General features: G+C 50.0%; 6 protein-coding genes across 9 annotated transcripts; 3 read left to right on the top strand and 3 right to left on the bottom strand.

Moving 5' to 3' along the window:
* Positions 1 to 4,607: 4,607 nt before the first annotated feature.
* On the top strand, positions 4,608 to 7,023 carry LOC109940182 (serine/threonine/tyrosine-protein kinase HT1). The gene is made up of 3 exons (XM_020539373.2): positions 4,608 to 5,796; positions 5,939 to 6,394; positions 6,536 to 7,023. The coding sequence occupies exons 1-3, from the start codon at positions 5,290 to 5,292 to the stop codon at positions 6,785 to 6,787; spliced, it is 1,215 nt and encodes a 404-aa protein (XP_020394962.1). The 5' UTR covers positions 4,608 to 5,289; the 3' UTR covers positions 6,788 to 7,023.
* Positions 6,930 to 10,720, bottom strand: LOC100273801 (GDSL esterase/lipase). 3 transcript variants are annotated; one of them, XM_023300246.2, is made up of 3 exons: positions 10,148 to 10,720; positions 7,490 to 7,918; positions 6,930 to 7,324 (listed from the first exon to the last, which is right to left on the bottom strand). In XM_023300246.2, exons 1-3 carry the CDS (start codon positions 10,580 to 10,582, stop codon positions 7,184 to 7,186), a joined length of 1,005 nt encoding a protein of 334 aa, XP_023156014.1. In that variant the 5' UTR covers positions 10,583 to 10,720; the 3' UTR covers positions 6,930 to 7,183. The 3 variants fall into 3 exon arrangements, with proteins under 3 accessions (XP_023156014.1, XP_008647565.1, NP_001141675.1); XM_008649343.4 differs by having other exon boundaries at positions 7,562 to 7,918; positions 10,148 to 10,690; NM_001148203.1 differs by having other exon boundaries at positions 6,958 to 7,324; positions 7,429 to 7,918; positions 10,148 to 10,674.
* A 414-nt stretch (positions 10,721 to 11,134) lies between these two features.
* LOC100278062 (uncharacterized) lies at positions 11,135 to 11,835 on the top strand. The gene has a single exon (NM_001151463.2). The coding sequence runs from the start codon at positions 11,203 to 11,205 to the stop codon at positions 11,569 to 11,571; it is 369 nt and encodes a 122-aa protein (NP_001144935.2). The 5' UTR covers positions 11,135 to 11,202; the 3' UTR covers positions 11,572 to 11,835.
* Positions 11,836 to 43,814: 31,979 nt separating this feature from the next.
* On the bottom strand, positions 43,815 to 45,238 carry LOC100193529 (Transcription factor MYB44). The gene has a single exon (NM_001138640.2). The coding sequence runs from the start codon at positions 45,017 to 45,019 to the stop codon at positions 44,093 to 44,095; it is 927 nt and encodes a 308-aa protein (NP_001132112.2). The 5' UTR covers positions 45,020 to 45,238; the 3' UTR covers positions 43,815 to 44,092.
* Positions 45,239 to 49,098: 3,860 nt separating this feature from the next.
* On the top strand, positions 49,099 to 50,103 carry LOC103629714 (probable metal-nicotianamine transporter YSL16). The gene has a single exon (XM_008650828.4). It carries the CDS (start codon positions 49,436 to 49,438, stop codon positions 49,811 to 49,813), a length of 378 nt encoding a protein of 125 aa, XP_008649050.1. The 5' UTR covers positions 49,099 to 49,435; the 3' UTR covers positions 49,814 to 50,103.
* Positions 49,967 to 53,193, bottom strand: LOC103629713 (probable LRR receptor-like serine/threonine-protein kinase At4g37250). 2 transcript variants are annotated; one of them, XR_002262760.1, is made up of 3 exons: positions 52,683 to 53,193; positions 50,665 to 51,571; positions 49,967 to 50,586 (listed from the first exon to the last, which is right to left on the bottom strand). XR_002262760.1 is itself a non-coding variant. In XM_008650827.2 (2 exons), the coding sequence occupies exons 1-2, from the start codon at positions 53,029 to 53,031 to the stop codon at positions 51,279 to 51,281; spliced, it is 642 nt and encodes a 213-aa protein (XP_008649049.1). In that variant the 5' UTR covers positions 53,032 to 53,193; the 3' UTR covers positions 49,967 to 51,278. The 2 variants fall into 2 exon arrangements, 1 of the variants encoding a protein (XP_008649049.1); XM_008650827.2 differs by having other exon boundaries at positions 49,967 to 51,571.
* Between the last annotated feature and the right edge of the window lie 7,755 nt (positions 53,194 to 60,948).

Genomic DNA, 60,948 nt, shown 5'->3' with positions numbered 1-60,948 from the left:
CTTGGACCAAGTCGTCCCAGTTGGAGATCTGCCCCGGAGGCAGGTGCTCCAACCAGGCGCGAGCAGTGTCGGAGAGGAACAGGGGGAGGTTACGGATGATGAGGTTGTCATCGTCCGTCCCACCCAGTTGGCAGGCAAGGCGGTAGTCCGCGAGCCACAGTTCCGGTCTCGTTTCCCCCGAGTACTTCGTGATAGTAGTCGGGGGTCGGAACCTGGTCGGGAATGGCGCCCGTCGGATGGCCCGACTGAAGGCCTGCGGACCGGGTGGTTCGGGCGAGGGACTCCGATCCTCCCCGCTGTCGTAGCGCCCCCCACGCCTGGGGTGGTAGCCTCGGCGCACCCTTTCGTCGAGGTGGGCCCGTCGGTCACGTCGATGGTGCTCGTTGCCGAGGTGGCCCGGGGCCGCAGGCGCGGTGTTGCGCGTGCGCCCGGTGTAGACCGAGGCTTCCCGCATGAATCAGGAAGTCGCGGCATGAAGTTCCGAGGGATATCCCTGCCTTCGGGAGGCAGTGCTCTCGGCCCGTCGGGCCGCAGCGCCTTCCAGGAGATTCTTGAGCTCTCCCTGGATTCGCCGACCCTCGGTGGTTGATGGCTCCGGCATCACGCGGAGGAGCATCGCTGCGGCTGCCAGGTTCTGACCAACCCCGCTGGATGCGGGCGGCGGCCTGACCCTGGCATCGTTGGCGACGCGGTGCTGGAGACCTTGGGGCAGGTGACGTATTTCTCCGGCCAGGGGTTGGCCCGCCCATGCCTGCCCGACGTCCCGACGGATCGGCTCAAGCGCTCCTGTTCCCTCGTTGAGCCTGGCCTGCGCCTCGCGGACTTGCTCGAGTTGTGGGTCGTAACCGCCGCCCCCCCCCCCCCCCCGGAGCGGGGACCACAACTAGCTCCCGTGGGATGTCGGCGCGAGGCACCGGCCTAGGAAGATCACCGTCCTCCGGCATGCCGAGATGGTTGCCTTCGGAGGGATCCCCTAGCTCGATGTGGAAACATTCGCGGCTTGGGCCGCAGCTCTCGTCGCCAAGGCTGCGGCTTCCGTCGGAACAGTCGGATAAGCAGTAGTCACATGCGGTCATGAAGTCCCGCATGGCACTGGGGTTGCCAAGTCCGGAGAAATCCCAACAGATGCTGGGATCGTCATCTTCCTCGGACCCAGAGGGCCCGTAGGTCGAGACGTCCGTCAGTCGGTCCCAAGGCGACCGCATACGAAACCCCAGTGGGGTTGCACTCGCCTCAATGAGAGCGCCCGCCAAAGCGAGGTCGTTTGGCGGGTTGAGGCCGAGTCGAAATGACGTAAGATGGGAGTTAGTCGGTACCTTTTGGTCGACGAGGAGCGACGTAGTCACATCGGGGACTGGTTGCACCGTCATCTCAGGTACGAGGGCGACGTCCTGCAGGCTTTCCGCGAGCGCGCCGGCGTCGTCTTCTTGCTCGGGGTCAGCGTGTCGCGGGGGGACGGCGCTTGCCTTCGTCTTGAACGCGAGGTCGACGTCCGGCGTGCCTTCCGTCGGGGCGTCGGGGGCGTCGATTCGCTCGACGGCCAACGAAGCGCGGCCTCCCGCTTGGCCTTGATGGCCCCGCCCCCTCCTCCGTTGGCGGGGGAGAGAACGGAGCGAGCTCGAATGTTGCTCTTCCACCACGCGGGGAAGATGTCGTCGATTCCGCCGCCGGCGGGCGGGTTGTCGGCCGCCATTGTCGTTGTCGCGCGGCGGTGGAAGAAGTATCATGTCGTAGCTGCCGTCGAAGGACATGAACTCAAGAGTCCCGAAACGAAGCACCGCCCCGGGCCGGAGAGGTTGCTGGAGACTGCCCATCTGGAGCTTGACGGGGAGCTGTTCGTCAGCACGCAGCAGGCCCCTACCCGGCGCGCCAACTGTCGGCGTTTCGAGACAGGGGGGTCCCTAAGCCGACGAGTGAGTGTGCTGCGTGCCCCAGCCCAGATGGGTCGAGCGCGTGGGCGATCGCGAAGGGGGGAGAGGCGAGGTGGCCGGAGCCGAGCGTGAGAGAGGTGGAAGTCCCGCGGCCTTCGTGTTCGTCCCGCGCCCAGGTCGGGTGCGCTTGCAGTAGGGGGGTTACAAGCGTCCACGCGGGTGAGGGAAGCGAGCGGCCCCAAGAGAGCGCCTGTCCCGTCCTCGGTCCCGCGCGGCCAGCCTTCTCTAAGAAGGCCCTGGTCCTCCCTTTTATAGTCGTAAGGAGAGGATCCAGGTGTACAATGGGGGGTGTAGCAGAGTGCTACGTGTCTAGCGGAGCGTGAGCTAGCGCCCTAGGTACATGCCAATGTGGCAGCCGGAGAGGTCTTGGCACCTTGCTGGCGTGATGTCGTGGCTGTCGGAGGTGCGACGGAGTCTGGCGGAGGGACAGCTGTTGGAGCGGTCGAGTCCTTGCTGACGTCGCCCTGCTTCCGTAAGAGAGCTGGGGGCCTCCGTCGTCACAGAGCTTGTGGAGCGCCATCATTGCCCATCCGGCGGAGCTGGCCGGATGGGACGCCGGTCTCGTTCTCTGTGACCCGAGTCGATTCGGGGTAGGACGATGATGGCGCTCCCTGTTGACGTGGCGGGTCTGTGCCCTAGGCAGGGTGACGTGGGGGCTCCTCCGAAGCCGAGGTTGAGTCTGTCTTCTGTTGCCGAGGCCGAGTCCGAGCCATGGGGTCGGGCGAGGCGGAGGTCGTTCGGCCGAGGCCAGGGCGGAGTCCGAGCCCTGGGGTCGGGCGAGGCGGAGTTTCGTCGTCTTCCGGGTCTTAGCCCGAGTCCGAGCCCTGGGGTCGGGCGGAGCGGAGTTCGCCGTCTTCCGGGTCTTAGCCCGAGTCCGAGCCCTGGGGTCGGGCGGAGCGGAGTTCGCCGTCTTCCGGGTCTTAGCCCGAGTCCGAGCCCTGGGGTCGGGCGGAGCGGAGTTCGCCGTCTTCCGGGTCTTAGCCCGAGTCCGAGCCCTGGGGTCGGGCGGAGCGGAGTTCGCCGTGGCGCCTTTGGCAAGGCCTGACTGCCTGTCAGATTCACTCTGTCGAGTGGCACCGCAGTCGGAGTGGCGCAGGCGGCGCTGTCCTTCTGTCAGACTGGTCAGTGGAGCGGTGGAGTGACGGTGGTCACTTCGGCTCTGCCGGGGGGGCGCGTGTCAGGATAAAGGTGTCAGGCCACCTTTGCGTTAAATGCTCCTGCAATTTGGTCAGTCGGTTTTGCGATTTAGTCAGAGTTGCTTCTGAGCGAAGCTAAGGCCTCGGGCGAGCCGGTGATGCGTCCGCCGTAAAAAGGGGGGCCTCGGGCGAGACGGAAGTCTCTCGAGGTCGGCTGCCCTTGGCCGAGGCTAGGCTCGGGTGAAGCGTGATCGAGTCACTCGTGTGGACTGATCCCTGACTTAATCGTACCCATCAGGCCTTTGCAGCTTTATGCTGATGGGGGTTACCAGCTGAGAATTAGGCGTCTTGAGGGTACCCCTAATTATGGTCCCCGACACCGTCTCACACAATTCCACCGATAGATGAATTGAAAATACGTGCTTATTGTAAATGGCATAACTATTTCTCTCATGCCACCAATAATTGCAATGCTTTTCGTCGACAGATACAATCGACTCTATAAATGAAGGATGGTTGGGTTTTTTCGAGAAATGCAAATTGACAAACAATCGTTCCTCATCAATACACTTGAAATGAACGACAAGATGGTCCTAATTCGTCCGAAAATGCCGATAAATACAAGGGCAAGAGCGTAGGGTGATACTATAGATGGCCAATAAGCACGAGGTCTGCGAGCCCGGTACGAAGCCCGCTGTTTGGGCCTGATTCGAGCCCGACACGGATAAGGAAACTAAGCACGGTGGGCTAGCCCGGCAGGGCCCGTTTACCTCTAATCCCGTTAAGCCCGCTTTTTTGCACTAAATCATGCTTACCGGTCCGCTTAGCTCGCTTTTTCCGTGTTTACCGGGCCGGCCCGGCCCGCTGCGGGCCGGACTTGGACGGGAAACGAGCCCACGGGCTAGATGGCCCGACCCGGTTTTCTAACCGTGTCTGGTGGGTCGGGCCCAAAACGGGCCGGGCTTCACCGGGCCGAGCGGGGCGGGTTGTTTGGCCATATCTAGGTGATACTCGCACGTTGAATCGAATCCATCACGAGGACCTACCTATTCAAAAGGCTCCGAACAAGAAATAAACCGTCCGAGGGCAAGATAAAATAAAACACCGGCCCTTCAAATAGTCCTCTGGCGAGCGTTTGCGTTCACCTTTCCTGTCTCCCCTTCACCAGAAATGGAGAGATATATCTCGAACAAAAATGGCGAGACATGACCAAATGACGCATTCGCTGATGCCATACGGTCGGCGGCACGTCGTCCTTGCCACAGAACGCACTCCAAGCCGATCAGTGGATTCGGAACTACGTAGAGAGAGTGCCTTTCAGGTTTCAGGCTTTCAGCACCACCCTTTCTCGACGCATTTTACGCTTAGCGTCTCGCTGCAGTGTCATGTCATCCCAGCTTTTTCCTTGTGTTTTTGTCTCCTTTTTCCATTGCAGATATCATTTTTCCCGCCTCCCCGGCACTTTCTCCAGCGGCTACGCAGCTGGGGCCTGGGGGTGGGGGGCGGGCGATCGATCAGATGAGAAGCAGAGCCGATCTAGGCTCTGGAAGACGTCGAAAAGGTGCGGCCTTTTCTGAACTGCATCTTCACGAGACATCCTTGAGCAGAGCACCTTTTACTCTCTCCTCCAGCGGTCCAGCCTATCCCCGCGGTCTGGGGTCAACAACAGTACACCGTACCAGAGCTTCTCAAGGGTGCCAGAGACGGAGAGGAGAGGAGGACTCGAGGAGGAACAAGGAGAGCTAGCCGCTAGCGTCCCCTTCTTCCCGCTGCGCCTGCGCGTGCCTGCCTTTATTCGCTTTCGTGCCGTTTTGCATCCTCCCAGAAGCTCGCATCGGATAGCAGCTGGGTCCGTGCCACGCGCGCATGCTTTGTGGATAGGGTAGCGAACCCGGCCGGCCCCCAGTACGTACGCTGGATTATTGCGTAGGCATCTATCCGGGCGTTGCTTGCATGGTCGTAGGAGTTTGGGATCTTGTTTAGCTTGATGCTTTGATTTAATTCCTTGTGACCTGTAATTAAGCATATCGTGAGAGTGGTGGTGGACGGACGCGGCGGCGCGGTGAGCAATGCCCGTGGAGGTGGCGCGGGCGTCGTCCGGCGTGTCGCAACGTCGTCGATCGCGTTGGTAGCGCAGTAGTGCCGTAGTGGTACCGACGCCGGCCAAACATGCCGTGTGCGACGTCGTGCTCCTGCTGCGAATCTTGATCCTGGCGCCCCACATGCTCTCCTGCTTCCGGCTGCCGCGGCCGGTCGGCGGCGGCGGCGGGGACGCGGACCAGCAGGCCGCGGCGGTGTCTCCCCGGCGGGGGCCGTCGCTGCCGTTCGCGGCGAGCCTGTTCGCTGCGTCCCCGTCGACGTCGACGTCGGGGCGCGGGAGGAGCGCGTGGCCGCCGGAGGCGGACGGCATGGAGAAGAAGCGGTGGGACAGCATGGAGTCGTGGTCCATGCTGCTGGACACGGTGATGGGGTCCGGCGGCGAGGGGTCGTCCCGGGACAGCGGGCGGCGGGAGGAGTGGATGGCCGACCTGTCGCAGCTCTTCATCGGCAACAAGTTCGCGTCGGGCGCCAACAGCCGCATCTACCGCGGCATCTACAAGCAGCGCGCCGTGGCCGTGAAGATGGTGCGCATCCCGGAGCGCGACGAGGCCCGGCGCGCCGAGCTCGAGGAGCAGTTCAACTCCGAGGTCGCCTTCCTCTCCCGCCTCTACCACCCCAACATTGTGCAGGTAGGTACCCGGTCGATGATTCTCGGCTTGTCGTGTTCGTGCGTGCATGCATCCACCAGCTCGTGACTGCAGATCGATCGACTGACAGGCAAATGCCACGTATCCATTTGCGTTGTTGTGTACACTACGTACGTGCGTGCAGTTCATCGCGGCGTGCAAGAAGCCGCCGGTGTACTGCATCATCACGGAGTACATGTCCCAGGGGACGCTGCGGATGTACCTGAACAAGAAGGACCCCTACTCGCTGTCGGCGGAGACGATCCTGAAGCTGGCGCTGGACATCTCGCGCGGCATGGAGTACCTGCACGCGCAGGGCGTGATCCACCGGGACCTCAAGTCCCAGAACCTGCTGCTCAACGACGAGATGCGCGTCAAGGTGGCCGACTTCGGCACCTCCTGCCTGGAGACCAAGTGCCAGGCCACCAAGGGCAACAAGGGCACCTACCGGTGGATGGCGCCGGAGATGACCAAGGAGAAGCCCTACACGCGCAAGGTGGACGTGTACAGCTTCGGCATCGTGCTCTGGGAGCTCACCACCTGCCTCCTCCCGTTCCAGGGCATGACGCCGGTGCAGGCCGCGTACGCCGCGTCGGAGAAGGTTGGGTTCCCTTTTTTTCTCCGCTTCCGTTTCGGTGGATGATATGATCTTCTCTTTCTCTTTCTCTTTCTCTTTGGGAACGCTGATTCCTGATGATTGTGTGCGTTTGTCTGTTTGTTTGTTCATGGATCATCATATCAGAACCTGCGCCCGCCGCTGTCGAGCTCGTGCCCGCCGGTGCTCAACAACCTGATCAAGAAGTGCTGGTCGGCGAACCCGGCGCGGCGGCCGGAGTTCAGCTACATTGTGTCGGTGCTGGAGAAGTACGACCACTGCGTGAAGGAGGGGATGCCGGTGACGGCGCACCAGGAGCTCAGGCTCTGGCGCTCCTTCGCCAAGATCTTCAGGACGGGCTGCATCACCAACAACCTGTCCATACCGGTGCATGCGTGATCCATCTCCATCCTTCTTCCTTCCGTAACTGAAGTGCTGCTGCTGCTGCTGTTTGCCTAGGAACTACTGCTCTGCTACTAAGTAGTAGTGTGTGTGTGTGTGTCAAACAAATGGCATAAAAAGACGTTGTCGGCCGGGAACTAAATGTAATGTAACTCGATCAAATTTGTAAATTATAAACCACTCTGATCTGATCATTTAAATCCAAAAGAATCGACGCATCGGGATTCGGAACAGGCAGAACAACCATGCTACATACAGATACAGTACATGGAAGACAATCGAATGCTATGCTATACACCGCGATTGATTGATTAGTAGCAATAGCAAGCAGCGTCCAGCATCACAGGAGCTGCTCGTAGCACAGGTCCAGCGTCTTCTTGGCGAAGAACTGGTTCACCTTCTGGGTGGGGTGGAAGGAGTCCCAGAAGAAGTACTTGTCGGCGTCGGCGCACGTGTGGGGGCTCTTGTCGTTGCACAGGTAAGACATCTCCACCTTCCCCGTCGCGCAGCAGCCCTCCTCCACGTTCTCCAGCCCTGCCATACATGCCATGCCAGTCAGCCCATCAGCAGGTCGTCGTATTGCATTGGAGATCGATCTCTCTCTCTCTCTCTCTCTCTCTCTCTCTCTCTCTCTCTACCCAGCGTGGAAGGGTTGGTGATGAGGTCGAGCATGTTCTGGTACACGTCGACGTAAGCTACCCTGAGCCCCGGGCGCGCCGCCTGGAGGCGGCGGAGCATGGCGAGCAGCTTGGCGTTGTAGTCGCGGGCCACCTGGTTGTACTCGTCGACGCAGCCGCCGCGGAGCGCGTTGAGCGTGCGCTCCAGCGGCAGGCAGCCCATGGGGCTGAGCCCGGCGAAGGTGACCCGGCGCGCGCCCAGCCGGTGGATCTCGCCCAGGAACCGCTCCGCCTGCGCCACCAGGAAGTCCTCGTACTCGCCCACCGTGAGCTCCGCGAACCGCCCCGTCACCAGCAGGAAGTAGTTCTCCAGGAAGTCGTTGGTGCCGATGCTCACCACGTAGAGCGCGTCGGAGACGATGCCCCGCGCCCTGCCGCGCCCCACGTGCCGCCGCAGCCGCCGCTTGTACTCCCTGAAGTGCTCCACCTCCTTCCACAGCGGGATCACCGACTTCACGTACGTACGGTTCGCCCGGAAACCAGGCAGGTTTTATTTAGCAGTCAGCAGCCTTAATAATCACGATCGGTGCAAGCAGTGCAACGCAATGCAAGTGAGATCGGAAGCAAGTAAAAAAAATTGAAATAGAGTCTGTGCAGACATGAATAGATTCTGACTTGGATCCTGATCTGAGCACAGTGTACATTGCGATCGTCCTCGGTGGTAAATCGCTAGATCCAGGGCACGTACCGACGTACGTTTTATCCATTTAATCCACGCGTCCGTTCTATAGTTACTGCTGGTGTAGGGGCTATATAGTAATTCCACGGGAAACACCACAGCAAATTCCCAATTGCCCCTCCAGCTGCGCCTTTACCAAACACTAGTCGCTAACGCTAACATCCCGACGAGAGAGAGAGAGGGGTTGGCAACGGCGGTTGCGACACGAGTGATAGGGAGGGGTAAGGGCGGCGAGGTTGCGGAGGGAGGGACCGACGGCGGCGCGAGGGAAGGGACAATATAGTTGCAGGAAGGGAGGCAGCGGTGTAAGCAGAAATGATGATCTAAATAACATTGTACATTGGATTTGAGTGGGTAAGAGAAGAGAGGGTTATTCAGCAAGCTGAATAATTGGTTTTGAGAACGTGTTATGTATGGGTGTAATTTGTTTGGTGGATTTAGAGAAGATTATGAGTGTGAGCGTGATTTGTTTGGGTAGATTCTGCAAAGTTTAAATTGGTGGGTTGTATAGAGGTATAGATAGATTGTGGTAGGCTGCTACATCTTGCTGGATTTAATAGAGTAGCTAATGATGAACTGCTTGATAATCTCTGCTCGCTTGGTGTAAAGTGCTTGGGTTTTACTACTGTAACTCATGTATGTTTGTGTTGTATAAAAGAGAGATATTATAAATATATAAACATTACTAATAATTTAAAAACCCATATTTAAATAAATATCTTATATAAGCAAATACATATATGGTATATAGAAACTTAGTAAAGTATGGCATGGCTAAAAAGCCCAAGACATGTGGGCGCCGAGACGTCAAAGTATGTTCCATATCAACCAAAACCATCATCAAAACCATTTTGAGCTATTTTATTAGGGAGTAATTTGTCAGGTTTTGAAAATTAGGAGGGCATATTGTCCGATATTTGACTTGAAAGCTGTTTAAAAAAAAAATAACAACGGCCACAGCATAATGCTTATTCCACGAGACCGTATCTTGTGCGCAAGGAGCGCTGGTGCTCCCATGAGCAAAATCAATCCAGACCACACCTTCCACATCCAACGGTGCTGCGTCAGGGGGTTTTATAAAATGTTCTTTGCAACTCTGTACATTTTACAAAAACCCCCCTAACACAGCACCGTTGGATGTGGAGGGTGTGATCTGGATTGATTTTGCTCATGGGAGCAGCAGGGCTCCTTGCTCATAAGATACGCCACTGATGGATTGTTTTACTCCGCCCGTACATTGGCTTCTTGGTGGAAGACCCCTTCTCTCTTTACAAATTCCCACTGTTTGATTTTTGTTTCTGTACCTTCCAAAATTAGATACTAATACTTGGATTCAGGTCAGATCCTCAGAGTACAAGGCGTGAACAGAACACAGCACAGTGACGATCGCAGTATGTACTGCAGATCAGGTCTGCTAACCAACCGTGCTACGCTGGAGTTCATGGCGGGTCGCAGAGCTGGAAGCCGCACTAAATGCGGAGGTTTTAATGCCTCTACAGTTGGTTGCCCAAGAGGAAGAAATCAAATGAATAAGCTGTTGCATGCAGCGATGCAGACCAAAAGAAAGAAAAAACAAGGGGGCACGGACGCGTCAGCGTCACGCATCAGCAAAGCCCGTTGGTACTAGCAGAGTGACAAGCAAGGGCCATGGGTGAGCAATCAAGGATTCTCTGAACCCTAATGTGATCCGGCGCAGTCTAATCGAGGATCCTCCAAGGTTCCAAGTGCTCCGTGTCTTAAGAAGAATGCAGTGTTGGTAATGGCCCCCCCAGCGCCTTAAACACTGGCCGCGGCGTCCATCAACCATCCGCTTCCGCCAGGCCGATCGAGTCGAGCGCCTTCAATTCCAGCGGCGCGGCACTGCAGGACCAGTGCAGACTTTCTCTTCAATTCCAGCTAGTTTTTTATCATGGCAATCGTGTGCTCCAGTAATTAAGAAAGACGTCCATCTGGTTCATTTCTGACTGCGCGCGATTGAGCGGGTAGAAAAGGTCGGCGTACCAGCACGCCGGCGGTCTTGTTGTCGAGTCCGGTGCCGGCGGAGGCGAAGCAGACGCCGCGGGCGAAGTCCTGGATGCCGTAGGCCGGGTCGAGGTAGGCCGGGACCAGCGGCGGCAGGCCCAGCGCCTCGGAGACGAAGTCGGGCGGCAGGCGCCCGTTGCAGAACCGCCCCGTGGGCCGGGCCCCGCCGGCCATGTCGCGCCCGTACGGCGCGAAGTTGCTCTTCAGCACGGTGCCGATCGCGTTGTTGTTGCCCGTGTCCACCGTCGAGTCCCCGAACACGATCACCGCCGGCACCTTGGGCGGCGGCGGCGGCGGCGGCCACGGATCAGCGCTGCTGCAGCAGCAGGATAGAGCGAGCAGGAGCGCCGCCGCCGCCGCCGCACGCTGCAGCACGTTGGCCCGGCGATGACGATGGCCGCGCGGGGACGCCATTGTTGTTGCGCGGCGGAGCAGCTAGCGGAGTGCTCGTGCTTGTTTGTACGGTGGCAAGCCGCGCGCGGCTGTGCTCGATCTGCAGACTGCTGCTGCCGGCGTTGTCTGGCGAGTGGTGGGTGCGCTCATTAAATAGAGGCGGCGGCGGGGCTGGCGAGCGAGCGGGTACAAAAACTACAAACTAACCAGTGGTGCTTTCAAAGTTACGTCAAGCGACGCATGATGGGACACTTTTGTTAGATCCTGCGCCGCTCCGAAAAGGAAAAGTTTCATCAAGGACAAAGCTAGTTGCTGAATCTATAACTATATAGGTATGTCGATCTTCAGGCCTTGTATACAAATAACAAAAAAATGAGATTGAGGAAAACTCCGTTGCGTTTATTTTATTTTTTGTGGGACTAATAAATTAACAAAATTAGCGAGGCCGTTCATCCGTTTCTCCCACGAAACGAGGGCCACCATCCACAAATTGGCAAGAGCGCACATTGGATTGGAGACGCGCCTCCTCAACCTCTCCTTAAATGGCCGGTTAATGCCCCCCCATCAATTCCCAACGCCGCTCCTGCGCGCCATCACTCCACTCGATCGACCGCCTCCGTGTCCGTGCCCTACAGCTGGTCATGAGCGCCCGCCCAACCATGGCGGCGGCGGCGCCCGTGCGCGCCTGGGTGGTGGCGCTGGCGCTGGTGCTGGCGTGCGCGCTGCTCCAGCCGCGGCCGTCCGACGCCGCGGCGCAGCCCGCCCCGCAGTCGCCGGCGACGGCGGTGTCGTCGGGCGCCGCCAAGCCCAAGTGCGTGGCCGGCGCCAGGAACGACCACGCGTGCCGCGTCGGCGCCGTGCACGACCCGGACAGCCAGGAGGAGGAGGGCTCCAGCGTCACCATCGACGCGCCCGCCGCCGCGCCCGACGACGTCGGCCACGACGACGGCAGCGACTACAACGACCCCGACGTGCCCAACAACGACCAGCTCGTCGTCGTCGGCCACTGAAAGCTGCCGCGCGCGCGCGCGCGCCGACCCGTGGACCATGCGTGCATGAAGAAGAATGCAGGGGGTGGGCCTGGGCCTGTAACCTGTTAATGGATCGGATTCTCGGTGCCAATTCGTGATCTTGACCGGTCTAAGAAGATGGGGACTTGCGTCTTTGTTTCATTGGTTATTATTTCTACTAGTGTGTATATGGTAAAGTCGTGTGCTGTGAACCTGCGATCATTTATCCTCTGTTCATTGAATTGAAGCAATCCCCTCTCCCGTCACAAAATAGGATTCCGTCAAATTTAAAACTATACGAACATCAACGACTGTTATATTTGTTTAGTTTGAAAATATGCGAGTTCCAAAATCTCATAAAACTCTCTCTAATAATCTCAATGGTTGGCTCCCGTAGAGGGGACAGTACGTGGAGGATAAAGGGAAGGAGACACTACATGTCTGTCTGTTAGTTTAGTTTGGGCTATATTTGGATCTATGAGCTAATAACTAGCAGTAGCTAATTTTAGTCTCAGATCTAGACTTGAGTGCTAAAAATGACTGATTTTTAACTAAAGATCTAGACTTGAGGGCTAATAACTGACTAATATTTGGATCTAACTAAATAAAGGGAAGGAGTACTAGTTATCAGCCAATTAGTTGACAAGACTTAGGCTCTGCTTGGGAGCAAAGTTTTAAAAAATCATAGTTTTTTAAATAATACAATATACTTTAGTCATAACAATATTGTAGTTTAAATACTACAGTTAACTAAGGGGGCCAGACCTAAGTTTAGAATACCTTAAAACAACTACAGTATTACTGTATTAGCAATACTTCAATTTTGAAAACGGAGATTTTAACTAACTTTCCAAACATCATTCTATATATAGTACTGTAGTATTTGAGAATACTGCAGCATTCTTTCGAAACTGTGAAAAAACTTCACTTCTAAACACCCCCTAAGGCCCTGTTCTAAACCTATAAAACTAATAATTAGCAGCTAAAATTAGTTGATAGGTTTAAAACGGGTCAGGTAATAGACCAACTAATTATTAGTTATGCCTCTCAAATAGCTATCAGTTTTTAGCTGCTCCAACCCAGCTATAACTAGCTAATAACTTATTAGCTGACTAACAATTAACTGTAGTGGTTTAGAACAGGGCCTTAGTTAATAGAAACCAAATGCAGGTAACATAGAGAAATGACAGAAAGATTTCTTCACACCCATTGTGTCCCACCATCTATGTGGCACACGCTTCTCTCCATGCCCGCCCACTCACTAGTGAAGAAAAGGGCCAGATCTGCCCACTCGTCGACGAAGGAAAGGGGGCATGGCCGAGAGGACCACCACCATTGTGTTGTCCCTAGCTACCTGCCCTCTGTTGTCTCAACCTATTCACAACTCTAAATATTTTTGCCAGTCGACTTTTTGGCTCACCACATAATCATGCACAAATCTAGGGTTGCACAGCATTGCCTTGCCGAGTAGAGACGGGGTATCCGATATTCCGTTAGATTAATGATAACTTTCAACTCGGTAGAACCTAACATATTGATTCAACTTTTGACCAAAAGATCCAAACCCTGCAACATTAACATCATGATTTTCAGTGGTTATCAAATGCGCCACTAATCGAGTTAACATTACCAAGAAGACCAATCCCTACCTACGAAACAAAGAATACAAACAAAAACTCGAAAGTATGCAGCTCAATAAGAGCAACAATGTATGGTTAAGATAGCGAAAGTGTATTTCACAACCAGATACTATGATTATTCAATGACAAATTAATCTAAAAAACTAAACCCTAATGTAGGTGGCAACTATGAATTTTATAGTCTAAGAATCGTCACACCTCCTCGACATGCCCCTAACATGTTCTAAGACAATACATTGCCCAATAGACCAGAAGACGGTGACACAACACTTGACAAATTCTTGATGCTAACTTGATTTGACGATCCATGATGATTCCAATGGAATTTAGATCTCAAACTAAAGCCATTAATTAGCTTTAAAATTAGTAATCTGTGCATGTGCATGCATGAGCGTGTGTGTATTGTTAAATGCAGAGTTTGTATGCATCTATTTCATTGTTGGTTGGTCCTAAAGGACAATGTAGTCTCGAACTCGAGTTGGACTAGGCCATCGACTGGTATTGTATATCGTCCTAGGTCTTCTCCATGTCCACACCTTTCACCAAGTACTTTATGACTACTTCCAATGTTCCTAATCAAGATACGGTGTAGAGATCTATTCTCTAAAATACGAAAAAGACTGTTTAAGAACGAGCTTACCTCTAAATTTAACTCTAGCATTCGAGGTCGGGTTATTGGACCTTGCATAATAGTTGAAGGATCAGCAAGAGTATTTGAAGGAAAGATGTCATCATCATTCCCCTCTTGAAGTCGAGTCGTCCTCAATTCAAGCTCATCATTTTCGTCTAAGTACAACTTCAAATCTGCAATGTTAATAGTGGGACTAACTCCGAACATAGGTGCCAACTCAAATATTTATGCATTGTCATTTGTTTTCTCAAATAACTTAAAAGGACCAAAAGTCTTGGTATTAATTTGACTTAGGAAGTTATGGGAATCTATCTTTTCTCAAGTGCAATCATACAAAATCAGTCGGTTCAAGTTTAACTTCCTTTCTACCTTCACTACTGAAAGGGAAATGTGCCCTTGGGCCATTTCTAAGTATTTTGGTGATTGAGTGCCAACACAAGTGCTTAAATGTGAATTCATGCTTATGGATGGACAAAGTGCAAAACAAGAGCAAAGGTATGTTTCTAAGTCTTAGTACATTGGTTTTGTGTACTAATATACTTGTCTAAGTATTAGAAATAGAAAGAAGAAGAAAAGAGAAGAGTTGGCTGTGTACAGCCAAAAGGCTGTTTCGGTCTGGGGCACCGGACTGTCCGGTGGTGCACCGGACAGTGTCCGGTGCGCCAGGCTGCCTCGAGCGAAGTGGCCGCTCTCGGGAATTCGCCGACGGCGTACGGCTATAATTCACCGGACTGTCCGGTGTGCACCGGACTGTCCGGTGAGCCAACGGTCGGCCGGGCCAACGGTCGGCCGCGCGATCTGCGCGCGACACGTGGCCGAGCCAACGGTTAGAAGGGGGCACCGGACTGTCCGGTGTGCACCGGACATGTCCGGTGCGCCAACGGCTCCAAGTCTGCCAACGGTCGGCTTCGCTATTTAAGGAAGGAAATCGGGCACCGGACAGTGTCCGGTGTGCACCGGACTGTCCGGTGCACCCGACGACAGAAGGCAAGAAAGGCCTTCCAGATTTGCTCTCAACGGCTCCTAGCTGCCTTGGGGCTATAAAAGGGACCCCTAGGCGCATGGAGGAGAACACCAAGCAACCTTAGAGCATTCTTGATCATCCACACTCAGTCTTTGCGCATTCGTTTGTCATTCTCAGTGATTCGAGCTCCGTTCTAGTGAGAACTTTGAGATAGTCTTTTGAGCTCGATTCTTGGCCGTGTGTGTGCACATTTTTGCTGTGGATTTGTGTGTGTTGCTTCCCTCCCTTACTCCGTATTTCTTTGTGAATCTCAAGTGTAAGGGCGATAGACTCCAAGTTGTGGAGATTCCTCGCAAACGGGATATTGAAAGGAAAAGCAAAACACTGTGGTATTCAAGTTGGTCTTTGGACCGCTTGAGAGGGGTTGATTGCAACCCTCGTCCGTTGGGACGCCACAACGTGGAGTAGGCAAGCGTTGGTCTTGGCCGAACCACGGGATAAACCACTGTGTCATCTCTGTGTTTGATCTCTTGTGGTATTGTGTTTTGTTGAGACTCCTCTCTAGCCACTTGGCGATTATTGGGCTAACACTTAACAAGTTTTGTGGCTATAAGTTTAAGTTTCACAGGATCACCTATTCACCCCCCCTCTAGGTACTCTCAATTGGTATCAGAGCTGTTCTCTTCACAAAGGGACTAACCGCCCGAAGAGATGGATCCTAAAGGGAAGGGAATCGTGATCAACGACAAGGAGAAGGAGTCCTTCGTCAACGAGCCAAGGGATGACAAGTCCAACGACTCGGGCTCGGGTCACAGACGCAAAGATGGGAAGAAGAAGAAGACAAGACGCATCAAGGAGATCGTCTACTACGACAGCGATGAGTCTACTTCCTCCCAAAAGGACGACGACCACAACGACTACGAGAAAAAGAAACCGGTCAATTCGAACTTTTCTTTTGACTACTCTCGTATTCCGCATAGTTCAAGTTCACATTTGCTCTCCATTCCACTCGGCAAGCCCCCACACTTTGATGGAGAGGACTACGGATTTTGGAGCCACAAAATGCGTAGTCACCTATTCTCTCTCCATCCTAGTATATGGGAGATTGTAGAAAGTGGAATGCACTTTGATAGTTCCGATAGTCCCATGTTCATTAATGAGCAAATACATAAGAATGCACAAGCTACTACTGTTCTTCTAGCTTCTTTGTGCAGGGATGAATACAACAAAGTGAGCGGCTTGGATAACGCCAAGCAAATATGGGACACCCTCAAGATCTCTCATGAAGGGAATGACGTCACCTTACTCACCAAGATGGAGTTGGTGGAGGGCGAGCTTGGACGGTTCGCAATGATAAGGGGCGAGGAGCCAACTCAAACATACAACCGGCTCAAGACCCTTATCAACAAAATAAGGAGCTATGGAAGCACGCGATGGACGGACCACGACGTCGTCCGACTGATGCTAAGGTCCTTTACCGTTCTTGATCCTCATTTGGTGAATAATATTCGTGAGAATCCCAGGTACACCAAAATGTCGCCCGAAGAAGTCCTTGGAAAATTCGTAAGTGGGTGAATGATGATCAAGGAGGCAAGGTACGTGGACGACGCCTTGAATGGACCGATCAACGAGCCGCAACCTCTTGCTCTCAAAGCAACAAGAAGCAAGGAGGCGCTACCTAACAAGGTGGCACAAATTGAGGCGGCCGGACTTAATGATGAAGAGATGGCTCTCATCATCAAGAGATTCAAGATGGCGCTCAAGGGTCGCAAGGGACAGCCAAGCAAGACCAAAGCCAAAGGGAAGCGCTCATGCTTCAAATGCGGTAAGATTGGTCATTTTATTGCTAACTGTCCCGATAATGAAAGTGACCAGGAACTCGGGAGCAAGAGGGAAAAGAAGAAACATTACAAGAAGGCCAAGGGCGAGGCACATATCGGAAAGGAGTGGGATTCGGATTGCTCCTCCTCTAACTCCGACAATGAAGGACTCGCCGCCACCGCCTTCAACAAATCGTCCCTCTTCCCCAACGAGCATCACACATGCCTCATGGCGAAGGAGAAGAAGGTATGTACTCGAGAAAGTACCACTTATTCTTCTAGTGATGATGATTCTAGTGACGACAATGAAATAGACTATTCTAGTTTATTTAAAGGTCTAGATAGAATTAAAATTGGCAAAATTAATGAGTTAATTGATGCCTTGAATGAAAAGGATAGGCTTTTAGAAAAGCAAGAGGATTTGTTATATGATGAACATGATAAATTTGTAGAAGCACAAAAATCTCATGCTTTAGAAGTTAAAAGAAATGAAATGCTTTCTTGTGAATTATCTTCTTGCCATGAGACAATTTCTAGCTTAAGGAGCATTAATGATGACTTGAATGCTAAGATTGCTAGTAAATCTAACTCTTGCGTAGAGAATGTTATAACTGAAAGCTCTCTTGTGGGTTTTGGTGGTTTGGATGACAACCCAATTAAAGGACTAACAAGTGTGCTAAGTGTTGAACAGGTGCTTAATGCAAAGCTAACAGGGTTCAACACAAGCGAACAAGTGTGATGGTCCAAAGACTGGATTATCTATAGATAATGGACATCACAAGTAAGATGGACATTGCTTAAGTGAGACTTGGTGTGCGTAACTCAGAGACAACCGATGAAGCCAAGGATGGAGGCAAGAAGAGCTTCGAGGTATCGAGTGCACGGGAGAAGGTCAAGGAGACCAGGAACCCAAAGCCAGGGGTGAAGAAGAAGACTTGCAAAGTCAAGGTTGATCGAGTTAAGAAGACTTATGGTGCATCAAGGATCACTACATAAGGCTCAAGATCAAGCTCGAGAAGTGAACGGGGGTTGGGGCTCAGATATGTCAATCTAGATCAAGTCAAGTTGACTTGATGGTTTAGAGTCCAACATCGACCTCAAACAAGCCAAATTGGGTAAAACGATGAAAAAGGTTAAGTATGTAAGGTTTGAGTGTTCAACCATTTTGCATACACCTCTTACTACAAGTTTGGTGCTTTGGTTTGCTCTCTAACTCTTTCTGTAGAGAAAGTACCATTCTGAGCTCTGCTGGAGGAGAAACAGAAAAGCTAGGAGAAGAACAAGAAAGATGTAAGTTTCTAGGACTAAATCAATTGGATTATACTCTAAATGTGTTTGTTTAAGTCTCAGGAAAATCCTCCCAAAAGTTGAAGTCAAACGGAGAAAGAACGGAGGAAAAAGCACTTAGTGTGCTGTTGGCTGGTGCACAGGACAGTGAATAGTAGCTGTCCGGTGCACAGGACAGTGAATAGTAACTCTGTCCGGTGCACAGGACAGTGAATAGTAACTGTGTCCGGTGCACAGGACAGTGAATAGCCGCAGCGTCCGGTGCACAGGACAGTGAATAGTCGCAGCGTCCGGTGCACAGGACAGTGAATAGTAGCTGTGTCCGGTGCACAGGACAGTGAATAGTGACCTGTCCGGTGCACAGGACAGTGAATAGTAACCTGTCCGGTGCACCAACGGCTAGCTGTTCCAGAGAAGGAAACTGTCAATCAGATCCGTTACTGTTCACTGTCCGATGCACCCGCAACCAGGGAAGGCTGGGAGCTTCCAAATGAAGCTCTAACGGCTCCTAGGCCATTTGGGGCTATAAAAGGGACCCCTAGGTGCCTCAAACAACAACACAAGTGCAGCCAACAATTGTATACATCACTCGGATCGATTCTCTCTCTCCCTCTTGTGTAAATCTCTCTAGTTTGTGTGAAGGCAAAGTTATAAGCCTTTAGAGAGTGGAGAGGTGCTGCAAAGAGCTAGAGCAAAGTCTTGAGCGCATTGTTACTCCGCCGGAGTGCTGTCAAGAAGATTGTAAGCAGCCACGGCTTTGTTGTAACCCAACTCAACATAGTGGAAGGCTCTATCTGTCATACTGACAGATCTGAGCAAACGGAGGAAGGAGTTGAAATAGACTCCAAGCCCAGGTGTGGCTAACTCCAACGAGGACTAGGCAAGCATTTCAGGCTTGGCCGAACCTCGGGATAAATTCCTGCGTCTGTGTGCTTCGCTCTGCATTGTGTGCTGACTCTCTGTCTTACTCACTTTTTATATCTGCACTTCAACACTTATCTGTGGTACAAGTTATATTTGTAGTGCAGGGCATTTTGAGACAGGATCTTCTATTCCGCTGCAACCTACTCGAAGGATCTTTCATTCCACTACGATCTGGTCTTTGAGTAGAGTAAGAACTAAAGTGATAATTTTTTATTCGCCTATTCACCCCCCCTCTAGGCGACATCCAGATCCTGTTCCCGGGCAAAGGGAACTTTCAATTGGTATCAGAACTAGGCCTCTCCAGTGTGGGCTTAGCCGTCCGGAGATAACGATGTCGTCACAAGAGGTAACTGTAGAAATTCTTTTAGGCGATGGCTCTTGATAGTCGCCTAGAGGGGGGGTGAATAGGGCGAAACTGAAATTTACAAATATAAACACAACTATAAGCCGGGTTAGCGTTAGAAATATAAACGAGTCCGCAAGAGAGGGCGCAAAACAAATCGCGAGCAAATAATGAAGTGTGACACACGGATTTGTTTTACCGAGGTTCGGTTCTCGCAAACCTACTCCCCGTTGAGGAGGCCACAAAGGCCGGGTCTCTTTCAACCCTTCCCTCTCTCAAACGGTCCCTCGGACCGAGTGAGCTTCTTTTCTCAAATCAAAGCCGGGAACAAAACTTCCCCGCAAGGGCCACCACACAATTGGTGCCTCTTGCCTTGATTACAATGGAGTTTTGATCACAAGAACAAGTGAGAAAGAAAAGAAGCAATCCAAGCGCAAGAGCTCAAATGAACACGGCAAATCACTCTCACTAGTCACTAGGGTTTTGTGTGGAATTGGAGAGGATTTGATCTCTTTGAATGTGTCTAGAATTGAATGCCTAGCTCTTGTAAGTGGTTGAGAGGTGGGAAAACTTGGATGCAATGAATGGTGGGGTGGTTGGGGTATTTATAGCCCCAACCACCAAATGTGGCCGTTGGGAGGCTGTCTGTTCGATGGCGCACCGGACAGTCCGGTGCACACCGGACAGTCCGGTGCCCCCTGCCACGTCATCACTGCCGTTGGATTCTGACCGTTGGAGCTTCTGACTTGTGGGCCCGCCTGGGTGTCCGGTGCACACCGGACAGGTACTGTTTGCTGTCCGGTGTGCCAGTATGGGCGCGCCTGACTTCTGTGCGCGCAGAGCGCGCATTAATTGCGCGGCAGAGAGCCGTTGGCGCGGAGATAGCCGTTGCTTCGGAGTCGCACCGGACAGTCCGGTGCACACCGGACAGTCCAGTGAATTATAGTGGACGAGCCGTTGGCTTTTCCCGAAGCTGGCGAGTTCCTGAGGCCGACCTCCCTTGGCGCACCGGACACTGTCCGGTGTACACCGGACAGTCCGGTGAATTATAGCCAAGTCGCCTCAGGGAATTCCCGAAGGTGATGAGTTTGAGTCTGAGTCCCCCTGGTGCACCGGACATGTCCGGTGGCGCACCGGACAGTCCGGTGCGCCAGACCAGGGGTGCCTTCGGTTGCCCCTTTTGCTCCTTTGTTGAATCCAGAACTTGGTCTTTTAATTAGCTGAGTGTGAACCTTTAACACCTGTATAATCTATACACTTGGGCAAACTAGTTAGTCCAAAGATTTGTGTTGGGCAATTCAATCACCAAAATTATTTAGGAACTAGGTGTAAGCCTAATTCCCTTTCAATCTCCCCCTTTTTGGTGATTGATGCCAACACAAACCAAAGCAAATATAGAAGTGCATAATTGAACTAGTTTGCATAATGTAAGTGAAAAGGTTGCTTAGAATTGAGCCAATATAACTACTTACAAGATATGCATGGAATGTTTCTTTCTTATTTAACATTTTGGACCACGTTTGCACCACATGTTTTGTTTTTGCAAATCCTTTTGTAACTCCATTTCAAAGATCTTTTGCAAATAGTCAAAGGTAAATGAATAAGAGTTTGTAAAGCATTTTCAAGATTTGAAATTTTCTCCCCTCGTTTCAAATGCTTTTCCTTTGACTTAACAAAACTCCCCCTAAATGAGATACTCCTCTTAGTGTTCAAGAGGGTTTTGATATACCATTTTTGAAATACTACTTTCTCCCCCTTTTGAACACAATAGGATACCAATTGATAAATACTTTTGGAAAACGCTAAGTTTTAATACTTTTGGAAAACACTAAGTTTTTGAAATTGGTGGTGGTGCGGTCCTTTTGCTTTGGGCTCATACTTTCTCCCCCTTTGGCATGAATCGCCAAAAACGGAATCATTAGAGCCCATTTAAGTACTATCTTCTCCTTTGGTCATAAGTAAATGAGTTAAGATTATACCAAAGACGAAAGCCGGTCCTTTTGCTTTGGGCTTTTACTCTCTCCCCCAAAGACAAGGTTCTTTTCTTGGAGTGATGGCGAAGGATGAGTTACGGAGTGGAAGCCTTTTGTCTTCGCCGAAGACTCCAATTCCCTTTCTATACACCTATGACTTGGTTTGAAATAGACTTGAAAACACATTAGTCATAGCATATAAAAGAGATATGATCAAAAGTATATAAATGAGCTATGTGTGCAATCTAGCAAAAGAAGTTGCGAGAATCAAGAATATTGAGCTCATGCCTAAGTTTGGTAAAAGTTTGTTCATCAAGAGGCTTGGTAAAGATATCGGCTAATTGATCTTTAGTGTTAATATAAGAAATCTCGATATCTCCCTTTTGTTGGTGATCCTTAAGAAAATGATACCGAATGGCTATGTGCTTAGTGCGGCTATGCTCGACGGGATTGTCGGCCATTTTGATTGCACTCTCATTATCACATAGCAAAGGGACTTTGGTTAATTTGTAACCGTAGTCCCGCAGGGTTTGCCTCATCCAAAGCAATTGCGCGCAACAATGACCTGCGGCAATGTACTCGGCTTCGGCGGTGGAAAGAGCGACCGAATTTTGCTTCTTTGAAGCCCAAGACACCAAGGATCTTCCCAAGAACTGGCAAGTCCCCGATGTGCTCTTCCTATTAATCTTACACCCCGCCCAATCGGCATCGGAATAACCAAGTAAATCAAATGTGGATCCCCGAGGGTACCAAAGCCCAAACTTAGGTGTATAAGCCAAATATCTCAAGATTCGCTTTACGGCCGTAAGGTGTGATTCCTTAGGGTCGGATTGGAATCTTGCACACATGCAAACGGAAAGCATAATGTCCGGTCGAGATGCACATAAATAAAGCAATGAACCAATCATCGACCGGTATACCTTTTGATCCACGGACTTACCTCCCGTGTCGAGGTCGAGATGCCCATTTGTTCCCATGGGAGTCTTGATGGGCTTGGCATCCTTCATTCCAAACTTGGTTAGAATGTCTTGAGTGTACTTTGTTTGACAAATGAAGGTGCCCTCTTGGAGTTGCTTGACTTGGAATCCTAGAAAATACTTCAACTCCCCCATCATAGACATCTCGAATTTCTTTGTCATGATCCTACTAAATTCTTCACATGTAGATTCGTTAGTAGACCCAAATATAATATCATCAACATAAATTTGGCATACGAACAAATCATTGTCAAGAGTTTTAGTGAACAAAGTAGGATCGGCTTTTCCAACTTTGAAGCCATTAGCAATAAGGAAATCTCTAAGGCATTCATACCATGCTCTTGGGGCTTGCTTGAGCCCATAAAGCGCCTTAGAGAGCCTATAGACATGGTTAGGGTACTCACTGTCTTCAAAGCCGGGAGGTTGCTCAACATAGACCTCTTCCTTGATTGGTCCGTTGAGGAAGGCACTTTTCACGTCCATTTGATAAAGCTTAAAGCCATGGTAAGTAGCATAGGCTAATAATATTCGAATTGACTCAAGCCTAGCTACGGGTGCATAGGTTTCACCGAAATCCAAACCTTCGACTTGTGAGTACCCTTTGGACACGAGTCGAGCTTTGTTCCTTGTCACCACACCATGCTCATCTTGCTTGTTGCGGAAGACCCATTTGGTTCCTACAACATTTTGGTTAGGACGTGGAACTAAATGCCATACCTCATTCCTAGTGAAGTTGTTGAGCTCCTCTTGCATCGCCACCACCCAATCCGAATCTTGGAGAGCTTCCTCTACCCTGTGTGGCTCAATAGAGGAAACAAAAGAGTAATGTTCACAAAAATGAGCAACCCGAGATCGAGTAGTTACCCCCTTATGAATGTCGCCGAGGATGGTGTCGACGGGGTGATCTCGTTGGATTGCTTGGTGGACTCTTGGGTGTGGTGGCCTTGGTTCTTCCTCATCCTCCTTTTCTTGATCAATTGCATCTCCCCCTTGATCATTGCCATCATCTTGAGGTGGCTCATCTTCTTGATTTTGCCCTTCATCAACTTGAGCTTCATCCTCATTTTGAGTTGGTGGAGATGCTTGCATGGAGGAGGACGGTTGATTTTGTGCACTTGGAGGCTCTTCGGATTCCCTAGGACACACATCCCCAATGGACATGTTCCTTAGCGCGATGCACGGAGCCTCTTCATTACCTATTTCATCAAGATCAACTTGCTCTACTTGAGAGCCGTTAGTTTCATCAAACACAACGTCACATGAGACTTCAACTAGTCCAGTGGACTTGTTAAAGACCCTATATGCCCTTGTGTTTGAGTCATAACCAAGTAAAAAGCCTTCTACAGTTTTAGGAGCAAATTTAGATTTTCTACCTCTTTTAACAAGAATAAAGCATTTGCTACCAAAAACTCTAAAGTATGAAATGTTGGGCTTTTTACCGGTTAGGAGTTCATAGGATGTCTTCTTGAGGATTCGGTGAAGATATAACTGATTGATGGCGTAGCAGGCGGTGTTGACCGCTTCGGCCCAAAACCGGTCCGGTGTCTTGTACTCATTAAGCATGGTTCTTGCCATGTCCAAAAGAGTTCGATTCTTCCTCTCCACTATACCATTTTGTTGTGGGGTGTAGGGAGAAGAGAACTCATGCTTGATGCCCTCCTCCTCAAGGAAGCCTTCAATTTGAGAGTTCTTGAACTCCGTCCCATTGTCGCTTCTTATTTTCTTGATCCTTAAGCCGAACTCATTTTGAGCCCGTCTCAAGAATCCCTTTAAAGTCTCTTGGGTTTGAGATTTTTCCTGTAAAAAGAATACCCAAGTGAAGCGAGAATAATCATCCACTATTACAAGACAATACTTACTCCCGCCGATGCTTATGTAAGCAATCGGGCCGAATAGATCCATGTGGAGTAGCTCAAGCGGCCTGTCGGTCGTCATGATGTTCTTGTGTGGATGATGGGCTCCAACTTGCTTTCCCGCCTGGCATGCGCTACAAACCCTGTCTTTCTCAAAATGAACATTTGTTAATCCTAAAATGTGTTCTCCCTTTAGAAGCTTGTGAAGATTCTTCATCCCAACATGGGCTAGTCGGCGGTGCCAGAGCCAACCCATGTTAGTCTTAGCAATTAAGCAAGTGTCGAGTTCAGCTCTATCAAAATCTACCAAGTATAGCTGACCCTCTAACACTCCCTTAAATGCTATTGATTCATCACTTCTTCTAAAGACAGTGACACCTACATCAGTAAAAAGACAGTTGTAGCCCATTTGACATAATTGAGAAACAGAAAGCAAGTTGTAATCTAAAGAATCTACAAGAAAAACATTGGAAATAGAGTGGTCAGGAGATATAGCAATTTTACCCAATCCTTTGACCAAACCTTGATTTCCATCCCCGAATGTGATAGCTTGTTGGGGATCTTGGTTTTTCTCATATGAGGAGAACATCCTTTTCTCCCCGGTCATGTGGTTTGTGCACCCGCTGTCGAGTATCCAACTTGAGCCTCCGGATGCATAAACCTACAAAACAATTTTAGTTCTTGACTTTAGGTACCCAAACGGTTTTGGGTCCTTTGGCATTAGACACAAGAACTTTGGGTACCCAAACACAAGTCTTTGACCCCTTGTGTTTGCCCCCAACAAACTTGGCAACTACTTTGCCGGATTTGCTAGTAAGCACATAAGATGCATCAAAAGTTTTAAATGAAATGTTATGATTATTTGATGCACTAGGAGTTTTCTTTCTAGGCAACTTGGCATGGGTTGGTTGCCTAGAGCTAGATGTCTCATCCTTATACATAAAAGCATGATTAGGTCCAGAGTGAGACTTCCTAGAATGAATTTTCCTAATTTTGCTCTCAGGATAACCGGCAGGGTACAAAATGTAGCCCTCGTTATCCTGAGGCATGGGAGCCTTGCCCTTGACAAAGTTAGACAAGTTCTTAGGAGGGGCATTAAGTTTGACATTGTCTCCCCTTTGGAAGCCAATGTCATCCTTGATGCCAGGGCGTCTCCCATTATAAAGCATGCTACGAGCAAATTTAAATTTCTCATTTTCTAAGTTGTGCTCGGCAATTTTAGCATCTAGTTTTGCTATATGATCATTTTGTTGTTTAATTAAAGCCATATGATCATGAATAGCATCAATATCAACATTTCTACATCTAGTACAAATAGTGACATGCTCAATGGTAGATGTAGATGGTTTGCAAGAATTAAGTTCAACAATCTTAGCACGAAGTATATCATTCTTATCTCTAAGATCGGCAATTGTAACTTTGCTAACATCAAAATCTTTAGCCTTAGCAATCAAATTTTCATTCTCTAATCTAAGGCTAGCAAGAGAAATGTTTAATTCTTCAATCCTAGCAAGCAAATCATCATTATTATCTCTAGGATTGGGAATTGAAACATTACAAACATGGGAATCAACCTTAGCATTTAAACTAGCATTTTCATTTCTAAGGTTGTCAATCATCTCACGGCAAGTGCTTAGCTCACTAGACAATTTTTCACATTTTTCAACTTGTAGAGAGTAAGCATTTTTAACCTTAACATGTTTCTTGTTTTCCTTAATAAGGAGGTCCTCTTGGGAATCCAAAAGGTCATCCTTTTCATGAATAGCACTAACCAATTCATTTAATTTTTCCTTTTGAGCTATGTTAAGGTTGGCAAAAAGGGAACGCAAATTATCTTCCTCATCACTAGCATTGTCATCACTAGAGGATTCATATTTAGTGGAGGACTTAGATTTAACCTTCTTTTTGCCGTCCTTTGCCATGAGGCACTTGTGGCCGACGTTGGGGAAGAGGAGTCCCTTGGTGATGGCGATGTTGGCGGCGTCCTCGTCGTCGGAGGAGTCGCTTGAGCTATCGTCAGAATCCCATTCCCGACAAACATGGGCATCGCCGCCCTTCTTCTTGTAGTACTTCTTCTTCTCCTTTCGCCTCCCCTTCTTGTCGTCACCTCGGTCACTGTCACTAGATATAGGACATTTAGCAATAAAGTGACCGGGCTTACCACACTTGTAGCAAACCTTCTTGGAGCGGGACTTGTAGTCCTTCCCCCTCCTTTGCTTGAGGATTTGGCGGAAGCTTTTGATGACGAGCGCCATTTCCTCGTTGTCGAGCTTGGAGGCGTCTATTGGTTGTCGACTTGGTGTAGCCTCCTCCTTCTTCTCCTCCGTTGCCTTGAATGCAACGGGTTGAGCTTCGGATGTGGTGGCATCATCAAGTTCGTTGATCTTCCTCGAGCCTTCGATCATGCACTCAAAACTCACAAAATTCCCGATAACTTCCTCGGGGGTCATTTTAGTATATCTAGGATTACCACGGATTAATTGAACTTGAGTAGGGTTAAGGAAAATAAGAGATCTTAGAATAACCTTAACCATCTCGTGGTCATCCCATTTTACGCTCCCGAGGTTGCGCACTTGATTCACCAAGGTCTTGAGCCGGTTGTACATGTGTTGTGGCTCCTCCCCTTTGCGAAGCCGGAACCGACCGAGCTCCCCCTCGATCGTTTCCCGCTTGGTGATCTTGGTGAGCTCGTCTCCTTCGTGCGCGGTTTTGAGCACATCCCAAATCTCCTTGGCGCTCTTCAACCCCTGTACTTTGTTATACTCCTCTCTACTTAGAGAGGCGAGGAGTATTGTTGTTGCTTGAGAGTTGAAGTGCTCGATTTGGGCCACCTCATCCTCATCATAGTTTTCATCCCCTTCGGATGGTACCTGCGCGCCAAACTCAACAACATCCCATATGCTTTTGTGGAGCGAGGTTAGATGAAATCGCATTAAATCGCTCCACCTAGCGTAATCTTCACCATCAAAAGTTGGTGGTTTGCCTAATGGGACGGAAAGTAAAGGAGTATGTTTGGAAATGCGAGGGTAGCGTAGGGGGATCTTACTATACTTCTTGCGCTCTTGGCGCTTAGAAGTGACGGAGGGCGCGTCGGAGTCGGAGGTTGATGTTGATGAAGTGTCGGTCTCGTAGTAGACCACCTTCCTCATCCTTTTATGCTTGTCCCCTCTCCGATGCGGCTTGTGAGAAGAAGATTTTTCCTTCTTCTCTTTGTGGTGAGAAGAGGAAGCCTTTTTCTCCTTCCGTTTGGAGGAGTCCTTCTTCTTCTCCTTCCTCTTGGTGCGGGACTCTTCCGATGAAGTGCTCCCGTGGCTTGTAGTGGGCTTTTCGCCGGTCTCCATCTCCTTCTTGGCGTGATCTCCCGACATCACTTCGAGCGGTTAGGCTCTAATGAAGCACCGGGCTTTGATACCAATTGATAGTCGCCTAGAGGGGGGTGAATAGGGCGAAACTGAAATTTACAAATATAAACACAACTATAAGCCGGGTTAGCGTTAGAAATATAAACGAGTCCGCAAGAGAGGGCGCAAAACAAATCGCGAGCAAATAATGAAGTGTGACACACGGATTTGTTTTACCGAGGTTCGGTTCTCGCAAACCTACTCCCCGTTGAGGAGGCCACAAAGGCCGGGTCTCTTTCAACCCTTCCCTCTCTCAAACGGTCCCTCGGACCGAGTGAGCTTCTTTTCTCAAATCAAAGCCGGGAACAAAACTTCCCCGCAAGGGCCACCACACAATTGGTGCCTCTTGCCTTGATTACAATGGAGTTTTGATCACAAGAACAAGTGAGAAAGAAAAGAAGCAATCCAAGCGCAAGAGCTCAAATGAACACGGCAAATCACTCTCACTAGTCACTAGGGTTTTGTGTGGAATTGGAGAGGATTTGATCTCTTTGAATGTGTCTAGAATTGAATGCCTAGCTCTTGTAAGTGGTTGAGAGGTGGGAAAACTTGGATGCAATGAATGGTGGGGTGGTTGGGGTATTTATAGCCCCAACCACCAAATGTGGCCGTTGGGAGGCTGTCTGTTCGATGGCGCACCGGACAGTCCGGTGCACACCGGACAGTCCGGTGCCCCCTGCCACGTCATCACTGCCGTTGGATTCTGACCGTTGGAGCTTCTGACTTGTGGGCCCGCCTGGGTGTCCGGTGCACACCGGACAGGTACTGTTTGCTGTCCGGTGTGCCAGTATGGGCGCGCCTGACTTCTGTGCGCGCAGAGCGCGCATTAATTGCGCGGCAGAGAGCCGTTGGCGCGGAGATAGCCGTTGCTTCGGAGTCGCACCGGACAGTCCGGTGAATTATAGTGGACGAGCCGTTGGCTTTTCCCGAAGCTGGCGAGTTCCTGAGGCCGACCTCCCTTGGCGCACCGGACACTGTCCGGTGTACACCGGACAGTCCGGTGAATTATAGCCAAGTCGCCTCAGGGAATTCCCGAAGGTGATGAGTTTGAGTCTGAGTCCCCCTGGTGCACCGGACATGTCCGGTGGCGCACCGGACAGTCCGGTGCGCCAGACCAGGGGTGCCTTCGGTTGCCCCTTTTGCTCCTTTGTTGAATCCAGAACTTGGTCTTTTAATTGGCTGAGTGTGAACCTTTAACACCTGTATAATCTATACACTTGGGCAAACTAGTTAGTCCAAAGATTTGTGTTGGGCAATTCAATCACCAAAATTATTTAGGAACTAGGTGTAAGCCTAATTCCCTTTCAGCTCTAATTACAAATCTTGGTCTGTCTCTATTTATAATGTTTTCATGAGTGTTGATTCTGATTTGAGACAGATCTTTAGTAGAAGTATTTTTCCATCTGATATTAGTAAAAGTCCCTCTAATGATGAACTAAGATGTTTATCTCTCAATCACCGTGCTTGCAACATCTTAGTTGAATCTCTTTCTAGAGGTGCTTATTTTGCCATCATGAGTAGTGATAATGATTTATTTGTTGATGCTCATGATTTATGGAATAGGATTAAAGAAAAATATTTTGTGGCCAATTGTACTACTTCTACTCCCTATGTTGCTTGTGGTACTAACCTTTCAAAGGGAGAAGAAAAACGATGGCAACCAAACGATGAATCCACCTCACCGACAGGTTTGTCTTCCACTAGTTATAAATGTCTTATTGCTAACAATGATAGTGGAGACGAAAGCGATGATGAGGAGGAATATGAGGATGATAGCGAGGATGAGTCTTCATCACCACAAGGTACATTTTCCTGTATTGCTTCCACTAATAATAATGACAGGGAAAATGAGACCAGTGATGTGGAAGAAGAGGAGATTCGCCGGTTCTACACCAATCTCAACAAAGAAGACAAAGTGCTCTTGGTTAAGTTGTTGAGTAGGAACAAGGAACAAGGCGAGACGCTTCTCAGGCTAGAGGAGACTCTCATCAAAACCAACGACAGCCTGGAGAAGATGACCAAAGAACATGAGGAGCTAAAGTGCTCTCATGATAATTTGGTCCAACGGTATGAATCTATTTTATTTGAGCAAAGAAATAATCATGATGTATTATCTGATGTTGCTCAACTTAAAACTGAGAATTCTATGCTTAAGAGTCAAGTAGAAATGATAAATTTAGAAAAACTTGCTCTAAGTGAAAAATATGATATGCTATCTTATTCTCATAATGAATTAGTTGATGACCATATCATGCTTAATGTTGCTCATGAGGTTGTAATTTCAAACTTAAATTCATGTGAACCTCATTCTTGCACATGTGCACATTTAGATAATATATCACCATGTGTTAACCCCTATTGCTCAAAAGAAAGCAATTTTTTGAATGAGCATCAAGCTGCAGGATCAAAAGAAAGGAACAAGAAAGCAAAGCAACTAAGGAGAAGACGCATTGCTCAACCTCCTCAAGATATCCACGGACGCGTGGTGAAGAAGCTTGAGACGGGAGAAACCGCAGCAAGTGTTAAACTCCATAAGAAGGATGTTCCTAAAGCAATAAATGAAGAAATCAACATGAACAAGGAAAAAGGTAAAAATTCAATTAGTCATGTTGTTTGCACTGATCATCTCTCTATGTCATCCAAGAGCAAAAAGGGAAGAGGAAAAAGGAGGTGCTTCAAGTGCAAGGAATTAGGTCACTTCATTGCGTCTTGTCCACACAAAGACAAGGATGAAGGAATGAGGAGATGCTTTGGATGCAACGATAAGGACCATATGATCACTTCAAGTCCGCTCATGAAGAATCAAAGACGTGCACCCTCCAAGATGACCCTCACTAAGCAAAAAGACAAACAACAAGTGTCAAGTCAGGTTGAGCGACGCTTCTGCTACATGTGTGGTGAGCATGGTCATCTACCTAAGGTATGTAAGAAGGGTAAGGTTCCTAAACAAGTAAATTTATCTCAATCTTATTCGCTTAGGAGACCCAAATCATACACTTGTGCTAGATCAGTAATGAGATCACCTAGAACTAGCACAACTTCTATTTGGGTACCAAAGGCCCTTTTAGATGAACGTTATGGACCCATCTCGAGATGGGTACCAAACCATGCCAACTAGACCATGCAGGTGCCTCGAGATGGACTGGAGACCCTGGGAGAGCTTAAGATGGTTAATTCAAACTCTATGCTTAAGCTATCAATTTTAATGTCTATTTATTGACCCAAGGTTGAATTATTGTGCAATACTAATCCCATGTTCATCTCGAGTTAAATAAGTTGTAGATGTCCTTGATCATTATTGGTGAATCAAGCGAAGGACTTTGATGAGAATCTGCAACTTGCTCTCCAAAGGACGGTACCCGTGTATCTTAAGTGCATTATTTCTAATCAGCATTGCTTTTAAGTTGGATTGTCGTGCTATACCTATCCTTGGAGTAGTTATGCTTTTGAGATTGCTTGTGTTGAATATCTTTCAATTAATGATCCATGATTTTCAATATCATAATCATGCTTGCTTAATCGTAACTGTGTGCTTTATAGGGAATATCTCTTGAATCATTCAATGGGTAGCTTTTCATTTGATATATCCACCATGATTAACTCTCTTAGTGTATGTGGATAAACATGTATCTTTTTGTAAGTCATGCTATGTGTTTTTTTAATGATTAACCTATGTGCAAGCATGATAGTTTTGTTTAGTCCATGTTCACATGATTACTTTGTCTTGGTACTCTGTGTATACCAAAACAAGAAATCCATGTTGTGTCTCTAATGCACCCTCTCGAGCTATGAGGTGCATGAGCAAAAGGAGCCCTAAATTGGTGACAACAGGTGCTCTCACTACACACTACCTAAAAGAATGAATCTCATGGCATTCAGGTAAAAGGCAAAGGTATGGAGAATGGAACTATGCAATTTCATTGAATATCTTGAAGTTCCGTTGATTGTGATCATAGCTATGTTCTTGCCTTTCAATTGGTAGTATCTTGGCTTAGGTGCTTTATGCTTTAAAATGTTGTTTCCTTTGGTGTACCTAAGAAAATACTTCTTAATCATGGTGTGCTTAGACATTGTGCTTTATATGTATGATCTTGTCGTTTTTCAATTGGTATATGTGTTGCAATGATCATCATGTGTGAAGCGTGCCTTGGTGTTTTTAAATGTTATATATCATGAGGCATGCATTGTTTCCACTAGTCATAAGTTGTATTATCTCATCTATTCAATTGGTATCTTTTTGTGATGTAATTGATATATTATGCCTAGACCAAGGTATGTTTCCCCTTTACTTCTGAGGATGCTAGAATGTGCAAGGTGCAAGTCATTCAAATACTTGATGCACAACTTTAGGGGGAGCACACCTAACTTGTGTCTTTTGAGACTAACTGTTTTTTGAGTGATCCTATATAGTCTCAAGGTGGAAAAGGGAAGATGAGCAAGAAATGGAGCGATCAGGACTTGGGTACCTCCACAAGTCGAGTAATTGGTATCTAAAGTTGTGAGTAATTACGTATTTAAAGGTTGCTCGTGCTCTATAATAGTTGGTGATCCTAGATGCTTATCTTTAAATATCATGGAGCTATGACAGTGATGATTTTTCAATTGGTAGCCTTGGTAGTGTGCTTCAATTGGTATCTTTTGGTAATCACTAGAATAGAAGCTTCATCTTGTGCCACAATACTATAACTTGTTCTAAGTTTTGTATCTTAGCAACAAGAAAAGGTCAGGATAAAGGATCAGACATAAGTGTAAAGGAGCTCCCTAGAGATAAAACTTTCAAGATGGAAATCTTGAATTGATGACAAAAGGAACTCCGCCTACTTAGATGGAAAGTACACCATAACATGGTAAAGGTACAAAAGGAGGTATTGACCTTTTTGCGTATTTGTACCTTAATTTTTCTCCAATGCTTGTGTTGCATATGTTTAATGTGTAAGGGGGAGTAATGTTAGAGTGTTGCATTTTCCCTGCTTAATACCCTGCTGTCCCTTGACATCATCCTATGTTCTTGCTTGAATATGGTTTTGGTGTTTGATGTCAAAGGGGGAGAATTTGTGCATTAAAGCTTACCTCGACCTGAGAGGAAAGCTTATCTTAAGGGTGAAGATTAATTTTTGTGTGCTAAAGGACTCAAAGGGGTTTCCTTGAGTTCCTTTGATCTTAAAGAAAAATGTGTTAGTTTGTTGATAATACTTATCATATGCTTCTTGTTGTATTATATGGTGATAATGCAAAATTAGTGCTTCCATTGATATGAATCAATTGGTATCTACTGTGTTTATCCTGTGATAGATATTCATGTGGTTCTGGCGCTTTAAATCGGTATCTTAATGGTGAATAGTGGTAGGTTGATATTCCTATGGTATATTTATTTAATTGGTGTTTAACTCTGATTCTGTGCATTTGTGTGTTATATGCATCACGGTTTGATTCTTCACACAATGCATCCCACAGGTGCTAAGGTGTAGCAATGCTTCGAATTAGCCTAAGTATGTGCATTTTGGCATTTAAGGCCAAAGTTAAGATTTTAATGTAAGCACATATTTAGGGGGAGCATTCTATAAACTTAGAATTCAAAATTTGTGCTTTAAATCTTATTGTTGTGTAAGCTTTAATTGTGTTGCCATCAATCACCAAAAAGGGGGAGATTGAAAGCTCTCTTGTGGGTTTTGGTGGTTTGGATGACAACCCAATTAAAGGACTAACAAGTGTGCTAAGTGTTGAACAGGTGCTTAATGCAAAGCTAACAGGGTTCAACACAAGTGAACAAGTGTGATGGTCCAAAGACTGGATTATCTATAGATAATGGACATCACAAGTAAGATGGACATTGCTTAAGTGAGACTTGGTGTGCGTAACTCAGAGACAATCGATGAAGCCAAGGATGGAGGCAAGAAGAGCTTCGAGGTATCGAGTGCACGGGAGAAGGTCAAGGAGACCAGGAACCCAAAGCCAGGGGTGAAGAAGAAGACTTGCAAAGTCAAGGTTGATCGAGTTAAGAAGACTTATGGTGCATCAAGGATCACTACATAAGGCTCAAGATCAAGCTCGAGAAGTGAACGGGGGTTGGGGCTCAGATATGTCAATCTAGATCAAGTCAAGTTGACTTGATGGTTTAGAGTCCAACATCGACCTCAAACAAGCCAAATTGGGTAAAACGATGAAAAAGGTTAAGTATGTAAGGTTTGAGTGTTCAACCATTTTGCATACACCTCTTACTACAAGTTTGGTGCTTTGGTTTGCTCTCTAACTCTTTCTGTAGAGAAAGTACCATTCTGAGCTCTGCTGGAGGAGAAACAGAAAAGCTAGGAGAAGAACAAGAAAGATGTAAGTTTCTAGGACTAAATCAATTGGATTATACTCTAAATGTGTTTGTTTAAGTCTCAGGAAAATCCTCCCAAAAGTTGAAGTCAAACGGAGAAAGAACGGAGGAAAAAGCACTTAGTGTGCTGTTGGCTGGTGCACAGGACAGTGAATAGTAGCTGTCCGGTGCACAGGACAGTGAATAGTAACTCTGTCCGGTGCACAGGACAGTGAATAGTAACTGTGTCCGGTGCACAGGACAGTGAATAGCCGCAGCGTCCGGTGCACAGGACAGTGAATAGTCGCAGCGTCCGGTGCACAGGACAGTGAATAGTGACCTGTCCGGTGCACAGGACAGTGAATAGTAACCTGTCCGGTGCACCAACGGCTAGCTGTTCCAGAGAAGGAAACTGTCAATCAGATCCGTTACTGTTCACTGTCCGGTGCGCCACCGGACAGTCCGGTGCACCCGCAACCAGGGAAGGCTGGGAGCTTCCAAATGAAGCTCTAACGGCTCCTAGGCCATTTGGGGCTATAAAAGGGACCCCTAGGTGCCTCAAACAACAACACAAGTGCAGCCAACAATTGTATACATCACTCGGATCGATTCTCTCTCTCTCTCTTGTGTAAATCTCTCTAGTTTGTGTGAAGGCAAAGTTATAAGCCTTTAGAGAGTGGAGAGGTGCTGCAAAGAGCTAGAGCAAAGTCTTGAGCGCATTGTTACTCCGCCGGAGTGCTGTCAAGAAGATTGTAAGCAGCCGCGGCTTTGTTGTAACCCAACTCAACATAGTGGAAGGCTCTATCTGTCATACTGACAGATCTGAGCAAACGGAGGAAGGAGTTGAAATAGACTCCAAGCCCAGGTGTGGCTAACTCCAACGAGGACTAGGCAAGCATTTCAGGCTTGGCCGAACCTCGGGATAAATTCCTGCGTCTGTGTGCTTCGCTCTGCATTGTGTGCTGACTCTCTGTCTTACTCACTTTTTATATCTGCACTTCAACACTTATCTGTGGTACAAGTTATATTTGGAGTGCAGGGCATTTTGAGACAGGATCTTCTATTCCGCTGCAACCTACTCGAAGGATCTTTCATTCCACTACGATCTGGTCTTTGAGTAGAGTAAGAACTAAAGTGATAATTTTTTATTCGCCTATTCACCCCCCCCTCTAGGCGACATCCAGATCCTGTTCCCGGGCAAAGGGAACTTTCAATAACTTGCACTAGGTGTAAAGATATTAACATTGATGCTTATAGTGAACACCTAGCTTGCATTTCTAAATTAAATGAAGAGGTGGCTAGTCTTAATACCCAACTTGAGACTAGCAAAAGTGATTTTGAGAAACTAAAATTTGCTAGGGATGCCTACACGGTTGGTAGACACCCCTCAATTAAGGATGGACTTGGCTTCAAGAGGGAAGCCAAGAACTTAACAAGCCATAAGGCTCCCATCTCCGCCAAGGAGAAAGGGAAGGCCCCTATGGCTAAAAGTACTAAAAGGAACCATGCTTTTATGTATCATGATAGAAGACAAACTAGAAATGCTTATAGGAGTTATAATGCTTATGATGACTTTAACTCTCATGCCATGGTTGCTTCTAGTTCTTCCTATATGCATGATAGAAATATGTCTAGAAGAAATACTATTCATCATGTGCCTAGAAAGAATATTATTCATGCTCCTAGGAAAGTAGTGAATGAACCTTCTACAATTTATTGTGCTTTAAATGCTTCCTTTGCTATTTGTAGAAAGGATAGGAAAATAGTTGCTAGGAAGTTAGGGGCAAAATGCAAGGGAGACAAAACTTGCATTTGGGTCCCTAAGGATATTTGCACTAACCTTGTAGGACCCAACATGAGTTGGGTACCTAAGACCCAAGCCTAAATTTGCCTTGTAGGTTTATGCATCCGGGGGTTCAAGCTGGATTATCGACAGCGGATGCACAAACCATATGACGGGGGAGAAGAAGATGTTCACCTCCTATGTCAAGAATAAAGATTCCCAAGTTTCAATTATATTCGGTGATGGGAATCAAGGCAAGGTAAAAGGGTTAGGTAAAATTGCAATTTCTAATGAGCACTCTATCTCTAATGTGTTTTTAGTTGAGTCTCTTGGCTACAATTTGCTATCTGTTAGCCAACTATGCAATATGGGATATAATTGTCTTTTTACAAATGTAGATGTGTCTGTCTTTAGAAGAAGTGATGGTTCACTAGCATTTAAGGGTGTATTAGACGGCAAACTTTATTTAGTTGATTTTGCAAAAGAGGAGGCCGGTCTAGATGCATGCTTAATTGCTAAGACTGGCATGGGCTGGCTGTGGCATCGCCGCTTAGCACATGTGGGGATGAAGAACCTTCACAAGCTTCTAAAGGGAGAACACGTGATAGGTTTGACTAATGTGCATTTCGAAAAAGATAGACCTTGTGCAGCTTGTCAAGCAGGTAAACAAGTGGGAGGAGCGCATCACAGCAAGAATGTGATGACCACTTCAAGACCCCTGGAGTTACTACATATGGACCTCTTCGGACCCGTCGCCTATCTAAGCATAGGAGGAAGTAAGTATGGTCTAGTTATTGTTGATGACTTTTCCCGCTTCACTTGGGTATTCTTTTTGCAGGATAAATCTGAAACCCAAGGGACCCTCAAGCGCTTCCTAAGGAGAGCTCAAAATGAGTTTGAGCTCAAGGTGAAGAAGATAAGGAGCGACAACGGGTCCGAGTTCAAGAACCTTCAAGTGGAGGAGTTCCTTGAGGAGGAAGGGATCAAGCACGAGTTCTCTGCTCCCTACACACCACAGCAAAATGGTGTGGTAGAGAGGAAGAACAGGACACTCATTGATATGGCGAGGACGATGCTTGGAGAGTTCAAGACCCCCGAGTGCTTTTGGTCGGAAGCCGTGAACACGGCTTGTCACGCCATCAACAGGGTCTACCTTCACCGCCTCCTCAAGAAGACGTCGTATGAGCTTCTAACCGGTAACAAACCCAATGTATCTTACTTTCGTGTATTTGGGAGCAAATGCTACATTCTAGTGAAGAAGGGTAGAAATTCTAAGTTTGCTCCCAAAGCTGTAGAAGGGTTTTTGTTAGGTTATGACTCAAATACAAAGGCGTATAGAGTCTTCAACAAATCATCGGGTTTGGTTGAAGTCTCTAGCGACGTTGTATTTGATGAGACTAATGGCTCTCCAATAGAGCAAGTTGTTGATTGTGATGATGTAGATGAAGAAGATGTTCCGACGACCGCTATACGAACCATGGCGATTGGAGAAGTGCGGCCACAGGAACAAGATGAACGAGATCAACCTTCTTCCTCAACAACGGTGCATCCCCCAACTCAAGACGATGAACAGGTTCATCAACAGGAGGCGTGTGATCAAGGGGGAGCACAAGATGATCATGTGATGGAGGAAGAAGCGCAACCGACACCTCCAACCCAAGTTCGAGCGATGATTCAAAGGAATCATCCCGTCGATCAAATTCTAGGTGATATTAGCAAGGGAGTAACAACTCGATCTCGATTAGTTAATTTTTGTGAGCATTACTCCTTTGTCTCTTCTATTGAGCCTTTCAGGGTAGAGGAGGCCTTGCTAGATCCGGACTGGGTGTTGGCCATGCAGGAGGAGCTCAACAATTTCAAGAGAAATGAAGTTTGGACGCTGGTGCCTCGTCCCAAGCAAAATGTTGTGGGAACCAAGTGGGTGTTCCGCAACAAACAAGACGAGCACGGGGTGGTGACAAGGAACAAGGCTAGACTTGTGGCAAAAGGTTATGCCCAAGTCGCAGGTTTAGACTTTGAGGAGACTTTTGCTCCTGTGGCTAGGCTAGAATCAATTCGTATCTTGCTAGCATATGCTGCTCACCATTCTTTCAGGTTGTACCAAATGGATGTGAAGAGCGCGTTCCTCAACGGGCCGATCAAGGAGGAGGTGTACGTAGAGCAACCCCCTGGCTTCGAGGATGAACGGTACCCCGACCATGTGTGTAAGCTCGCTAAGGCGCTCTATGGACTTAAGCAAGCCCCAAGAGCATGGTATGAATGCCTTAGAGATTTTTTAATTGCTAATGCTTTCAAGGTTGGGAAAGCCGATCCAACTCTTTTTACTAAGACTTGCAATGGTGATCTTTTTGTGTGCCAAATTTATGTCGATGACATAATATTTGGCTCTACTAATCAAAAGTCTTGTGAAGAGTTTAGCAGGGTGATGACGCAGAAATTTGAGATGTCGATGATGGGCGAATTGAACTACTTCCTTGGGTTCCAAGTGAAGCAACTCAAGGACGGCACCTTCATCTCCCAAACAAAGTACACGCAAGACTTGCTGAAGCGGTTTGGGATGAAGGACGCCAAGCCTGCAAAGACTCCGATGGGGACCGACGGACACACCGACCTCAACAAAGGAGGTAAGTCCGTTGATCAAAAAGCATACCGGTCAATGATAGGGTCTTTACTTTATTTATGTGCTAGTAGACCGGATATTATGCTTAGCGTATGCATGTGTGCTAGATTTCAATCCGATCCTAAGGAGTGTCACTTAGTGGCGGTGAAGCGAATTCTAAGATATTTGGTGGCTACGCCTTGCTTCGGGCTCTGGTATCCAAAAGGGTCTACCTTTGACTTGGTTGGATACTCAGATTCCGACTATGCTGGATGTAAGGTCGATAGGAAGAGTACATCAGGGACATGCCAATTCTTAGGAAGGTCCCTGGTGTCGTGGAACTCTAAGAAACAAACCTCCGTTGCCCTATCCACCGCTGAGGCCGAGTATGTTGCCGCAGGACAGTGTTGCGCGCAACTACTTTGGATGAGGCAAACCCTCCGGGACTTTGGCTACAATCTGAGCAAAGTCCCACTCCTATGTGATAATGAGAGTGCTATCCGCATGGCGGAAAATCCTGTTGAACACAGCCGCACAAAGCACATAGACATCCGGCATCACTTTTTGAGAGACCACCAGCAAAAGGGAGATATCGAAGTGTTTCATGTTAGCACCGAGAACCAGCTAGCCGATATCTTTACCAAGCCTCTAGATGAGAAGACCTTTTGCAGGTTGCGTAGTGAGCTAAATGTCTTAGATTCGCGGAACTTGGATTGAATTGTAGCATACATATGTTTATGCCCTTGATCATGTTCATTCTGCATTTTGTTGCTTATTGTGGTGCTCAAGTTGTACAAACATTCCCTGGACCTCACAAGTCCTTGTGTAAGTGATGCACATATTTAGGGGGAGTTGTGTTACAACTTGACCCTTTGAGACTAACCATATGCTTGAGTTTACTTGATTTAGTCTCGAAGGAGAATTGAAAGGGAAAAGGTGGACTTGGACCATGAAAGACTTCCACTGCACTCCGATGAGAGGGTAACTTATTCCAAGTTCATCTCATGAACTCTTATTGCCATTTGCTCTTAATTGAAGATTTTGGTGAGGCAATGGGGTTATGGGGCCAAGATTGATCCCGTTTTGGTGCTTGATGCCAAAGGGGGAGAAAATAAAGGCCAAAGCGATAAATGGATCAGCTACCACTTGAGAGATTTTAAAAATAGTAGGATAGAGCTTTTGGTTTGTCAAAACTCTTTTGTTGTCTCTCTTGTCAAAAGTTGGCTTCTTGTGGGGAGAAGTATTGATTATGGGAAAAAGGGGGAGTTTTTGAAATCTTTGATCAATCTCTTTTGGAATGACTCTCTTTATGCTTCAACATGTGTGTTTGACTTAGAGATAGAGATTTGAGTTTGATTTGCAAAAACAAACCAAGTGGTGGCAAAGGATGATCCATATATGCTAAAATTGAATCAAAATAAATTTGAGTTTTATTTAAAGTGATATTGCACTTGTTCTAGTTGCTTTATGTTGTGTTGGCATAAATCACCAAAAAGGGGGAGATTGAAAGGGAAATGTGCCCTTGGGCCATTTCTAAGTATTTTGGTGATTGAGTGCCAACACAAGTGCTTAAATGTGAATTCATGCTTATGGATGGACAAAGTGCAAAACAAGAGCAAAGGTATGTTTCTAAGTCTTAGTACATTGGTTTTGTGTACTAATATACTTGTCTAAGTATTAGAAACAGAAAGAAGAAGAAAAGAGAAGAGTTGGCTGTGTACAGCCAAAAGGCTGTTTCGGTCTGGGGCACCGGACTGTCCGGTGGTGCACCGGACAGTGTCCGGTGCGCCAGGCTGCCTCGAGCGAAGTGGCCGCTCTCGGGAATTCACCGACGGCGTACGGCTATAATTCACCGGACTGTCCGGTGTGCACCGGACTGTCCGGTGAGCCAACGGTCGGCCGGGCCAACGGTCGGCCGCGCGATCTGCGCGCGACACGTGGCCGAGCCAACGGTTAGAAGGGGGCACCGGACTGTCCGGTGTGCACCGGACATGTCCGGTGCGCCAACGGCTCCAAGTCTGCCAACGGTCGGCTTCGCTATTTAAGGAAGGAAATCGGGCACCGGACTGTCCGGTGCACCCGACGACAGAAGGCAAGAAAGGCCTTCCAGATTTGCTCTCAACGGCTCCTAGCTGCCTTGGGGCTATAAAAGGGACCCCTAGGCGCATGGAGGAGAACACCAAGCAACCTTAGAGCATTCTTGATCATCCACACTCAGTCTTTGCGCATTCGTTTGTCATTCTCAGTGATTCGAGCTCCGTTCTAGTGAGAACTTTGAGATAGTCTTTTGAGCTCGATTCTTGGCCGTGTGTGTGCGCATTTTGCTGTGGATTTGTGTGTGTTGCTTCCCTCCCTTACTCCGTACTTCTTTGTGAATCTCAAGTGTAAGGGCGAGAGACTCCAAGTTGTGGAGATTCCTCGCAAACGGGATATTGAAAGGAAAAGCAAAACACTGTGGTATTCAAGTTGGTCTTTGGACCGCTTGAGAGGGGTTGATTGCAACCCTCGTCCGTTGGGACGCCACAACGTGGAGTAGGCAAGCGTTGGTCTTGGCCGAACCACGGGATAAACCACTGTGTCATCTCTGTGTTTGATCTCTTGTGGTATTGTGTTTTGTTGAGACTCCTCTCTAGCCACTTGGCGATTATTGGGCTAACACTTAACAAGTTTTGTGGCTATAAGTTTAAGTTTCACAGGATCACCTATTCACCCCCCCTCTAGGTACTCTCAACTACTACTTGAAATTTTACACTTTTCATCCATCTTTTTCAATCCTTAGTGGTTTCATGCAACTTAATAATAAGCATAGCGCGCTCTTTTAAATCACTATGTGTTTGCTCAGTGGTAGCAAGTAAAAGCAAAATATTAATTAGAGCATGGGGTTAAAATAGAGAATTGTGGCTATGTGTTTGCATTATTATATTGTTATTGTTCTATTATAAATTATTATTATTATCCAAAATAGAGAAGTGTTGCCTAAATTTGGTTTTTTCTCTGAAATCCTATTAGAGTATCTTCATTAGTGACTTAAATCAGTGTCCTATCTTAAAATATAGTGCACAACTAATAAAAAATAGCTCTAACAGTGCCCTGTTTTACAATTTTATATCAAAATAATATAGGGCACACCATGAAGTGACCCAAATATACTACACCTCACATTAGTGCCTTATTCTTTTTTCTATATTATTCTCAACATTTTCTTTCCTAACAATATAGTTTACTTTCTAAAATGTATGCTTTAGGGCTTGACTGTTGAAGCTCAGTTTATTTTAAGTACCCTAAACATGTTAAATGGCGTAGTATTTTAATTTTTAGGGCACTATTCTGAAGCAACTCGTAGGAGATGCTCTTAGATCGGTTAGAACTCAGAACCAGACCCAAATAACAAAATTCGAAATGGTTAGCTTTAAGATTTTTTTTATAACCGAATGATTCCTATTTTCTAGACTAGGATTCAAGCCAGGTCAGTAACCAACTCAGTCCCCGGTGGAGTGGATCATAAGTTGTTGCACATTTCAGGACATCAGCCCGTTTCTAGGCCAAGAACCGATTCAGAAGGTAGGTTATTCGGTTTCGTTCCGAATTCAGAATTGATGGAGGAGTTGAAGTTCTACGGGTTTGTTTCCGCCCCAGACACAAAACGAACAACTTTAATAGGTTGGAACGGATTCCAAACTGGTCACATTCGTTTTGCCCCCGGAACGAGGCCGCGAACGAGCCGATTCGAACAAATCGAACGAGGCCTGAACGTATCCGTTTATAAAATTTTGCAGAGCTATTATTTCTTATTTTTAAAAGGAAATGACATAATTTTTTGTACGTGCCTACTGCCGGAAAAATGTACTCTATGTAACCACGTCCTTCTCCCAAAACGAAATATCCCTTAAAATTTTCCTTGAACTGAGCCTATTCTCTCTCTGCCGAGAGAGGAAACCCTAGAATGAGTTAGTCCTCCCTGAGGGCTAGTTTGGGAGCTAAAATATCGGAGGGCATTAGAGCAACTCCAACAGAAGATGTAAACCAACCCCAAAACAAATATTAGGAAAGAAAAGCGAATTTTTTTGCTCCAACAGTTCCCTCATTTTTTCCCTAAAAAATCCGCGTCCCTCGTCCGCTTGCTCTCATCCCTCATATTTTCACGTGATTTATACCTCCCCGATCTGTGTGCATGCTGGCTCCCTTATTTTTTTTATTTTGCCGCATGCATCCATGCAGAGCTACATGGAGGATTTTTTTTTTAATTTTTAAGCTTTTTAGACTTTATTTATAGAAACTGTTGGAGTACATACTATAATTCGCTTCTAAGATATTTTAGATTACCCCTAATAATCATTTTTAAGGAAACATTTTTAGCATTCTTTTGGAGTTGCTCTTAGAAAGGTTAAAATCTACTACTTATTTAAAATTAAATAAAAAGAGGATTTTAAACGCTTCAATTTCCTACACTTTTGTGACAATTTCCTACACTTTTGTGACTCCCAAACTAGGACGAGCCCCTCGTCCGAATGGTAGCAACCCGGCCCATGCGATCATTTCCCATCACTCTTCGTGTGCTTGTATTGGGCTGTTGTTGGGTCAAATTGCCTTCCCGCCATACAACAGTTCAGTCGCCGGCGTTTTGCTGCTTTTTAATAGTGGGCTACTGTTGGGCCAAACTTGCTTTTATATTGTACTAGCCTCGTCGTTTTATGTTAGTCCAGTTCATTTCAGTTGAACACATATCTCTTCTTCTGTATCTGTACTATTTAAAGCTAACAGTCTCCACCGTCGTCGTCGTCGTGGTGGTGGTGCCACGCCCTTTCTCAGATCTAACTGTCTCAATGGTAGACTTTCTTGATAAAAGAGGATCCGCCAAACCCGAGAACATAGCTTAGCCAACCGCCAGTGACGAATGGCCAAATTCTTGGCGGAAGCTGGGTGCTTGAGGCCAGGGGCCTTGAGCGGCATGCCCAGGCCTCTGCAGCGAAAAGATCAGGTGACAAGACACGAGCAACCAGATCCCCTCCCTTGTCCATTTCTGGCCTGCCGACAAGCAGAAGTGCCAGACCCCAGCACCACGCTTTCGACTTGGCTCCACTCCACACGCGTAGTACCTTTTTCGAGCGCCACATGCGTCTGCAAAAAAACGAAGATAGACCTGCAGGAGAAAAGACTCAAAAGAGGGAAAGACGTTCGGTCCTAAAGATTTTTTTCTAAAAAAAATATTCGAATTTTGAACGACGTATTATTCGCATTAGATGAATAAATTATGTATCGTCTAAAAGTTAAAAAAACAAACTAACCTCAGACGCCTGTCGTTTAGCAGCAACTCTCTTTCCGCGCACGACACAGTGGGTCGAGACTCGAGAGGACCAGATCGGTCACCAACGAATCCACCGATGGTCGATCCGTCGTCGTACTACTCGCGTCTACTCGATGTCTCCTGTCCACTCACCTGTCAAATGGAGCTCGGCACGGCACCTATAGATGCTTGCCGCCGCGTGGAAGTACGGTTGTTCTGGCGCCGGATTTGGAGGAGGAGTGCCGGCGTTGGTGCTGCTGCCAAGATGTGTGTCACGCGACAGCAACTCGGCGCCAAAATGCGTTGGTGCTGCGATCTAGATCGTCGTCGGCTTGCGGGATGTGGTGGGTTCGTTGGAAAATGGAAGGCGCCGGATTTGCACTGACTGGCTGGCTGCATTATTATTTCCTCGCAGTACTGGTACCCAACCGTGCGATTTACTCACCCACACGTTCAAAAACTTGCAGGCAACATTTCGTGTCGTTTCGTTTCGATTAGGCAAGGCAGCGCAATGCTCTCTTAAAGCAGATATATGCGGCAATGGCGAGCTCAGATTGTAGCGCGCCATCCGTTCCGTTTCTTTCATGTACATTACAAGGCTTTCTGCTTTCAGCCCAGCCAATTTTTCCCTCCACCTTAAAACCAAGTTTGCTACTCCAACAACCGTTGCGTTGCGGTCGCCCTAGCTAGACGACGATTTGGGAGCACTGACGGTTTGATGCCCCCGCCGGGGGCGCGGGGCTACTGCATCCGGCCGACCTGTTCGGCGGCAGCGCGCATGACGCCGTCCACCAGCTGCGGCATGCAGAGGTCGGTCGCGCCAACGGCGCCGCAGCCGGCGCGCAGGCCCGCGCTCGCCATGTACCGCTGCACCTCGGTGCGGATCAGCTGCTGCATCGCCGCCGCGAACTCGGGGCTGAACGGGTAGGCCGAGGGCGCGGGTGAGGAGGGCGACGGCGGGAGCTCCTGGAAGTGGCTGTCGGCGGCGGCGCTGTGGTGGTGAAACCGCTGGTCCGTGCCGGGAAGCGAGAGGCTGAGGGCGGTGAGCGGGTCCTCCTCCTGCGGACGGCTCATGGCGCAGTCCGCCGGCTCGAACCCGCCGGAGCGCGCGGCCACGGGGCGGTAAATCTGGCCGGACCCGGACCCGGACCCGGACCCGGCGCCGTGGCTGCTGAGGTCGCTACGGTCGGACCCCGACCCCGACCCCGAGGGGCTGTCGGGCGGCGAGATGCTCATCATCATCATCTTGCCCCGGCGCGCCTCGGTCTCGGCGGCGGCGGCGGAGTCGTCAGCGGAAACCGCCGAACCGGACGCGGCGGCGGCGGCGCCGAGCTTGCGCTTGAGGGAGCAGTTCCAGTGGTTCTTGACGGCGTTGTCGGTGCGGCCGGGGAGCAGGCGCGCGATGGCGGCCCAGCGGTTGCCGAGGCGGGCGTGGGCGCGGGCGATGGCCGCGTCCTCGTCGGCCGTGAAGGGGCGGCGCGCCACCCTTGGCGACAGCTGGTTGCACCACCGCAGGCGGCACGACTTGCCCGACCGGCCCGGGACGCCGCGCCCGATCGCCGTCCAGTTGCGCGCGCCGTGCCGCTCCACCAGCCGCCGCAGCGCCTCGTCCTCCTCGGGGCTCCACGGGCCCCTGATTCTGTCGCGCTCCGCCGCCTCCGCGCCCATGTCCTGTCCTGTCCGGAGTCCGGACGACGACGAGGACCAAAAAAAAAAAACAGGACGCCTGCTTGCCGCCTAGTAGTCGACGACAACGAGTGGTGGTTGCTGGGCTTGGGTAGCGGCGGCCCGGGGCGGAAAGGCGTTTGGTTCCTTCCGGTTTCTGTAAAACGAGCAGTGGTGGTGGTAGCGGAGAGAAGACGAGACGAGGTTTGGTTGGAGAGCAATAGTGACGGTGGAGCGGCGGGTCCGTACTTATAGCGGCGCGGCGGGCGGTGACCTGATCACCTGACCGGCAACACAGCTGGCACCCAACAGCCGCGTCGCGAGGCCCGGAGCCACCTCAGGCTGCCGTACCCGCCTGCGCTTGTCGTTTTTCTCCAGCTGTATGGCATGTGGGGAGGTCGAGAGTCAGTGGGCCCGCGGATCAGTGGGAGTACGGCGCTTTGACCCGGTGGTTTTATGGGGACTGGGAATGGGGCGGCGGTTTGCCTCGGCGGATTCGAAATTCGAGCCGTGTCTCTTTCTCTATCCCCTGTTCCGTGTTTTTACGTGGACGGGGTCACCGGGGGGGGGGGGGGAGTGGGAAACGGCTGGCTGGTGTAGTGGTGTGGTGCGGCCGGCGTTGCGACGTCGCGATGCGTAACGGCCAACGGACGGATTTGAATCGGACGGTGAAAAGGATTCGAAGCGAGCCCGGTAATCTAACGGCGTCTGCTCTGCTCCTCGACAGACTGGGCTTTTTCCAGTTGTTCAACACCGCAAGGTACTCTCTACCGCTGCACGGATGACGACGGAGACAGCTGTTTCTCTCGGACCATAAAATTCGATCGGTTTCGTCGTTTTGTGGCGCCCATCGTCGCGACGCGAGGTCCACAAAGCGACAAAGGCGTGGAAGTAGCACTAGTAGTACTAGTGGTGGAGTGGACTGGAAACTACCCGGGCGGGGCGGGGCGGGGAGTGGAAAGCCGCGCCGTGGACTCGTGGCGGTACTGTGCGTGCTGCGTGCACAAACGAAAACGAGCGGCCATGCCCATGCAGCGGCGGTGACGACGTGACCCGGTGGGCCCACCCGCCGGTCGAGATGAACAAGCAGGAGGGACGCTGCTGGAGTGCTGGTGTTCGGTGTTCCGTGTTGCCCTCATCCGTCCGTCCACGTACCCGGTACCAGAACCGCCCACAGCCGGCCCCACGCCCCCACGCTCCACAGAACGGTCGGTCCATCATCCATCCCCCCCTGCGGGCCGACGCGCAGGTGCACGCACGCCAGTTCATCGCGCCCGCCACCCCACGTGGGGTAGGCCCTGCCCCCGACTGTGTACCGTACAGGCGTGTACCACCCGGTACTACGGTACGTATCCGACCTGGGCCTGTCCTTTCCTCGCCGCTTCTTATGACCGGTGGTCCCCCCGCGGCAGACGGATCCGGCCAAGGCGGCGGTTTGGGCGCAGGCGATAGGTAGATAGATATCCCCGGTCCAGGGCCAGACAGACTGGCGCGCACTTTGCTTGTCATCTTTTAAAAAGCGGCGCGGTTTCGTGGGAAGAGGGTTTGCGGTGGTCGTGGGCGATGGACGCCCCCACGTCTGCCCGTCACCGGCTCACCGCCCACTGCGCCCCTGCTGCTGCTTGCCCGCGGAATCGTGGTACGGTACGGGACCCTGACCCCACGCCTGCGTGGAGCTGAAAGCAACGGTGCTGACAACTGACATGCTGTAGAGCGGTGCGAACCAGTGATCCTTATTTGATTTGAAATATAAATATTATTTATGTTTTGTCTAAATAGATTAATTAGATTTAGATACAATCTTAACGTTGTCCTCCTGACCGTACAACAAGAAAGTGTGAAGTGGCTTGCAGCTACGGAATGGTGGGAAAATAAAGTCACTTCTTATGGGAGTTACTACAACCTCTATATAGAGATAATAAAACTCTTTAAGACAATCGTGCTGCGGTTATTAAATGCCGTGGACTCTCACGTGATCAGGTGGATTATGATTTTTTTTATTTTTTTGGTTATGGGTTTTGGTAATGACAAATGATCCTTGTTTACGAGAATAATTATGAGTTGATGATCACATATAGATAATAATTGCATTTCGAATTAAATTTGAACTAAAAGCATTTTCAGCAGAACAAAATGAGTTTGGCCCTTCTTGAATTTAGCTCGCGTTTAGAGCATCGTCAAGAGTTTTTCTAGATTTCACGTTCCAAATTATCATTTGGAGAGTCATTTTGCATAAAACCCATTTTTAAAATATTTTTTCAATCTCCAATGTCCTTTTCTATATCTTGTTTGCACTCAAGAGAACTATTCACGTTTTCAATACTGTTTAGCTAGAAAGAAACCCGGAGTAGAAAAGATTACTATATTTGGATAGACATTTAGATATACCGTTGAAGGATATTTTTTTTAATTTGTATAACATCTTTTCCACACTTGTTGAGTGTCAAAAGGCAGGGACGCAACATGCCGAATTAGGGTAGGATGTTGCAGGAAATATTCGCTCGTGTAACCATATCCACGGTTGTAGCCAATATCCACTTGTGATCATATCCACATATAGAAATTACATATCATGTCCATGCTCATCTGGTTTTGAACGGGTTTTGGATATCCGTTGAATATGACAGCGACTATCATTTTCAATTACTCAATAGCATAACTAATCAAATTTCTTTCCAATCCACCATCGTACATAGTTCAAAAAAAAATATATGCAAATATTCATGTCTTTTAACAATCCAATATTCTCAACATGACAACATTATTGCTCAGTTGAAGGTAGCGTGTGGGTGTATGCGGATGAAGACAGAGATAAAGCCTAGGCTTGTTGTCTTCTTGGTCGAGGCATGTAGAGTGTGCTAGTGCAGTTGATGTATGTATCTCTCTCTTATGACCCACGGGTCCATGTGTAGTAAGATAATGATGTTTTCATGCTAGATATGAATCGTTGTGGTTACCGAGGTGTATGTGTGAGCAAACTTTATAGGTACTCACTCCGGTTTCCTATTAGTTGTCGTTTAGGACAACAACACCGTCTCAAAAATATAACTTTGACCAATATTTTTTGTTAAAATACAAATGAACTCTTAATACATTTATACTTTTATAAAAGTACTTTTTATGACAAATTGACGCATATAAATATTAGGTTCCAAAACTAAATAACAAAATAGTTATTTGTAGTCAAAATTTTATAAGTTTGACTTGAACCTTATCCAAAACGACAACTAATAGGAAACCGGAGGGAGTACACATACAGATGCATTAAGTTTTGTCCTTAAAACCGAGGTGTGACAAAAGATGGTCAGTTTGTTTAGATTATATTTAATGGATGTTTGAAAGAACAACACTATAAATATTTAGATACGTCGACTGGGGTGTACGACTTCAAACCAAACGCGTGATGGCAACTTGTGTGAACGAAGCTAAGAGTGCCTTAAACATTTGGTCTCTTTATTAAGTAGTACACTCTTATCACTATATCTATGAAAATCCAATTTGATTCTTGTTACGACCAGTATGGTATTTTTTTTCACGTTTGAATCTACTAAAATTTAAAAATAACATTATTATTATTTATACACACTGTATTATTTAAAATTAAATAAAAAAATGAGAATTTGTAAATTAATATATTATTTAAAATCATATCAAATCAAACCTGGACCAGAGAGACAAATCCGAATCCTGGGATCAGCGAGCCACAGGAAAGGATTCACACCGGGTAGCCGACTAGCCGTATGTGACGTGCGGGCCAGGGAGAGGAGGAAGATGAGTGCGGTCAGAGACCAGACGTGCATGCGCGGCACCCGAGGCGCGGCCAGGCTGGTGGAGCATTGAACGGCTCCCCACCCCACCGACAGGCGCCGGTACCCGGTCTTCTACCACCCAGGTTGGGTTGGGGTTGCGCACTTCCGGCCAGCGGGCCAGCCAGGATCCGGGACACCTCACCGCCGCCGCGCCGCGCACGCCCCGAGACCGCTGGCAGTGGCACACGCGGCGCCGGGCAGCTTCCTCGCAGGTTCCTGGGACGCGACTAGGCTTACGACGAGATCGCATGTGAGATGTGATGTGCCCGGGCGGTTTGGTTTACTAAACTGATTTCGTTCATGTGGTTTTGATTAGTAAGCCAGAAGGAAAGCCTGAATCGCGCTGTCAAGCGGGATGATAACCTGCACTGCACTGCAGTCTGCAGCAAGTGGGCAGGCGATCGCACCCACCCACCCGTGGAGTTATTTGTGATTATAATCATTTCGTCGGGCGGCTTCGCCTCTTTGGTATCCCGCAGCCCGTCATCGCCAGATTGGTATTGCTGTCGTACACCACTCGCTGAATTGGGTTCGTTTTCATACTGCTGACTAATTTACCATTCCTTTTCCCCCTACGCGTTCATCTACCTACGCGCTCATCTACCGCAACATGGCCATCCTCGGCGTGGAGGGCTTCTCGGCGCTGCCCAGGCACTGCATGCAGCTGTGCGCGGGGTTCTTCGCGTTCGCGGTGCTGGCGAACCTGGCGCGGGACCTGCTGCCGCGCCGGCTCGCGCGGCTCGTGCCGCTGCCCATGGCCATGGCCGTGCCGTTCCTCGTGGGCGCCAGCTTCGCCGTCGACATGTGCGTGGGGAGCCTCGTGGTGTTCGCGTGGCACAGGCTCGACGGCAAGAAGGCCGCGCTGCTGGTGCCGGCCGTCGCCTCGGGGCTCATCTGCGGCGACGGGATCTGGACGTTCCCGTCGTCGCTGCTCGCGCTGGCCAAGGTCAAGCCGCCCATCTGCATGAAGTTCACGCCAGGGAGCTAGAGAGCACGGTGACGATGCGTACAGAACAGAGGGCATCGTTCGTCGTTTGTGGGGTGGAATCCGTGTAGTAGAATTACATACCAATCAGGCCTGTTCTAATGTCCATATGAGCTTAATGTACGGTGTATATATGTAAAACGGAAATCTGAAGGATGACAGGATGAATTGCCTGTTGTCTAGTAGCACGCATATTATTATTATAGCAGAGCATTAATAAAACTCTTTTATCTTGCACAAAGTGTTACTGCAATTCCCCAACGCTGTTCAGTAGATCCTAGTGCGCTCATCTCTCTTCCGCTGCAGTGGAGCAACTTCACTCAGCGGCACCGTTTGGAAGTTGAAAGAGAAAGCTGAGCACGGCATCTCCGTGCGCAGTGCATGGCACAGTCGTCGGTACGCGCCCGCCTAACCCGTCGGCATCAACGATGATGCTTCCTTCCACAGCCACGGTTCGCTCAACTTGCCCAACGGTTCCTCGATTCGCCGCCGCATCGTCCCCAAGCTTTGCCCCTCTCGTTGCTTCGGTGGTGCTGTGGAGCTCTGAACAAGAGGGCACGGACATTCTCCGGTTACCATCAACCTCCCGTCGGCCGCGCAGGACACCGACGATGCGGCGGCGGCGGCACTCAGCCTGGTCACGGCCGCCCTGGAGATGTCGCCACGGGCCGAGGTGACGCTGGAGCTCCGGGCGCGCGCTCCTCGTGCTCAGGCGCTATCGCGACGTCTTCATCCATGGCTGGAGATCGACGAGGCTCGTCGTCGTTGCGACCGGACTGGGTGAAAAGGAAGGGTAAATTAGTCAGCCGTATGAAAACGAACCCAATCCAGCGAGTGGTGTACGACAGTAATACCAATATGGCGATGACGTGCTGCGGGATACCAAAGAGGCGAAGCCGCGCGACGAAATGATTATAATCACAAATAACTCCCCACCCGTGCGTGCAGCCGTGGCCCGTGCTGGTGCCTGCCTGCCCTGCGCAGGATATTTGTCCCGCACGGGGCACGAGCCGGGGTGACGTCAGCGGCCGGACGGAGCGGATCCGTGGGTGGGGTTAGCCGTTCGTCGCCAAATAAAAAACTTGCGAAGGCAATCGAGCTCGCTTTTGGAAAAAGAAAGAGAGAAAGAAAGAAAAGCCGGGGCACGACAGGCAGTTTGGTCAAGATCAGGTTCGAGCAGGCCACGTTAGCCGCGTGCGGATGAGCTGCATCCACAGAGTTCCAGACACGTTGCGCCGCGTTCTGCTGCTGCACCTGCACGGGCTGCCAGATCACTCCGGATGCTTTTTTCTGTGGCCGTTAGCACCGTTCTACTACTAGTAGTACGGACGACGGATCACGCCATTCACGGGCACCGTTTCGTTTTTGTTTTTAATTTGTGAGTGGCCATTTGTTTGTTTTGTCCGTACAGAGACGGGCGGGTGTTGGGCCTTCGTATTGGCCATTGGGCCTTGATTAGTGACGCGGTTTACTTCCAACGGTTTCTTGCCGGATGGACACGGACCCCGGAGACACATGCCGGTGGCTGCAAGCTACGCGTCGAGTGCATCGACCGCTTGCTCCCGAACAGCCGCGCCGACGCGCCCGCGCGGGAGTGCGGCGCCGCCTCACCCGACACCAGCCGGTCCAGGCCCACGTCGCCGATCCAGGGCTCCATGTCGGCACGCCAGGACCCAGGAGGATGTTTTCTCGTGGATGTACGCCACGCCGCGCGCGATCCGCAGCCGCGTCTCCAGGCTCGATGACGACCCCACAACCGCCCTGCAGATGCAGCGAAACCATCCGGTCATCACCAAATCAAGTGAAGTGAACCTTGTAATAATCATAGAAATGCGATGCAAGGAGTTACGCGTTTGTGTAGTAGTTACTCATGCCAGTTATGGTGATTCCCATTTGATCAAGTTTCTAATTAATATTATTCTTGTTTGCAGCTTTAATCGATTAATTATAAAAGGGACTTGCTATATTTCAGGTGTCCGAAATTTAGTCTGGTTTTAGACAACGATCTTTGACTTTAAAAGCATCTCCAACAATACCTCAAATTGAAATATAGAGTTTTACACAACAAAAACTACTCCAATAGTACCTTATTTTATAAAATTTGATCAAAAAATTATGAGAATACAAAACTGAGATTTATTTAATATAGAAAGCATGTAAATTTGAGATTTTTCCAATACAGGAAAAAAAAATCAAAGAGGTGGATAAGGTGTCTATTGAAAAATTATAAATGAGGCATCTGACCATTATAAAAAGTGTCAATCTATTAGTATTTGTTTGATATCATTATAATTAGCTATTAGTATTCGCTTTAACTCTTGGTTTTATGTCTATATTTAAATGAATGATGATGAATATAGATACATATCAAATTATTGTATGAATCTAGTAAAAGTCTAAAACGAATTTTAAATTAGGAGGGAAGAAGTATAAGATACTAAAACATAACACTGTGTTAGAATTGCGTTTTTTTTTCTGGACAGAGCGAGCATTACAATTTGCAACTACCGAAGCTGCCAATGAGTAAATGACAGCTTCTTTCAGTATCTTTTTGCACTATCAGTACATATGACCAATAAGATTAAGAGAGATCATACGAATCAGAACTACTAATGTACATTTGAGCTGCAGCTTGTACAATCAGTAAAGTGCCATCTTTTTATAGGACTCATCACTTCATCAGGCCGTTGAAGGTTGAAGCCAAAGACTCCAACTTCGCAAATGATTATAAAGTTCGAGGTGCATAACTAATTCTGTTAAGATTTCGGTGTCAAATCAAGCAACTTTTCGATGCAAATTTAGTCTATGAATGAAAGTTAGTGCTGAATGTGGTAACACAGTGTGTGGCCGAGGCGGGCGACGAATGGCTTACTGCTGAATGCGATGTTGGCAAAGCTGCCATTGGGGGCGTAGTCGTGGATGAGGAGCTTCTCGTCGACGCCCCAGTAGAAGCCGCGCAGCCGGAGGATGTTGGGGTGGCGGAACCGGGCGATGGCGCGCACCTGCACCTCGAAGTCCTTGAGCTTTTCGGTGCCGCCGCTGTCGCCGATGCGCCGGACCGCCAGCGCGGTGCCGTCGGCGAGCACGGCCTTGTACATGCTCGAACTCGTGGCGCCGAGGATGTAGGCCGACGCCTTGAGCAGCGTCTCCATCTTGAGCTCGCCGTCGCCATCGACCGTCACCAGCGTCGCGGGCGTGGGGGACGCTTGCTGCTGGGGCATGTTGTGCTTCTTGCTGTCGTGCTCCTGCGGGGTGCTTCATCGATGAAGCCTCCTCTCTTCTTGACGTCTTCCTCATCGTCGGACTCACCGTCCGAAGACGCTGAGTACTCTGAGCTGTCGATCCTGCAGCCAATGCAGCGCCCGTCGCGGTCAGGGCTCAGGAGTAGGGAAAACGGTCGGAAACGATATTGATTCGGTAATCAGTTTTTTTGTTTTCCTTTGATTGCGAATAAATAGGATATAGAATATACAATACAAATTTGTATTCTTGTTTTTAACATCCAGCTTGTTAAGATTTATAAAAGCTAAACCTCAAATTCATCCTATATTTTCTCAAATAATAGATATGAACTTCGGTATGAATTCGAAAACAAATTCGATATTTTTTTCAACCTTTTGTGTTGTAGAGAGCAAATAATACATAAAACAAATTATATAATATTTTATTTATATATGTACTAATGTGCTTGATAACATAAGAAAAGATCGACATCAAATTTTATACATATCTATTTTAAAATATTAAATTTGTTCTAACAGTTCGGATTACCACTTTCATCCCTACTCAGGAGCAGCAGGTGGAGAGGTGGTGCGAGCAGGGAGAAGTTAGCAATGGCATTTGAGGAGGCTAGCTCCAGCAAGGGACTCTAAAGGGTTATGTACCCTAAATGTAGAGAATCAAATGGTTCTCTACGCTCTTCAGCAGCGTCCTCTAAACGGTCCTCTAAATTTAGAGGACGCTGCTAGATTCTCTATATATAGAGTTTCTCTAAATGGTCTTCTATCCATTTGAATACTTTAAATAACCGATTTAGCAAAACTAAAATATGTACAATACATTTAAGAGTATGACAATACGTATGTACAAAAAATAAAAATAAAAAATATCTCTAATATAGATATTTGAGTATAGATGACGTGATTTAAAGGACGTTGTTGGAGAGGAAGGATATATAGAGGATGAAATCTTTTAGAGAAGATTGTAAAGGGCGGATATAGAGGATGGATATAGAGGACGTTGTTAGAGACAGAGAGTGGAGCGAAATAAAAAGCGAAGCGCTGGGTAGTGGGGGGCCACGCGAGATGCGAGACTGGGAAGCCCAGAGGTCGGGGCCCGCGACAGCAGACAGGTGCCGGAAACGGCCATGAAACCTCTCCGGATTTGAGCTGCACGACCGGGCTAAGATTTCACGCCTCGGCCGCTAGAAAGGGTGTGTTTGGTTCGTGGATCTGTCTAATCTATAAACAGGGTTTGGTTTATAGGTGATTTAGATAAAAAAATATTTATATAGGAGAATATTTTCTATAGATACTAGATAAGCTCATCTATAAAATTTGTTGGGCAAATTTATCTCTCCCATAATGTTTATCATTAGTAACTAAATTAAAAACTATTTGTGTTACATTTCTACTAAGTAATTATGATGGTAGAATTATTTTTAATAAATGTTAATATATTGATTAGTGAATGCTTTGTGGACTAATTAAAATACTTGTCGGGGACCATAATTAGGGGTACCCTCAAGACGCCTAATTCTCAGCTGGTAACCCCCATCAGCATAAAGCTGCAAAGGCCTGATGGGTACGATTAAGTCAGGGATCAGTCCACACGAGTGACTCGATCACGCTTCACCCGAGCCTAGCCTCGGCCAAGGGCAGCCGACCTCGAGAGACTTCCGTCTCGCCCGAGGCCCCCCTTTTTACGGCGGACACATCACCGGCTCGCCCGAGGCCTTGGCTTCGCTCAGAAGCAACCCTGACTAAATCGCCTCACCGACTGACCGAGTTGCAGGAGCATTTAACGCAAAGGTGGCCTGACACCTTTATCCTGACACGCGCCCCCCCGGCAGAGCCGACGTGACCGCCGTCACTCCACCGCTCCACTGACCAGTCTGACAGAAGGACAGCGCCGCCTGCGCCACTCCGACTGCGGTGCCACTCGACAGAGTGAGTCTGACAGACAGTCAGGCCTTGCCAAAGGCGCCACGGCGAACTCCGCTCCGCCCAACCCCAGGGCTCGGACTCGGGCTAAGACCCGGAAGACGGCGAACTCCGCTCCGCCCGACCCCAGGGCTCGGACTCGGGCTAAGACCCGGAAGACGGCGAACTCCGCTCCGCCCGACCCCAGGGCTCGGACTCGGGCTAAGACCCGGAAGACGGCGAACTCCGCTCCGCCCGACCCCAGGGCTCGGACTCGGGCTAAGACCCGGAAGACGGCGAACTCCGCTCCGCCCGACCCCAGGGCTCGGACTCGGGCTAAGACCCGGAAGACGGCGAACTCCGCTCCGCCCGACCCCAGGGCTCGGACTCGGGCTAAGACCCGGAAGACGACGAAACTCCGCCTCGCCCGACCCCAGGGCTCAGACTCCGCCCTGGCCTCGGCCGAACGACCTCCGCCTCGCCCGACCCCGTGGCTCGGACTCGGCCACGGCAACAGAAGACAGATTCAACCTCGGCTTCGGGGGAGCCCCCACGTCACCCTGCCTAGGGCACAGGCCCGCCACGTCGACAGGAAGCGCCATCATCGTCCTACCCCGAATCGACTCGGGTCACGGAGAACAAGACCGGCGTCCCATCCGGCCAGCTCCGCTGGATGGGCAATGATGGCGCTCCACAAGCTCTGTGACGACGGCGGCCCCCAGCTCTCTTACGGAAGCAGGGCGACGTCAGCAAGGACTCGACCGCTCCAACAGCTGTCCCTCCGCCAGGCTCCGTCGCACCTCCGACAGCCACGACATCACGCCAGCAAGGTGCCAAGACCTCTCCGGCTGCCACATTGGCATGTACCTAGGGCGCTAGCTCTCTCTCCGCTAGACACATAGCACTCTGCTACACCCCCCATTGTACACCTGGATCCTCTCCTTACGACTATAAAAGGGAGGACCAGGGCCTTCTTAGAGAAGGTTGGCCGCGCGGGACCGAGGACGGGACAGGCGCTCTCTTGGGGCCGCTCGCTTCCCTCACCCGCGTGGACGCTTGTAACCCCCCTACTACAAGCGCACCCGACCTGGGCGCGGGACGAACACGAAGGCCGCGGGACTTCCACCTCTCTCATGCTCGACTCCGGCCACCTCGCCTCTCCCCCCTTCGCGCTCGCCCACGCGCTCGACCCATCTGGGCTGGGGCACGCAGCGCACTCACTCGTCGGCTTTGGGACCCCCCTGTCTCGAAACGCCGACAGTTGGCGCACCAGGTAGGGGCCTGCTGCGTGCTGACGAACAGCTCCCCGTCAAGCTCCAGATGGGCAGTCTCCAGCAACCTCTCCGGCCCGGGGCGGTGCTTCGTTTCGGGACTCTTGAGTTCATGTCCTTCGACGGCAGCTACGACATGATACTTCTTCCACCGCCGCGCGACAACGACAATGGCGGCCGACAACCCGCCCGCCGGCGGCGGAATCGACGACATCTTCCCCGCGTGGTGGAAGAGCAACATTCGAGCTCGCTCCGTTCTCTCCCCCGCCAACGGAGGAGGAGGCGGGGCCATCAAGGCCAAGCGGGAGGCCGCGCTTCGTTGGCCGTCGAGCGAATCGACGCCCCCGACGCCCCGACGGAAGGCACGCCGGACGTCGACCTCGCGTTCAAGACGAAGGCAAGCGCCGTCCCCCCGCGACACGCTGACCCCGAGCAAGAAGACGACGCCGGCGCGCTCGCGGAAAGCCTGCAGGACGTCGCCCTCGTACCTGAGATGAGGGTGCAACCAGTCCCCGATGTGACTACGTCGCTCCTCGTCGACCAAAAGGTACCGACTAACTCCCATCTTACGTCATTTCGACTCGGCCTCAACCCGCCAAACGACCTCGCTTTGGCGGGCGCTCTCATTGAGGCGAGTGCAACCCCACTGGGGTTTCGTATACGGTCGCCTTGGGACCGGCTGGCGGACGTCTCGACCTACGGGCCCTCTGGGTCCGAGGAAGATGATGACCACAGCGTCTGTTGGGATTTCTCCGGACTTGGCAACCCCAGTGCCATGCGGGACTTCATGACCACATGTGACTACTGCCTATCCGACTGTTCCGACGGAAGCCGCAGCCTTGGCGATGAGAGCTGCGGCCCAAGCCGCGAATGTTTCCACATCGAGCTAGGGGATCCCTCCGAAGGCAACCATCTCGGCATGCCGGAGGACGGTGATCTTCCTAGGCCGGTGCCTCGCGCTGACATCCCACGGGAGCTAGCTGTGGTCCCCGCTCCGGCGGGGGGTTACGACCCACAACTCGAGCAAGTCCGCGAGGCGCAGGCCAGGCTCAACGAGGGAACAGGAGCGCTTGAGCCGATCCGTCGGGACGTCGGGCAGGTATGGGCGGGCCAACCCCTGCCCGGAGAAATACGTCACCTGCCCCAAGGTCTCCAGCACCGCGTCGCCAACGATGTCAGGGTCAGGCCGCCGCCCGCATCCAGCGGGGTTGGTCAGAACCTGGCAGCCGCAGCGATGCTCCTCCGCGCGATGCCGGAGCCATCAACCACCGAGGGTCGGCGAATCTAGGGAGAGCTCAAGAATCTCCTGGAAGGCGCTGCGGCCCGACGGGCCGAGAGCACTGCCTCCCGAAGGCAAGGATATCCCTCGGAACCTCATGCCGCGGCTTCCTGATTCATGCGGGAAGCCTCGGTCTACACCGGGCGCACGCGCAACACCGCGCCTGCGGCCCCGGGCCACCTCGGCAACGAGCACCATCGACGCGACCGTCGGGCCCACCTCGACGAAAGGGTGCGCCGAGGCTACCACCCCAGGCGTGGGGGGCGCTACGACAGCGGGGAGGATCGGAGTCCCTCGCCCGAACCACCCGGTCCGCAGGCCTTCAGTCGGGCCATCCGACGGGCGCCATTCCCGACCCGGTTCCGACCCCTGACTACTATCACGAAGTACTCGGGGGAAACGAGACCGGAACTGTGGCTCGCGGACTACCGCCTTGCCTGCCAACTGGGTGGGACGGACGACGACAACCTCATCATCCGTAACCTCCCCCTGTTCCTCTCCGACACTGCTCGCGCCTGGTTGGAGCACCTGCCTCCGGGGCAGATCTCCAACTGGGACGACTTGGTCCAAGCCTTCGCTGGCAATTTCCAGGGCACATACGTGCGCCCCGGGAATTCCTGGGACCTTCGAAGCTGCCGGCAACAGCCGGGGGAGTCGCTTCGGGACTACATCCGGCGATTCTCGAAGCAGCGCACCGAGCTGCCCAACATCACCGACTCGGATGTCATCGGCGCGTTCCTCGCCGGCACCACTTGCCGCGACCTGGTGAGCAAGCTGGGTCGCAAGACCCCCACCAGGGCGAGCGAGCTGATGGACATCGCCACCAAGTTCGCCTCTGGCCAGGAGGCGGTCGAGGCTATCTTCCGAAAGGACAAGCAGCCCCAGGGCCGCCCATCGGAAGAGGCTCCCGAGGCGTCTGCTCCGCGCGGCGCCAAGAAGAAAGGCAAGAAGAAGTCGCAATCGAAACGCGACGCCGCTGACGCGGACCTTGTCGCCGCCGCCGAGTACAAGAACCCTCGGAAGCCCCCCGGAGGTGCAAACCTCTTCGACAAGATGCTCAAGGAGCCGTGCCCCTACCATCAGGGGCCCGTCAAGCACACCCTCGAGGAGTGCGTTATGCTTCGGCGTCACTTCCACAGGGCCGGGCCACCCGCCGAGGGTGGCAGGGCCCGCGACGACGACAAGAACGAAGATCACCAAGCAGGAGAGTTCCCCGAGGTCCGCGACTGCTTCATGATCTATGGAGGGCATGCGGCGAATGCCTCGGCTCGGCATCGCAAGCAAGAGCGCCGGGAGGTCTGCTCGGTGAAGGTGGCGGCGCCAGTCTACCTAGACTGGTCCGACAAGCCCATCACCTTCGACCCGGCCGACCACCCCGACCATGTGCCGAGCCCGGGGAAATACCCGCTCGTCGTCGACCCCGTTATCGGCAATGTCAGGCTCACCAAGGTCCTGATGGATGGGGGCAGCTGCCTCAACATCATCTACGCCGAGACCCTCAAGCTCCTGCGCACCGATCTGTCCTCCGTCCGAGCAGGCGCTGCGCCCTTCCACGGGATCATCCCTGGGAAGCGCGTCTAGCCCCTCGGGCGACTCGACCTCCCCGTCTGCTTCGAGACGCCCTCCAACTTCCGAAGGGAGACCCTGACGTTCGAGGTGGTCGGGTACCGAGGAACCTACCACGTCGTACTAGGGAGGCCATGCTACGCGAAGTTCATGGCCGTCCCCAACTACACCTACCTGAAGCTCAAGATGTCGGGCCCCAACGGGGTCATCACCATCGGCCCCACGTACAAACACGCGTTCGAATGCGACGTGGAGTGCGTGGAGTACGCCGAGGCCCTCGCCGAGTCCGAGGCCCTCATCGCCGACCTGGAGAACCTCTCCAAGGAGGTGCCAGACGTGAAGCGCCATGCCGGCAACTTCGAGCCAGCAGAGACGGTTAAGGCCGTCCCTCTTGACCCCAGTGGCGACACCACCAAGCAGGTCCGGATCGGTTCCGGGCTCGACCCCAAATAGGAAGCAGTGCTCGTCGACTTTCTCCGCGCAAACGCCGACGTCTTTGCGTGGAGTCCCTCAGACATGCCCGGCATACCGAGGGATGTCGCCGAGCACTCGCTGGATATTCGGGCCGAAGCCCGACCCGTCAGGCAGTCTCTGCGCCGATTTGACGAGGAGAAGCGCAGAGTGATTGGCGAAGAGATCCACAAGCTAATGGCAGCAGGGTTCATCAAAGAGGTATTCCATTCCGAATGGCTTGCCAACCCTGTGCTTGTGAGGAAGAAAGGGGGGAAATGGCGGATGTGTGTAGACTACACTGGTCTCAACAAAGCATGTCCGAAGGTTCCCTACCCTCTGCCTCGCATCGATCAAATCGTGGATTCCACCGCTGGGTGCGAAACCCTGTCCTTCCTCGATGCCTACTCAGGGTATCACCAGATCCGGATGAAAGAGTCCGACCAGCTCGCGACTTCTTTCATCACGCCGTTCGGCATGTACTGCTATGTCACCATGCCGTTCGGTTTGAGGAATGCGGGCGCGACGTACCAGCGGTGCATGAACCATGTGTTCGGCGAACACATCGGTCGCACAGTCGAGGCCTACGTCGATGACATCGTAGTCAAGACAAGGAAGGCTTCCGACCTCCTCTCCGACCTTGAAGTGACATTCCGATGTCTCAAGGCGAAAGGAGTCAAGCTCAATCCTGAGAAGTGTGTCTTCGGGGTGCCCCGAGGCATGCTCCTAGGGTTCATCGTCTCCGAGCGAGGCATTGAAGCCAACCCGGAGAAGATTGCGGCCATCACCAGCATGGGGCCCATCAAGGACTTAAAAGGTGTACAGAGGGTCATGGGATGCCTCGCGGCCCTGAGCCGCTTCATCTCACGCCTCGGCGAAAGAGGTCTGCCTCTGTACCGCCTCTTAAGGAAGGCCGAGTGTTTCGCTTGGACCCCTGAGGCCGAGGAAGCCCTCGGCAACCTGAAGGCGCTCCTTACGAAGGCGCCTGTCTTGGTGCCCCCGGCGGATGGAGAAGCCCTCTTGGTCTACGTCGCCGCGACCACTCAGGTGGTTAGCGCCGCGATTGTGGTCGAGAGGCAAGAGGAAGGGCATGCATTGCCCGTTCAAAGGCCGGTCTACTTCGTCAGCGAAGTGCTGTCCGAGACCAAGATCCGCTACCCACAAGTTCAAAAGACTGCTATATGCTGTGATCCTGACAAGGCGGAAGCTGCGACACTACTTCGAGTCTCATCCGGTAACTGTGGTGTCATCCTTCCCCCTGGGGGAGATCATCCAGTGCCGAGAGGCCTCGGGCAGGATCGCAAAGTGGGCGGTGGAAATCATGGGCGAAACGATCTCGTTCGCCCCTCGGAAGGCCATCTGCCGCCCATTCATCATCGCCAAAATTCTGAAGCCCGGAACATACAAGCTGGCCAACAATCAAGGCGAGAT

The sequence above is a fragment of the Zea mays genome, chromosome 6 (genome assembly GCF_902167145.1).
Source record: "Zea mays cultivar B73 chromosome 6, Zm-B73-REFERENCE-NAM-5.0, whole genome shotgun sequence".
NCBI lineage: Eukaryota > Viridiplantae > Streptophyta > Magnoliopsida > Poales > Poaceae > Zea > Zea mays.
The sequence above is the reverse complement of the archived record's forward strand: the minus strand, read 5'-3'. Positions and strand labels throughout refer to the sequence as shown.

What these genes read in the sequence shown, in the direction of transcription:
- LOC109940182 (XM_020539373.2), top strand. Translation starts at nt 5,290, where the DNA reads ATGCTCTCCTGCTTCCGGCTGCCGCGGCCGGTCGGCGGCGGCGGCGGG. An exon ending in ACCACCCCAACATTGTGCAG is followed by an intron (nt 5,797 to 5,938) that starts GTAGGTACCCGG and finishes ACGTGCGTGCAG; the next exon opens with TTCATCGCGGCGTGCAAGAA. An exon ending in CGTACGCCGCGTCGGAGAAG is followed by an intron (nt 6,395 to 6,535) that starts GTTGGGTTCCCT and finishes TCATCATATCAG; the next exon opens with AACCTGCGCCCGCCGCTGTC.
- LOC100273801 (NM_001148203.1), bottom strand. Translation starts at nt 10,582, where the DNA reads ATGGCGTCCCCGCGCGGCCATCGTCATCGCCGGGCCAACGTGCTGCAG. An exon ending in ACAAGACCGCCGGCGTGCTG is followed by an intron (nt 7,919 to 10,147) that starts GTACGCCGACCT and finishes ACGTACGTGAAG; the next exon opens with TCGGTGATCCCGCTGTGGAA. An exon ending in CACCAACCCTTCCACGCTGG is followed by an intron (nt 7,325 to 7,428) that starts GTAGAGAGAGAG and finishes CATGTATGGCAG; the next exon opens with GGCTGGAGAACGTGGAGGAG.
- LOC100278062 (NM_001151463.2), top strand. Translation starts at nt 11,203, where the DNA reads ATGAGCGCCCGCCCAACCATGGCGGCGGCGGCGCCCGTGCGCGCCTGG.
- LOC100193529 (NM_001138640.2), bottom strand. Translation starts at nt 45,019, where the DNA reads ATGGGCGCGGAGGCGGCGGAGCGCGACAGAATCAGGGGCCCGTGGAGC.
- LOC103629714 (XM_008650828.4), top strand. Translation starts at nt 49,436, where the DNA reads ATGGCCATCCTCGGCGTGGAGGGCTTCTCGGCGCTGCCCAGGCACTGC.
- LOC103629713 (XM_008650827.2), bottom strand. Translation starts at nt 53,031, where the DNA reads ATGCCCCAGCAGCAAGCGTCCCCCACGCCCGCGACGCTGGTGACGGTC. An exon ending in TGCCAACATCGCATTCAGCA is followed by an intron (nt 51,572 to 52,682) that starts GTAAGCCATTCG and finishes CTGCATCTGCAG; the next exon opens with GGCGGTTGTGGGGTCGTCAT.